The following is a 69,548-nucleotide window of genomic DNA, read 5'->3' on the forward strand; positions in this document are numbered from 1 at the left end:
TGACTCCGTTCACTTAGCCCTGTTATGTCCTCACATTCCTCTTTATCTTTAAAGTTAAGCTGTTCCCAGGAATGTTTTAACTACGGGGCATACCCAGGTTTGTTTTTCTTTTTTCTCAGCCCCAGGCAGCCTCTAGGCTCACAAACAACCAACAATTTCTGAGTACTTTATATGACTTACAGGTCTTGAAATTTTATCTTTCTTTCATTGACAAATGTTCATAGCAGTCCCCTGTGTATGAGCAAGGGGCTACTTCACAAGAAATTTTAACATAGCTGGTGGGTTGAAGTACTATCTACCTTTAATCCCAGCATTAGGGTTGGCCTCCCCGCCTCAAATGATCCAATCAAGAAAATTCCTCCTGAGCCAAGGGGTGGTAGCAAAAGACCTTAATCCCAGCACTCAGGAGGCAGAGGCAAGCAGATCTCTCTGTAAGGCCAAAGCCAAGCTGGTCTACAGATCGAGTTCCAGGACTACACGGAGAAATCGGTTCTGTCTTGAAAAAAAAAAAAAAAATCCCTCACGGTGTACCCAGCTGATTAGGTTTTAGTTGATTTCAAATAATCAAATTGACTACCAATATTAGCCTTTACAAGTTCACCCCCTGTCAACTTGACACACAACCACAACACTTTTTGGTTGGTTGTTTGGTTTTATTTTGTTTTCTTTTCTTTTTATTCCCCCTCACCCCACCCCCAGACAAGGTCTCTCTCTGTGTAGTCCTAGCTGTTCAGGAACTTACTTTGTAGGCCAGGCTGACCTTGAACTCAGAGAGCTGCCTGCTTCTGCCTCCCGAGTGTTGGGACTAAAGGCGTGCCCTACCACCACCCCCCCAATACAATTTTCTTTTTTAATTAAATGTATATGTGTGTGCACGCACATGTGCTGGCAGAAGTCACACAAGTTAGAGTCCTCCAGAGCTGGAGTTACAGCCGACTGTGAGCCTCTCAACATGGGTGCTAGGAGCCTAAGTCAAATCTTCTGTAAGAGCGATACGTACTCTTTAACAGAGCCATCTCTCCAGTCTCATGGAGCTCAGCTCTTTACAGGTATGCCATTGATCAAACATGGGTCTTCATGGGCTGTGGAGAGAAAAAAAAATCTGTCTCAAATTTTTTTAAATTTTAATTTATTAGGCCCCTAATGGAGGAGCTAGAGAAAGTACCCAAGGAGCTAAAGGGGTTTGCAGCCCTATAGGTGGAACAACAATATGAACTAAACACTACCCTCAGAGCTCATGTCTCTAGCTGCATATGTAGCAGAGGATGGCCTAGTCGGCCATCAATGGGAAGAGAGGCCCTTGGTATTTCGAAGATCATATGCCCCAGTACAGGGGAATGCCAGGGCCAGGAAGCAGGAGTGGGGGGGGCATTGCGGGGCTAGGGTATAGGGGGCTTTGGGGATAGCATTTGAAATGTAAATGAAGAAAATATCTAATTTTTTTTTTTTTTTTTTTTTTTTGGTTTTTCGAGACAGGGTTTCTCTGTGTAGCCCTGGCTGTCCTGGCACTCACTTTGTAGACCAGGCTGGCCTCGAACTCAGAAATCCGCCTGCCTCTGCCTCCCGAGTGCTGGGATTAAAGGCGTGCGCCACCACGCCCGGCTTTCTAATAAAATTTTTAAAAGTTTGATTTATTGCTACTGGCTAGTTTTTAAAAAGATATAATTATTATGCATACAGTGTTCTGCCTGCATGTATGCCTGCAGCCAGAAGAGGACACCAAATCCCATTACAGATGGTTGTGAGCCACCATGTGGTTGCTAGGAATTGAACTCAGGACCTCTGGAAGAGCAGACAGAGCTCTTAACCTCTAAGCCATTTCTCCACCCTGTACTGGCTAATTTTATATCAAACTTGACACAACATAGGCTGTATCAGAAGACTAGGATATTGATTGATTGATGTGGGAGGGCCCCGCTCACTGTGGGCAGGGCCACCCCTAGTTGTCCTGATGGCTATAAGAAGACAGGCTGAGCAAGTCACGAAGGACAAGCCAGTAAGCACCATTCCTCCATGGCCTCTGTGTTGCAGGATATTTGACCACATTGTGAACCCCAAGACTGTGAGCAGGAAAAACGTGTTTTTTGTGGTGTAGCTCAGCCCTGGCACACACCTTAAATCCAAGAGCTTTCTCTAAACAAGAGCTAAATAAAGTCAATGATAGGTCAAGAGGCAGAGCAAGCAACCAGCTAACAGGGAGTGAGCACAGGAAAACCCAGGAGGGCTGGAGAAATGGCTCAGTGGTTAGGAACACTGGCTGCTTGCTCTTCCAGAGGTTCAATTCCCGGCAACCACATGGTGGCTCACAACCATCAATAATGAGATCTGGTGCCCTTTTCTGGTAAGCAGGCGTACATGCAGGCAGAACATTGTATACATAATAAATACATAAATCGTAACAGAAAAAGAAAACTCAGGAAAGAGAAAAGAGGGTCTTTGAATTGAAGGGTATTTACTATAGTGTGGGGAGAAAGAAGGAGGAAGGGGGTGCTTTTTCCTTCTGGGATGTAGATGGATTGGGAAGGTCAGCTGGGTGCTTTCTCTGCCTCTCTGAGCTAGCGGACTTTCAGCACAAATCCAAATAAGTGGGGTTGTTATTTTTATAAAATAACACCTCTGCTTCATGACGGTTCCTACCTCCGGGTTCCTGTTTTTAGTTCCTGCCCTGACTTCCTTGGGTGATGGACTACAAGCTCTAGGGGGAAGTAAACCCTTTCCTTCCTGAGGTGCTTTTGGTCACCGTGTTTCCTCACAGCAATAGAAACCCGATGATGTGTGTCAGAGGGGGCACTTGTAGGACTCGGTCCTCTCCTTTCACCATGGAAGGCTGGGCTCAGCTTGTCAGGTCGGGCAGCATGTGGCTTTACTTTTTTTTTCTTTTCCAGATCAGAGTCTTGCTTTATAGCCCAGACTAGCCTCCAACTCACCATCTACCTACCTCAGCCTAAGTGTTAGACTCACAGGCATGTGCCTCCTCAGCCTGCTCCAAGAGACAGAGCTTATGTAGCCCAGGCTAGCCTCAGACTCTCTAAGTAGCCTTGGACTTCTGGTCCTCCTGCCGTCACCTACTGAGTGACAAGAATCCAGCATGACATCTGGCCACCTTTGGCTTTGAAAGGTCTGCTCACCTGTCTGAGTCTACGAAAGCCACCACTTAGAAATCTAACCATTACTGGGTGGGAGTGAGGGGGTGGCACATACCTTTAGTTCAGAGTGAGTTCCAGAACAGCCAGGGCTACACAAAGAAATCCTGTTTTGAAAAAACAAAAATGAAAGAGGGAGAGAGAAGGAAAGAGAGAGAGGGAGGGAAGCAAGGGAGGAGGGAAGTAGGGGCAAAAGGAGGAGGAGGAGGAAGAAGAGGAGGAGGAAGAAGAGGAGGAGGAGGAGGAAGAGGAAGGAGGAGGAGGAGGAGGAGGAGGAGAAGAGAAAGAGAATTATTGTAGACACTGCATGCTGCTCAAGTGGCAGAGTCTGGGAGGCCCTAAACCACAGCATAAGACACCAGGGTCCTGGTGCCCTCCCTCTTTGTTTTTGAGTGCTTGGATCCCAGTTGCTAGTGCTGTTTGGAAGGTTTCAGAGGTGTGGCCTTGCTGAAGGAAGTATGGGTTTGGGGGTAGGGTGTGAGAATTTAAAGCCTCTCTGTTTGCTCTCTGTTCTGAGCATGTGGTTCACGATGAGAGCTTTTATCTTGCTATTTTAGCCAGTGTCTTAGTTAGGGTTTTCACCGTTGTGAAAAGACACCATGACCAAGGCAACTCTTATAAAGGGAAACATTTCACTGGGGCTGGCTTACAGTTTCAGAGGTTCAGTCCATTATCATCATGGTGGGAAACATGGCAGCCTGCAGGCAGACATGGTGCTGGAAAAAGGTTTCTGCATCTTGATCCAAAGGCAGCCAGGAGGAAACCCTCCCTTCTGCACTGGGCAGAGCTTAAGCACTAGGAAACCTCAAAGCCCGCCTACACAGAGACACGCTTCCTCCAACAAGGCCACACCTCCTAATAGGGCCAATTCCCATGGACCAGTCATAATCAAACCACCACAGCCACTGTGCCTGCCACTTCCCCACCATGACGGGCATGTATCCCTCTGGAATTGTAAGCCCAAAATAAACTCTTTCCTCTATAAGTGGCCTCGGTCATGGCAGTTATCTAAACACTAGAAAAGTCATGGATACGATGGTCTTGACTGATCCTCCTGCCTCAGCCTCCTGGGTACTCTGATTAGGTGCTCAGCGGCACAGCAGGCCATCACACGTGGCTTTTCCAGCAAAGTTCTGGATGCTGAGAGCGAAGACTCAGCCCCTCCCATGTGAATCAGTAGCTCATCAGTGGGTTGACAATGGGTGGACCAAAACCTAAAAGGCAGCTTGAGAGCTGCGGATGTGGTTCCGTTGGTAGAGTGCCACCAAGCTTGGTTTATGTGTTACCGAGGATGTGACCCAGGGCTTCATACGTGCTAGGCAAGCACTTCATACGTGCCCCAAGGCTGGATGGCCAGCGAGAAGCTGAATCACTAAGCTCCAGGTTCACAGAGGTTTTGTCCCCAAAGCAAGAAGTAGGCAGTGATAGCGGGAGATGCTGACACTGACCTCCGACCTCCACATGCACGTGGACAGGACACTGCACCCACATTCATGCAAGTGCACACATGCATCTATTGCATATGGGTGCGCGGAGAAACAATAAGCCAGATGTGGAGATTCATATCTAGAATCTCAGTGCCCGAAAGGCAGAAAGAAGCAGGAGAATCAGAACTCAAGGCCACCCTCGATTTTATAATGATGTTGAGGCTAGCCTGGGCTACTTGAGACTTTGCAGGGCTATCAAGTAAACTCAGTATCACACATTCTAGCTTAGGGCTTTACCATTGAGTTCTAGCTACATAGCTTAGGTTGGCCTTGAACTCATTAGATAGCCCAGGCTAGCCTAGAGCTCTAGCTTAGCCTGTCTCAGCCTCTGCAGTGCTGGGAAGACAGGTGTGTGTCACCACACCCAGATGGAGTGCTACCTTGAGTGTGAGTTGTCTCTGCTTGGGTGACAGTCTAAGGGAATCATCTGTGATCTCGGAAGCAGCAAGCAGAACACAGCCCCTGACCCACGGGTACCACATGCATCTCAGAGTACACCCTTCACTTATTTTTCTCACTGCCATGACAAAATTACCTGAAAAAAAAAAAAGCTACATAAGGAAGGACAGGCTTAATCTGGCTCATTTGAAGGTACGGTCTACTGAGGCAGAGAGGCATGGTGGGAGAACTTGAGGCACCTGGTCACACTACATCTACGGTCAGGAAGCAGAGAGAGATGAACTCAGCTGCTTCCACTCAGCTCTGAGCCCTGCTGTGAACGGTTAGAACAGATCTTCCTAGCTCAATTAACCCAATCTAGAAACGCTCTCAGGTAATTCTAGAATCTATCAAGTTCTCAGTGTTAACCACCACAGACCCCTACATAATATGGAGATTGCTCTGGGCTCTCTACCGGCTCTACATTGTGCTTTAAGTTCTATGTGTACCTTTAAATTGTGTATTTGTGTGTCTGAATGAATGTATTGCCGCATGCATACAGAGCTTGCGGAGGCCGGAAGTGGGCACTGGACGCCCTGGAGCTGGAGTTACAGGTAGTTGTGAACCGACTAACACTGGTTCTGGGAGGGGAACGCTGGCCCTCTGAAAGAGCATCGAGCACTCTTAACCACTGAGTGCTCTAACCATCTCTTCAGCCCCAGTTCTCTCCATGTTTTGCAGGAGAGAAATTCTGCTATGCTAGCTTTTCCCGGAAGACTTTTGTGTTATGCCTCCAGGTTTGAGGCAAAAAAAAAAGGCGGGGGGGAGGCAGGTTTGAGTGACTGAGAATTCAGAAAGCAAAGGAAGAATGGGGGGCATTGGAAATCAAGATTGTTTAGCAAGCAAAGGCCCTGGATGTTTACAGGACTTCCGTTAAAGAACTTCCATGGACTTGCTGAGCCCAGTAACCCACTGACGTGGGTATACTACAGACACAGGCTTGCCTGTTTGGGCTCCCCAGTCCTGAGTTTACCTACATGCAATGCTATGCCCCATTTTTACACGGGTACCGGGCTTTGAACTCAGGTTCTCTTGCAGCAAGCACCTTACCTTTGGGTCATCTCTCCAGCTGCTCCTTTCTTTGTTTTGTTTTGTTTTGTTTTGTTTTGTTTTTCTTTTTTTTTTTTTTTTTTTTTTTTTTGTTTTTTTGTTTTTTCGAGACAGGGTTTCTCTGTGTAGCCCTGGCTGTCCTGACACTCACTTCGTAGACCAGGCTGGCCTCGAACTCAGAAATCCTCCTGCCTCTGCCTCCCGAGTGCTGGGATTAAAGGCGTGCGCCACCACGCCCTTGTTTTGTTTTTCGAGACAAGGTTTCTCTGTATAACCCTGGCTGTCCTGGAACTCACTCTGTAGACCAGGCTGGCCTCGAACTCAGAAATCCGCCTGCCTCTGCCTCCCGAGTGCTGGGATTAAAGGCGTGCGCCACCACGCCCGGCCAGCTGCTCCTTTCTTATGTCTTCTTTTTAAAAAAAAATATTTATTTATTTTATGTATGGTTGTGAGCCACCATGCCAAAGCTGGGAATTAAACTCAGGACCTCCGGAAGAGCGATCAATGTTCTTAACCACTGAGCCATCTCTCCAGCCCCCTTTTCTTATGTCTTGTTTCACCAATTTAAGACTCTGTCGTCTCCTCACTGTGAAAGGTGACACATCAGGCAATGAAGACATCCGTCCTCCTGCCTCATTTTTTTTTTTTTTTTTACAGGTTTGCACTCCTTGCTCCCTCCGCTTGCAGTTTGCTATTCACTGTTCCTTCCTGACAGACTGAGACCGGTACTCGCCCTCTGCTCCTCCTCCCAGGGGTCACAGCCTCATCATCTGTCAGCTGATCTCTAGCAACACCAGGAACAGCAACATTTGCTCATCGATGTCGTCATCAACTTCCATGGTTTATCTCTTGGTTCTCCGAATTCATCATTTTAGAATCAAGATCAATATCATACTGTCTTGGGTTGCTACACATCTGGCTGGAGCCCTGGGTTTTCCAGTGTCCTTGCTTCCTCTTCTACTTCTCCTTCCTTCTTTCTCTTCTTTCCCCTCCTCCTCTTCCTCCTCTTATTTTTGAGACAGGGTCTGTCACTCTGTAGCCCAGGCTAGGCTAGAACTCACTATGTAGCTCAGGCTGGGCTCAGATTCTCAGGGGTCCTCCTGTGTTGGGGGTTGGTCCTGTGCACCGTGTATTAAGATGCTGCGTTCTGTGCCCCAAGATCAGGTTGCAGTGTGACTTGGGCATTATATTGTGAAGAATGCACCCCAAAGGTCTCTGATTGGTCAGTAAAAGGCTGGAGCCTGTGACTGGGCAGAGGGGATAGGAAGGCAGGACTGGTGACGGAGTGAGGGGTCTGAGAGAGACCACGAGGGAAAGAGGAAGAGGAGGTCACCATTAGGCAGGATGGACCATGAGCATGCCGTCAAGGGAAGCTCACACTGAGGACAAATGGCTACCACAGAAACATTCCAGGCAGGACAAAGTGGCAAGTAACAGAGCATTTCTCTGGTGTTAACAGCCTACTCAGGTTAGACTAGCTCAGAATCTGCCCAGCAGAGCGACAGCAGCTTGTTCGTAAAATCTGGCATCTCTGTGTCACTTACTCGGGAGCTAGGGTTACAGCGGGGCAGAAACCCCCTCAAAATACTTAGGAGCTAAAGGAGGTATAGTAACTGCTCCCAAAATAATTCTACAATACTCCTACTTTGGTTTCTTGAGCTGAGATTATAGGTACATATCACTATATCCTACTTGTGAAATAATTTTTTGTTTGGTTAGGTTTTTATTTTCAATAATTTATTTATTTTACTTTATGTGTGCTAGTGTTTTGCCTGCATGTATGTTATCGCGAGGGCTTCCGATCTTAGAGTTACAGTTGTGCAGTGCCATGTGGGTGCTGGGAATTGAACCCTGGTCCTCTGGAAAAGCAGTCAGTTATCTTAACTGCTGAGCCACCTCTCCATCTCTCCAGACTCTCGGTTAGGCTTTGAAAAAGTAAAATCTATTGACCAGTTGAGACAGGGTCTCATGTGACCTATTCAGCTAGGCTGGCTGATTAGCCAGCCTCAGGAATATACCTGATTCCACGTCACCAGCTGAGATTACAGGCATGCACCAACACATTGGACATTTTTGTTTCCCAAAAGTTAATTTTCCTTGCTTGTTTTTTGGGTCCACCCAGGAGGGCATGACATATGTGGACAAACATTTCACCCCTGACCTCCATTCCCAGCCTTTCAATGTCTTATCTTGAATCCTTGAGTGCACTGTTGATTATTACTGATCCTTGAATTTGGCTTGATATGGAATGGTTTGGGTTTTTTTTTTTCTTTCCATTTTTCATGTGGTATGTGTATGCATGTTTGCATGTATATGGGCACACATGTAGCTGTGTGTGTGCACGTATGCACATGCATACATTCATGTGGAGGTCCAGTGTTGATGCCTAGAATCATTCTTAATAACTTTTCTACTTTATTCATTAAGGCAGTGTCTCTTAATTAAACCCAGAGCTTGTCGATAGAGCTAGTCTCACTAGGATCACCTATCTCATCCTTCCAAGCTATGAGTTATAGGCGGGCCACCACACTCTCCAGGCATATGTGAGTTTCAAAGGATCTGAACTTGGTTTGGGCTTGCCTGGTAAGTACTTCAGTCACTTACTTATCTCTCGCCCCTTAGGTTTTGGATTTTTGAGCCATGGCGTCTACCCTAAACAGCCCGGAACTCCTTGTGTCACTGAGGATGGCCTTGAACTCCCGACCCTCACAATTCTGTCATCCCCTTGGACTGATGCTCGGATTGTAATCATGCACCACCACACCAAGTTCACAAGGTACTGGGGATGGAATCCAGGGCTTCATCCCCGGCATCAGTCATTACAAGAGGCAGGAAAGGTAGGCAGTGGCTATGATCTGCGTGCATCTGCCCAGGGCTCCACCGCTGAAGCTTACTACCCACCGTAAAGTAATCAGAGAGTGGAAAGTCACACCAAATGGGCAGAGGTGGGACTTTGGAGAAAGTGACTCAGGTTAGATTAGGTCACCTGGGTGGAGCACGCCTGGTTGAATCCTGGTGAGTCTGTAAGGAAGCGGGAACTAACACGTATGCCTTTCACCAAATGACACCCTCAGTCACATTGATATTTCACCAGCAGGAAGGCCTCCGCCAGGTGTGGGTTCATGAACCTTCAGACCCATAGGCTAAATAAGTCCTCTTTCTTTATAAAGTTATCCAGCTTTGAGGGGTTTGTTACCGTACCACGACACTGACTAAGGGTAAACCTGTTTCCTTCTTTGAGACAGTACCTCAAACTCACTTCATCTCCGAGACTGAGGCTGAACCTGTCCTGAGGGCTTCCACCTCCTGAGGGCTGGGATTATAACAACCTCCAAGCTCACTGTCCAGATTCTGATGTGTTTTTGTTTGTTTGTTTGTTTGTTTGTTGTTTTTTTGTTTTCCAAGACAGTGTTTCTCTGTGTAGCCCTGGCTGTCCTGGAACTCACTTTGTAGACCAGGCTGGCCTCGAACTCAGAAATCCGCCTGCCTCTGCCTCCCAAGTGCTGGGATTAAAGGTGTGCGCCACCACTGCCTGGCTGATTCTGATGTTTTGATTCATTTTGCTCTTAAGTTTTATTAGTTTTAGTTGGCCTGAGATAGCTCTTAGGATGTAGTTGCCTTGTTTTCTAATGGGATATCTGGCTGCTTTAGTCTTCCTAAGTTCTTGGATCAGGTATGCCCAGATCAAGAGTAAGTACTCTTGAGTTTGACATTTGAGCCCTCAACTCTACAGATGAGAATCAGAAGCCTAAATGGAAGGGCAGAAAGAGACGACCAGTAAGGTAACTCATGGGCACAGGAATACCAGGATTTCACTGGGTTTGAGCTGCTGGAGAAGAGAGTCAGGATGGAAACACCAGGCTTCAAGTCAGGTTGCTTCCCCTACAGTGCCTGGAATGTCACGTACCGCCACACAGAGCCAGCTGTTATCACCCCTGGTGCACCATGAGAACGACATTTCTTCTATGTGCTGTGACAAATCTGGGGGCAAACGCCAGGTCAGAGTTGTCCCAGTTCACTTTCCACACTGGAAGGCAACATAGTTTGCCAGGCTCCTCTTCCTTCCTGTCTTTGTTAGCCTGCCAGTCACCCCAGTGGGTCGAGTCCAAGTGCATGGGCACTCAGCCAGAAGGTGACTAACTCGGGTACCCAGACCACGTAGGGAAGGTGAACAACGCCCTTTTAAAGGACCCTGCTAAACCAGTTTGCATCTGTAACTCTTGACCACAAATGCTTCTTTGTCTTGTAATCTAAGCACAGAATGAATGGGAGGAGGAAAAGAGAGGTGAACCCCATGCGAGACCCTTAGGGCAGAGGGAACAAACCCTAGCAAGGTCTCTAGCATTTGTTTTCAGGTCGGTTCTCACATAGCCCAGGCTGGCTTCAAATTATGTAGCCAGGGGTGACTTGGAACTTCCGGTCCCCCTGCCTCAACTGTTGGACTGGGATTGTAATAGCAGCACCACAACTCCTGGTTTATAGAGTGCGGTCGCTAGAACCCAGGCCTTCATGGAGCAAGGTGCTCTGCTGACTGAGCCACAACCCCAGTCCAAACCTGAACTTCTGACCCTCCTGTCTCCACACTGTGTGCACTGGGATTAAAGGTGTTCAGAGCCATGGCAGGCTTTTACAGACGGGTTTTGTTATTTTTTTGAGACAAGGTCTCATTAGCTAGCCCTAGCTGGCCTAGAATTCTCAGAGATCAGACTGTGCCTACTTCCTAAGGTGCTGAAATTAAAGGTGTGTCTGGTGAGCAATGTTTTGTTGTTTCGTTTGGGGAGAGAGGTGTTTCAAGATAGGGGTTTCTCTGTTTCTCTCTGGCTCTCCTGAAACTTGCTTTGCACACCAGACTGGCCCCAAACTCAAGAGATCTGCCTGCCTCTGCCTCCCAAGTATTGTCAAGGTATTTTTTTTTTTCAAAACTAAACTTGTCCCCTCTAAACGTCAGCCTATAAATAAAAGTGAGGAGAGGCGATTGTGTTTGCTTGCTTATTTTTCTAGACAGGGTCTTTCTGTGTGTCTCTGGCTGTCCAGTATGTGGACTAGGCTGGCCTCAAACTCACAGAAATCCACCTGCCTCTGCCTTCCAAGTGCTGGGATTAAAGGTGTTTGCCATCACTGGCCAACTTTGTTTTATTCTATCTCAAGACAGGGTTTCACTGTGTAACCCAGTCTGGCCTAGATTTCATAATTGTCCTTTCTCTGCTTCCAAGTCCTGAGGTACCACCCACCATACCCAGCCTGAAAACCCATGGTACTGAATGGCCCATGTAGTGAGTGCTACAATGACTGGACTTGATGAGCTCCACAGTTTGGACCCTGAAAATAAAATCTCCCTAAAACAAACAACTTGACCTGGAGATGGTGCATGGCCCAGAGAATGGGAGAACAGAAAGAAAGAAGTCTACAGTTGCCAAATTTAAAGTTTCATCTTGCCAGGTGGTGGTGACACATGCCTTTAATCCCAGCACTTGGGAGGCAGAGGCAGGCAGATCTCTGAGTTCAAAGCCAGCCTGGTCTACAGAGTGAGTTCCAGAACAACCAGGGCTACACAGAGAAACTCAGTCTTGAAAAACAAACAAAAAAATCATCACCTCCCCATGTTTGCTAAGCACACTCCACCCTTGAACTATACACCAGGCCAAAATTTCCAGCTTGTATAGTTGGGACGTCTGCTTGAATGGCCCAGGATCCTGTGGTCACCCAATGACTGTCCTTCCAACATCTCCAATCGGCATGAAGACTTTTTCCTCCTCCTCCTCCTCCTCCTCCTCTTTGATTTATTTATATGAGTACACTGTCGCTATCTTCAGACACACCAGGAGGAGGCATCAGATCCCATTATAGATGATCGTGAGCCACCACGCGGTTGCTGGGAATTGAACTCAGGACCTCTGGAAGAGCAGTCAGTGATCTTAACCGCTGAGCCATCTCTCCAGCTACTACTTTTTTTTTCTTAAACAGTACTTTTTTGGATGGACTCAGCCCTTTACTGGGGAGGTCTATGCAGGTGTTCTACTGTTGGACCCTGACTCCAGTCACTGATTGGGGGGTTCTGGTCAAGTGATCTACTGCTCAGCCACACCGCAGCACCCTGAGGACCTTTCCAATATGAGCAGAGAAGGCAGAGCCAACAGATCTTTCGTGGGACCCTTGCACTTGAGCACATCAAATTAAAAATGAACACTGGCCTCCCTTCAAAGGAGGAAGCAGATTCCCCTGCTGTGGAGATAGGCTCTTGGATGAACGGGAGAGGGAACAAGTGCCTCAAATGAAGTGGCTGCAGGAAAGAAAGGCTTTCTGGGAGCAAGGAGGATGGTAGCAGAGAGTCGGCCCAGGGCAGAGAACACAGCAACACAGCAACAGCAAACAGGGAAATCAGAAAGGTAACTTCTAAATGCTCACACCAGAAATTCCAGAGGAGAAAGTGTGTGTGTGTGTGTGTGTGTGTGTGTGTGTGTAACCTGACATAGCTAGAGTCATAAGCAAGGAGGGACCCTCAAATGAGGAAATGCCTCCATAATATGGGGCTATAGGGCATTTTCTTAGTGACAGATGGGAGCGGGGCCAGCTCCTTGTGGGTGGTTCACTTCTGGATAGGTGGTCCTGTGTACTAAAAGGCAGGCAGGCTGAGCAAGCCAGTAAGCAGCACCCCTCCATGGCCCCTGCATCAGCCCCTGCTTCCAGGCCCTGCCCTGCTTGAGTTCCTGCCCTGACTTCCTTCAATAATGAACAGTGGTGTGGAACCCTCAGCTCAATAAACCCTTTCCTCCCCACCATTGCTTTGGTCATGGAGTTTAATCACAGCAAAGGTAACCCGAACTAAGACCCTGTGTACACTTATGAGGCTGTATGTGTGTGCCTGTTATGTGGAGGTCAGAGGACAATTCTAGGCAATCTGTATGTGGGTCCTGAGATGGAACTCAGGTCCTCAGGCCGATGGGACTTCACCTACAGAACTATCTTGCTGCCCTCCCTCAGACTTCTGCCGTCACTTGTTTAAAATTCTTCTCTGTGTAGCTCTGGACATCCTGAAACTCACTCTGTAGACCAGGCTGGCCTCGAACTCAGAGATCTACCTGCCTCTGCCTTCTGAGGGCTAGGTTTAAAGGTGTCACCCCTGCCCAGCTCCTGTTTCAAAATTATTCTAGACTTCAGAATTGGTGCTTGGATGGTGTGATGGTTTTTATATGCTCAGCCCAGGAAGTAGCACCTTTTAGAGTAGGTGTGGCCCTGTTGGAGTAGGTGTCTCACTGTGGGTGTGAGCAGAAAACCCTCATCCTAGCTTCCCAGAAGTCAATATTCTGCTAGCAGCCTTCAGATAAAGATGTAGAACTCTCAGCTCTTCTTGCACCATGACTGCCTGGATGCTGCCATGCTCTTGCCTTGATAATGGACTGAACCTGCAAGCCAGTCCCAATTAAATGTCCTTGGGCTGGAGAGATGGCTGTGAGGTTAAGAGCACTGACTACTCTTCCCGAGGCCCTGAGTTCAAATCTCAGCAACCACGTGGTAGCTCACAACCATCTGTAATGGGATCCGATGCGCTCTTCTGGTGTGTCTGAAGACAGCTACAGTGTATTCATGTACATAAAATAATAAAATAAAATAAAATCTTTTTTAAAAAGTCCTTACAAAAGTTGCCTTGGTCATGGTGTCTTCACAGCAGTAAAATTCTAAGACAGGTGTATAGATGTAAGCTTTCTACCCAAGACCCACCACTCATTTAAAAACACTGTGGAGAAGGCGGGTGGGTGGGTGGGGGAGATGGCTTAAGTGGCTAAGAGTGCCTGCTTCGCAAACATGGAGATGTAAGTTCAAATCCCCAACACCCACGTAAAAAGGCCAGCCTGTTGTTGGTGCCTGAAACCCCAGCACTGTGGTACAAAGACAGGCAGTCCCAAAAGTCCACTGGCCAGCCATCTTAGCTGAGATGTTAAGTTCTGACTCACTGAGAACTCTCGTCTCAAGGTAGCAAGGGTAACACCTGATGTCCCGCCTGGAGCGCCCCGTGGACACACAGGAGTGGACACAACTGGGCTCATGTGCATGTACCGAACAGACACAAACACATCCTATAGATGCTGTACAAGACACACACACACACAAGCAAATAGAAAGAAAGATAGATATATAGACAGATAAACAGACAGACAGACAGGTAGATAGACAGATGCCATAAAAATTAAAGGGGATGTGGCTCAGTGGGCAGACCACTTGCTATAACAGTAAGAAGTCTTGAGTTCAGAACCCCAAACTCCACACAGCTAGACACAGCAATGTGTATTTATAATCCTTGAGCTCCTCCTTCAAAATGGGAGGCAGAGCCTAGAGAGATGGCTCAGTGGTTAGAGCACTGACTGCTCTTGCAGAGGACCAGGGTTCAGTTTCCATCACCCACTTGGTAGCTCACAACCATTAGTAGCTCTAGTTCCAGGGGATCTAATGCCCTCTTCTGGCCTCTCTGGGTACTGCATGCACCTGGTACATTTATACACATGCAGAGAGTCATATACATAATAAGTAAGTTTAAAAATTTTAAAGCTAAAATCATAAGCATTTATTACAAATGTATGAACTAGACCTGGATATAGTGGTGTGCCCCAGCATCTTAGCACTGAAGAAGACAGAAGTAGGCGATCAGCTCAAGGCCAGCTTTGCCTACATGGGAACTTCAGGGCCAGTTGGGAACACATGAGACCCTGTTTCAGAAAATGACACCACCAACCACTAAAACTCAACGTAATGACAGAAAATAATACATGCTTTTCAATAACCATATATTAATAATCTCAGTTCCCCAATCAAAAGAAACAGACTAACAAAAAAAGATTAATAACGGCAACAAAAACAAAAGACACTGTCCCTAGTCAGATCCCTCGGCTGATAAAAAATGTTTGCCATGTATATTTGACTGGTGCTGCCCAGGGCCGTGCTTGGGTCCGTCTGTGGTCCTGCTGCAGCTGGGGGAGGTATTGATGTCGGTGGCCTGTGTTACCACTGACAGTTATGCCATGGTGTCGGGTCTGTGCTGCCCCTTGAAGCCATGTTGACATCACTGGCCTGTGCTGCTGTGGAGGGCTGTGATGTTGTCCATGGCTCTTGCTGTGGCAGAGGGGCCCAGCTCAGATGTCCAAGATCTGTACTCCCACCAGAGACCATGTGGATGTCGTGGTCAGTACTATCGCCAGAAGCCACGCCACGTGGAAGTCCATGATCGATCAGTACTCTGGCTGACTGTAGAGGGCAAGGAAGTTACTATTGCTGCGGTATGCAGACTCTTAGTGGAGAAATAGAGACAGAGAAGGCTTCTGTGACAACCCCATCCCCCATCCCCTCCCTCCCCACGCTCCCTCAGCCAAAGTAACAGCTTAGACAGAAAGCCATTGAAGAAACCTCTTAACAATTGTCATAAGGATGCTGAAGTGTGGCTCTCCACAACTGATGGCTTCTGGCCAGGGTGCATGTCAGGAAGGACACAATTTTCTTTAAAGGGCTGGCTACTGCGAGTTTGACCATGTTCCCATGAGTAAGTAGGCAACACAATTTGACCTTTCTTCTCTCCTCTTCTTTTTTTTTGGGGGGGGGGAAGGTCACAAGGGTGGGGGTAAACATGGAAGGACTGGGAAGTGAGCGTGATCTGGGATCATGACGTGAAATCCCAAAATAATCAATAAAAGTATTATGTTAAGGAAAATCTAACTGTAAAAGCCCAGGTGCGGATGGACTTGCTGCAGAATTCTACAAGACCTTCAGGGAATGAATACCAAAGCTTATCAAATGATTCAATAAAAGAGAAAACGAAGACATTCCCAGTTTTTTATAATGCCAGCATTAACCGTGATACTAAAACCAGACATCTACACTGACAACAAAAAACAAAATTATAGGCAGCCTCCCAGATGAACAGAGATGCAAGAATTCTCAAGAAGACTCAGGGTTCAAAGGTGCTCAGTGGTTTAGAGTGTACAGTGCTCCTGCAGAGGACCCTGCTTCAGTTCCTGGCACCCACACTTGGCAGCTCACAACCAAGTGTAACTCCAGCTCCAGGTGATTCAACGCCCTCCTCTGGCATCTTTGGGTAACTGCACTAACATGGCATATATTCAGATACATAAACAGAAGAAAGAACAATGAATGAATGAATAGAATGCTAGAGATAATGTGGACAAAGGGAAACCTTGTCCTCTGCTGTGAAGATGGCTCAAAAACCTAAACGTAGATCTACCCTACAACCCAGCTATGCCTCACGGTGAGGGGTGGGGGTGCTCGGAATTAAAAACAGCACAGAGACCCCTTTACTCCAGGATTAATCTCAGCTCCCCCTTCACATTAGCTGAGTTACAGAACCAGGCTGGGTCTCCAGAGACAGAGGAACGGTAAAGAAGACTGGGCTTTCCACACACAATGGGGTCTTTCAGCCAAAAAAGCAGAATAAAGTTGTGCCCATCCTCTGGAAAATGGACATAACCGGAAATGATCACGTTAAGCCAAAGAAGCCAGTCTCAGAAAGACAAAAGATTGCCTTTGTCTAATCAATGCTTCCCAGATGTAGTGACATATGTGAAATCGTAAATGTATACATGCTAGGAGCACAGAGGTGTGTCTGCCTCCACAGAGCAAAGGGGTCTAAGCTGGTTAGAATGGTGGAGAGCGAGAGGACACAGGGAAGAATGAAGACATGCTTACCATACAATCCGGTGTGTGAGATGTCTTAGTTCTCCACATATTCACACCCTCAGCCCAGGCCCGGGCAAACTGTCACCATCTCCGTCCTTCAAAAAAGAACAGATACGGTTATAAGCCCCAGGTCACTGGTGTGCAGTCACGGCACCATTGTCTCTTCCACCCCAGCTGGACTAGAATTTGTTCCAGTGAATTCTAGAACTTATCTCTGGTAACCTTGAGGCCTCACAGAGGCATAAATCATCCACAAGCTTCTTAGGCTGGGCTTTGGGGGCAGGAGTTGAGGAGGAGCTATATGGAGCAACTACAGGCAGCTGTGACCCACCAAATGAGGATTCTGTGAGCTGAGCTCAGGTTCTCTGAAAGAGCAGAACTTGCTTAGAACTATTGAGCCACCTCTCCAGCCCTCACTTGGTTTGAGACTGGATCTCTCTGGCCTGGGGCTCACTCATTGGACTAGGCTGGCTGGCCATCAAGGCCCAGACACGCTCCTATCTGTTTCCCCAGCTCTGGGAGGACAAGTGAGTGCCATCGTGGCTAGCTTTTCTGTGGGTGCTGGCGACTGAACCCAAGTCCTCATGCTTGCAAAGTAGGCACTGTATGACTGAACTATTTCTATAGATGGAAAAATCTGGGCGTGGCACATGCACCTGGAGCGCCAGCACTTGTAAGGGCTAAAGATGGGCTAAACGGGGTCAGGGACACCACAAGGAAACTTACAGAACCAACTAACCTGGGCCCAGAGGGGCCCCCAGAGACTGAAGTGCCAACCAGGGAATGCATGGGACTGACTTAGGCCTCCTGCATATGTGTTATAGTTGTGTAGCTTGGTCGTCATGTGTGACTCCTAACAGTGGGAGTAAAGGCTGTTTCTAACTCTGTGGCCTGCCTTTAGATCCCCTTCCCTCTACTGGGCTGCCTCATCTAACCTTAACAGGAGAAGAGACTAGGCCTACTGCAACTTGCCATGCCAAGGCTGGTTGATCTCCATGGGAGGCCTGCCCTCCTCTGAGGAGAAAGGGAGGAGTTGGATGGGGAACAGGATGGGGGAGGGGAGCACTGTTCAATGGAGGAGGGGGGGGGAAGCTGCTACCGTATTGATGGGCTCTGAACATAGTTGTGTATGCAGTACAATACAAACAACTGGCGTCTAGTTCCTCTTTTGAGCCAAGGTTTGTATTGTGCAGTCCAGACTAGCCTCTGACTTCCAGCCTTCCTCAGTTCAGATGAATACCACCATGTCTGACCCCTTGAATTTTTTTTTTTTTTTTGAGACACAGTTTCTCTGTGTAGCCCTGGCTGTCCTAGAACTCCCTTTGTAGACCAGGCTGGCCTCGAACTCACAGAGATCTACCTGCCTCTGCCTCCTGAGTGCTGGGAATAAAGGCGTGCACCATCATGCCTGATTTTTTTTTTTTTTTTTTTGAGAGAGTCCCATGTAGCCTAGGCTGGTCTAAAATTTCTACTGTGCCTGCTTCTGCCTCCCACATGCTAGGATTACAGTGGTGGACCTCACTAATATGTCTACTTTCAGTCTAATAATTTAAAATATTGTGTGTGTGTGTGTGTGTGTGTGTGTGTGTGAGAGAGAGAGAGGGAGGGGGAGGGGGAGAGGGAGAGGGAGAGGGAGAGAGAGAGGGAGAGAGAATACACACATGTACACATTCCACAGCATGTGTGGAGGGGTTAGAGGACAATTTGTGGCAGTTGGCTCTCTTGCACTAATTAGGTCCTGGGAATTGAACTCAGCCCCTCAGGTTAGGCAGTAAGCACCTTTACACCCCGAGCCGTTTTACCAGTTCCATCTTGTGGATTTTTAAGCAGACTTGGCTGCCATTGAGAATATGTGTGCTGTGTGACCCCCATCACCGCTCTCGTTCTCCATCTTCCCAAACTGAAATGTGCAGAATGTGTACCTACCATGCGCACAGGGTCACGTGCACCCGTGTGTACAGGGGCCAGAGGTTGACTTTTGGTGTCTTCCTCAATCGCACTCCACCTTCGTCTTTTGTGGGTGGGTGTCTCTCACTAAATCTGGAGCCCTCCAGTTTGGATAGACTGGATGGCCATCAAGCCCCTGTCTCTGTCTTCCAAACAGTGGGATTCCAGGTGCCTGTGCCTTGCCCAGAGTTTGACATGGATGTCAGATTACAAGCCTTGGCCCTCATGCTTGTCTGGCAAACATGTCACCATCTAAGGATGTCTTCAAAGTCTCCACTGCCTTGAATTCCCTATGCACTTGAGGATGGCCTTGAACTCCCGACCTTCCCAGCTTTTACTTCCTGAGTGCTGGGGTTATAGGCCTGTGTCATCTCCCCCAGCGAAGTGGTCACCTGGTAAACTTTATGTTATTTCTATCCTACCACTGGATAGACTTTTACAGGAACCTTTATCTGATCTCTACTTCCCCAGGCCACAGACAACTCAGACATTTGATGGAGGAACTCATTCCCAAACTTATGTGTTCTAGAAAGAGACAAAATGTAGTGTTGAAATGGTTTCCCCCAAAAGCTGGGCCAGACGGCATTGTTTGCATTCTTAGATAGAAAAATCTCTTTTAGAGTATTGTCCTTTGTCCCTTCCACTCCCATTCCCCTGGGCGGGGTAGGGGGGTGGGTGGAGAGGAGGCAAGGAAAAGACAGTTTAAAACCAGAAACCAAGAGATAAGCTCCCATGGGTGTAGACTGGCTTTGTGTGCCCTAGGAAGGCTAAGGCCAACCTCAGATGTCATTCCATAGGAGCTATTCGTGTTGTTTAAACAGTGTGTGTGTGTACCGTGTGTGTGTGTGTGTGTGTGTGTGTGTGTGTGTGTGTGTGTGTGTGAGAGGTTAGGGATAATCGGCAGGAGTCCTGATTCTCCTATCACGTGGGTCCCAAGGATGCCAGTCCTCAAGCCTGACATGGAGTACCTTACACAGACGTTGGGGATAGTATCGTTTGAAAGGAGGGAACTTTAATTAAGAAAATGTCTCCAGGGGCTGGTGAGGGGGCGCAGCAGCTAAGAGCACTGATTGATTTTCCACAGGTCCCGAGTCAATTCCCAAAAACCACATGGTGACTCATGACCATCTATATATAAAGGGATCTGATGCCCTCTTCTGGCCTGCAGGTGTACATGCAGACAGAGCACTCAAGCAAGCTAGCAAGCAAGCAATAGAAAATAAGAGGAAAAGAAAGAAAGAAAGAAAGAAAGAAAGAAAGAAAGAGAGAAAGAGAGAAAGAGAGAGAGAGAAAGAAAGGAAGGAAGGAAGGAAGGAAGGAAGGAAGGAAGGAAGGAAGGAAGGAAGGAAGAGAGAGAAAGAGAGAAAGAAAGAGAAATTGCCTAAGAGAGGCCTGAAGGGAATCCTGTCAGCTCCTGCCTCCAGGCTCCTACCATGGTTGAAATCCTGTGCTGACTTCCTTCAGTAGCAAACAGTGATGTGGAAGCGCCTTTCCACCCCAACTTGCTTTTGGTCATTGTGTTTCATTGAAGCAATAGAAACCTTAACTAAGACGCCACCGATCCATCTTGCCGACGTCTCTGCATTGTGTTTTATTTTGCTTTGCATCTCTCCCTGAATTGGGATCTGTTTAGCTAGACTGGCTAAGCACTGTGTCACACATCCGTGCTCACCCAGGACTGGGATTCTAAACATGAATCAACATGCCTGGGTTTCTCACATGGGCTCAAATTCAGGTCCTCACACTTGCATAGCAAGCCCTGGATCATCTGAGCCATGCCCCAGCTCCCAGACGAGCTTCCTGACACTCAAAGGCCACCTGTAGAACCGGGACTAGGGAGGCAGCTGGCTAAAAAATCACAGGAGGGTGTGAAGTCAGCCTGCCTGATAGCCAGGTTCACAGGATAATGATGGAAGCACAGCCACCAAGAGCCAGCCCATGACCACCAAGAGCCAGCCCCACAACACAAGGGTCTCCTTACTCACCTCACATAAGTATTTCTCAATGATGTCCAGGGCACTATTGCTGATGGAAATGTTGTGGTGGTGCAGTAAAGACTCAATTTTTTCAAAGCCACCAACTTTTTCTATCTGAAAATACAGCCTTTTCTTCTCTTGTAGATTGTCTATATGCTGAGGATGGATGAGAAGCCAGCAAAGAGACAGTGAGACCCAGAGTGTGCTTCGGCAGTGTGTGTGTGTGTGTATGTGTGTGTATGTGTGTGTATGTGTGTGTGTGTGTACTCACGTGTGCGCACATGCATGTGGAACTTCAGCTGGCCAGCCTTAAAGGGGCTGTTTTAGTTAGAGGCAGACCTGATCCAGGAGGAAAGGTCACAGACCCATTGAAAAGGCCAAGATCTCTCTCCTCTCCTGTCATTAATTCATTTCCTCAATCATGCTTGTGTGCATTTATTCACAAAATCCACCCCTGCCTTTAGTCATTCACAAAATCATCCACAAATTCTTTCATTCACAACAACCACCCATGAATTCACTCACTCATTCACAAAATCACCCAGGAATCCATTTGCCAAGGAATGCATCTGCTAATTCATTCATTCACAAAATCACCCAGGAATTCACTCACTCACAAATACATTCATGAAGTCACCGGTAGGTTTACTTGTTCACACAGTCATTCATTTTTTTACTAAAACTGTATCCAACATCATAGGATACTAATGTAATAAATCCAAAAAGGCATTTGTCCAAAGCACCAAAGAATTCAAAGTAAGAGAGCATTTAATAGACATCAAAGCCTAGATGAGCATTACAGGAGTCTAGGAACTGCTGAGACAGGGTCTTACGCAGCCCAGGCCATCCTTGAACTTGGCTATGTAGCTGAGCACAGTAACCTCAATCCCTGGTCCTTCTACCTCCACCTCCACCTCCCCAGGTGTGGGTTTGGCAAGTCCACTCAGCACAGTCATTAAAGGAATCCACGGTATCAGCGCATAGCATTTCTCTCTTCACCTTTGTCCTGACCATCCTTGGGGAATGACATTATCTTGTCCGGGCACAGTGCCACTCAGGAACGATTTATGGTACTTTCCAATCCAGGCCTGTCTTTCTTCTATGAATTTAACCCGTGGTGGTTTACTGGATCTTAAACAATGGATATAGGGAGGCTGGAGAAATGGATCTGTGGCTAAGGGCATTTTCCCAAAGGACACAGGTTCAGTTCCCAGCTCCCACAAGGTAGCCCACAGCTATCTCTAATTCCAGTTCCAGAGGATTCCATGACCTCTTCTGGTCCCTGTGGCCCTGCATTCACGTGGTGTACAGACATACATGCAGGCAAAATACCCATTCAGATGAAATAAAAGTAAACCAATCTTTTAAAATAAATCTGATGCAGAAGTGGGCGTGGCGGGGCGTGACTCTAATCTCAGCATGTCAGAGGTCTCAGGAAGCTCATGTGTTACCATGTGTCCCATGTAAGTCATACAGGGAGACCGTGTGTTCAGTGTAAGTTATGTAGGGAGAGCCCGTGTCAAATCTCAAAAGGAAAAGCAGCAAAACCAAAAATGTGTCTGGAGAGATGTTTAAGAGCAAAAACACCTCCTACAGAGGTGATCCTATGTGAGGTGGATTCCCACACACATCAGGGGGCGCAGAACCACCTGCCACTCCAGTCCAGGGGACTCTAATGGCTCTGACCTCTGCTGGCACCTATACTCATATGCACATATCCACATACAGACACATAGCCACACAAATGAAACAAACCAACCCTCGGCTCTTTTGCTCTGTTGTGAAGCTTCTGTGGGCTTCTCTGCTCGTCTGCCCCAGACCTCAGCCCTCTCCCTCTCCCTCTCCCTCCATCTTCCATCTTCTTGCCCTTGCTATGCTACTTGCGTCTCTCCTGGTTATTCCTTTGCCTACGATGTTTCTCCACAAGTGTCTGCGACTCGAGAGTCATCCACATGCTCACTTCTCACTCTTAGAGAATGTCCCCTCCCTTCCCTGAGCACCACAGGTGTGACAGCAGCCACTACCCACTCTGAGTAGTGCTTCCTCCATCTGACTTCCTTCACAAGGAATGCCTACAGTGTCCCCTGTGTCACTCACATGTGGGCTCCCTAGAAGAAGGATTCTCTGAGCAGGTATGCTCTGAGCTCTTGTCACCAAGGCACTCATGTGACAAAATGTAGATACACCAATATACGATTTCTTCATAGATTGCGTAGCCAGGCTGGCCTCAAACATACTACTTAGCCCAGGCTGCCTTCAAACCCATGACCACCCATCTCCTCTCTTGGGTCCTAGGATGATAGGTATGGCTTGGAGTCCTCTTTTTTTTTTTTTTTTTTTTTCAAGACAGGGTTTCTCTATATAGCCCTGGCTGTCCTGGAACTCACTTTGTAGACCAGGCTGGCCTTGAACTCAGAAATCTGCCTGCCTCTGCCTCTCAAGTGCTGGGATTAAAGGCATGCACCACCACCGCCCCGCTGGAGTCCTCTTTTTGAGTGCATTGTGTTACCCACAGGATGTAGGGAGTCTAGGAAGAATGGCTCAAGAATCCTCATGATTCATTCATTCACTCACTCATTCATTCAGAGTCTCACGTCACCCAGGCTAGCACTAACTCGCTTTATGGCTGTGGAGGACCTTTAATTCCTGATCCTTCTCCTTTTACCTCCCGAGTTCTGGGATTATTGGCATGTCTTTGCATGCCTGTATTATGTGGTGCTGGGGATGGAAACCAGGGCTTCACACATGCTGGGGACAGTTACTGCCACATGAGCTACACCTCAGCACCACCTACTTGAGTTACTTTTTTTTTTTTAACATTCATCTTCTCTCTCACACCATGTGTGTGTATCAACACATGTACCATTGCACGCATGTGGATGTCAGACAACTTGTGGGAGTCAGTTCCACATGGATCAGCTTGGTGGCAATACCTCACTCACTGAGCCCCTAGGTGCCCCACCTCCAGTCTCCACCCTGCTAGGAGGGAGCACGCTCACTGTCTTCAGTTGGAACAGCTCACCTGGAGGAGATAAGAAATGATGTCTAGGACGATGATGACAACCTCCAAGTCTGGGGCGGAGAGCAGACTCAGCATTGGCTCCAAGATTCCCGAGTGGGCGAGCAGAGTCAGCTGGCCCTGAGAGGCTCCTGTTGCAATGTTAACCACAGTGCACACAACCTCTTTCTGGACTTTTAATTCTGCCTGCAAAGACACAGAGAGATTCATGTTCCTTCCAGTGCCCAACCCGATTCGCTTATTGTTGGTTTTGTATAGTTTTGAGACAGGCTCTCAGTGTAGACAAGGCTGGCCCCCAACTTGCTATAGAGATTGGGGGGGACCTTGAACTTCTGGCCTTCCTACCTCTACCCCCCAAACACCACCTTTATGGTTGAGACCACAGTACCTGGTATATGAAGTGCTGGTCACCAGCCCCAGGGCTTTGTGTGGCAAGCTAGCACTCTGACAACGGAGCCACGGGCCCAGTCCTTTCTATTTGTTTTATTTTGGCTTTTAAAAATAGGGTTTGGTGGGCTGGAAAGATGGCTCAGTGGTTAAGAGCACTGACTGCTCTTCCACAGGTCCTGAGTTCAATTCCCAGCAACCACATGGTGATTCACAACCATCTGTAATGGGATCCGATACCTTCTTCGGAAGGCAGCTACAGTGTACTCCTATATATTAAATAAAATAAATAATTCTTAAAAATAGGGTTTTACTCTATAGCCCACACTACCCTGGGACTCAGTATTAGCCTAGACAGACCCTCAGTTTGCCATCCTGTTGTAATAGCCTCCCGAGTGCTGAGATTACAGGTGTGTGCTACCACACTTGGTCTTGATCAGCTGGTAAGGCCTGAAGTGTACATGTGAAATTTATGTCCAGTGACCTAACGCACTGCCTTCAATTCTTGATCAGAATACAACCCCAGAGAGGTCACAAAGTAGGCTGCCTGACTCCCATCTGAGATTTGCCTTTTTTTCTTTTCTTTCTTAGACAGGGTCTTCTATAGCTTAGACTGGCTTTACGCACACTTTGTAGCCAAGGCTGACCTTGAACTCCTGCTTATCCCGCTTCCCTCGTTTCCTGTGGATGCTGGGGCTTGAACTCAAGTCCTCATGCTTGTACAACAGATGCTTTACGCACTCACTTCCCAGCCCCGCCACTTACATTCCTTAGTAGGTCTACCAAAATAGGCAGCAAGTTACACAAAAGCTGCTCCACGTGGTGTCTGGGCCCAGCGGCCACGTTGCTCATGGTCCAGGCAGCCAGCACCTGGATGGAGGACTTCGGGTGCTTCAGAACCTGGCCCAACACCGTCAGCATGCCAGCATCGATAGCCATCTGGGTCTGTTCATCTGTTCCGGCCACAATGTTGCCTATAGTTTGGAGACAAGGTATCTGGAAGGACAAAGAAAGGTGGCTAAGGATTGCAAATCTGTCACCCTACAGTTAAGTCACACATTGAGTGCCATGCAGAGAGACGTGTGCAAGTTTGTAGTGTTGTATTTGGTCAGCACACCCATAGCTGCTTTTAGGGTTTCAGGTGCTTGCTCACTGCTCCTGGTCATGGAGGGTAGACAAGGGACACCTTTATTAGGAAATGACTAGGGACCAGGCATGTGGCTTTTGGAAGAGTGCTTGCCTGGCATGTATGAAGTTCTGTGTGTAAACCTGGTATGGCACGCACAACGCACCTGCAATCCCTGTAGACTGGAGGAGGTGCCAGGTGGCCCCAGAGATCCCTCTTGGCTATGTATTGAATTTAAGGCTAGCCTGGGCTACATGAGACTCTGTCTAAAACAAGAAAACTTTCAGCTGTCTTGTTTTTGTTTGGGGATTTTTGTTTGAGGGCTTCTCATATAGCCTAAGCTGGTCTTGAACTCGTTATGTAGCCAAGGACATTGAGCTTCTGATCTTCCTGACTTTTGTGTTTTTGAGATGAGGTCTCAACCCGCTCCTGTCTACGTAGCCGAGGATGACCTTGAACTTCCTGGTCCTCCTGCCTCCACCCCAAGTGCAGGGAGGACAGGTGTGTGCCACCTGATTCTTTTCTATAGGACTGGGAATGGAACACAGGGCTTCCTAAATCCTAGGGGAGCATTCTTACCAATGAGCAACATCCTTAGCCTGGCCTTGAACTCACAATCCTTTGTCAACTTCTGCTAGGATCGCATGTGGACACTACACGTCCACCTCACTAAATTCTCAACGGGGGAAACGAGAGCTGATTATGGCATGTGTATTCATATCCATGCTGGCTCCTGGCTTCTGCCAGATATTTAATCGGAGCCAAGGAGTACCCAAGGGCTGCTTCTCTTGATGTGTTCACCAGCCCGTCTGTGGGTCCCAAGGGTGGGCCTATGATAGAGATTAAGGCAACCAGCATCCTAGGAGAGCTGACTGTCCATTGATTTGGATTTCTTTGTACTGAAGTAGCAGCCCCCAGTGAAGGCTACTGAGAGCACTAGGCTTTCCTAGATTATCAGGCTAAGGACTTCCGACTCATGTGACAGGTTTGTGTGTCACCATAGCCTGGTCCACATAATACCAACTGGGCCTCAACACTTTTTTTTGTTTGTTTGTTTGTTTTGTTTTTTTTGAGACAGGGTTTCTCTGTATAGCCCTGGCTGTCCTGGAACTCACTTTGTAGACCAGGCTGGCCTCAAACTCAGAAATCCGCCTGCCTCTGCCTCCCAAGTGCTGGGATTAAAGGCATGCGCCGCCACACCCGGCTGCCTCAACACTTTTATTAAAAGTTAACTCCAGGGACTGGAGAGATGACTCGGTGGTTAAGAGCACTGGCTTCTCTTCCAGAGATCCCGAGTTCAATTCCTAGCAGCCACATGGTGGCTCACAATCGTCTGCAATGGGATCCAATGTTCTCTTCTGGAATGCAGGTATATATGCAGATAGAGTACTCACATACATACAATAAACAAACAATTTCTTTTTTTAAAAAAAAGTTGATTCCTTGGGGAGGTGAGATGGTTCAGTGGGTAAAGGTGCCTGTAATCTCAGGCTGGATGACCTGAATTCAATTCCTCGGGCCCACATGGTGGAAGGAGAGGCTCAGCTCCTCCAAGTAGTCATCTGTCCTCCACATGTGAATCATGGCACATGCTCACCTCCCACACAATTAATGTTTAACATGTTTAAAGTTGTCTTTGTAAAGACAGGGTCTTCTTATGGAGCCCAGGCTAGCCCCATTTGCTATCCTTCTCTCTCAGCCTCCTACGTGCAGTTAAATGCGTGTGACACTGGACCTGGCTACCTGTCTCCTCATAGTCTTCCTTCTCCCTGCCCTCAAGTACAGTCACCAAACTCAATTTGACATCTGAAAAAAAAAATGCTATGGTGAGCTCAGAAAAGATGGTCTCTAAAGCTGAACATGATACTGTGAAAGGATCGTGACTGAGAGAGGTCGAGCTATAACAGAGCCAGACACAGGGGTGTGAGCCTACAGTGCCAGCACTGGGGGGCAGAAGCAGAGGGACCAAGAGTCTGAGGCTATCAGCTGCAGATTGAGTTCCAGGCCAGTTTGGGCTACATAAGACATTTCTTACATATTATATATGTTTTACTATATTGTATACAGTATATAGTTTATATATTCCAGGAACAGTGGTGGATGCCTTTAGTTCCCACACTCAAGAAGCAGAAAAAGGTAGGTCTCTGTGTTTGAAGTCAAATCTACATATGAAGTCCAGGCCAACCAGGACTACACAGTGATGCCCTGTCTGTGTGCTTTGACTGTGGTTTTGTCTGTGTGTCTCCTTTTGTGTCTTCCTCTCTCTGTGCTTCTGTGTCTATCTGTATATATGTTTGTCTCTCTGTCTGTGTGTGCCAACCTCTGTCTGTGTATGTTTGTCTCTGTGTGCCAGTCTCTCTGCCTCTCACTCATCTGTTTCTTTTTGTTTGTCTGTCTGTCATTGCGTGTGTGTGTGTTTGTCTGTCAACATGGATCCGTCTCTGTCTATTTCACTGTCTCTCTGTCTGTATGTCCCATTTGTCGCTTTCTCTGTATCTATCTCTGTCTTTGTCTGTTTCTCTGTGTCTGTCTGTCTGTCTGTTCTCTCTCTCTGTATATATATGTATATATATATATATGTGTGTGTGTGTGTGTGTGTGTGTGTGTGTGTGTATGTGTGTAATTATGTATTATGGGTTCAGTAGGAACCATTTTGTTTCCTGAGATGTGATGTCACACAGCTCAGAAGAGCCTTGGACTCATTTGCAACCAAGCATGACCTTGAATTATAATCTCCCTGCTTCCATCTCTCTGGTGCTGAGATTATAGGCATGCTCCACTGTGCACAGTTTACATGGTATGGGGACAGAACCAGGGCTCCGTGGATGCGAGGAAAGCACACTCCTGAGCCACAGTCACGGCACCCACAGGCCCTAACCTGAAGCAGCCTCTTGCAAAGGCCTGTGGGACAGGATGACATTTACCGAGATGCTGAGTTCTGAGCTGGTCATAAGCTCTACAAGCCTGGGCAGGATGCCGGTGGTCACCACATGATGGATATACTCTTTGCCACCATTGGTCAGGTAGGACAGGGCCCAGCAGGTATCTGCGAGGATCTCGTTATCACGATGCAGCAGGAGCTGACAGAGGGTAGGTAGCATCTGCTGCACGGCGCTCTCACTGGGATATGGATCTTTGTTTCGGCATAAGTTGGACAAAGTCCATGAGATGTTCCGAAGAAATGTGATCTGTGACGGGGTACAAAGGAGACAGAATGTAAATGGTGGCCGTCCCTTCCCATCCCCTTCCATACTATTTATTGATTAGTGCAGAGCAAAGCAACTGTTGAGTATCAAAAGAGCTTCTTCGAGGCAGTGATGCTTGTGAGGGACCAATACAATGAACTTTATATTTAAATATGCAAATATCCTATGAAGTGTGCCTTGTATGCTTCAGGATGCCTTTCCCTACTCTGCTCATTGGATGACTTCATCATTTTTTATTTATTTTTTATTTTTTATTTTTGGTTTTTCGAGACAGGGTTTCTCCATATAGCCCTGGCTGTCCTGGCACTCACTTTGTAGACCAGGCTGGCCTCGAACTCAGAAATCCGCCTGCCTCTGCCTCCCGAGTGCTGGGATTAAAGGCGTGCGCCACCACGCCCGGCTTTCTCTTTTTTTTTTTTTTTTTTTTTTTTTTTGACTTCATCATTTTAAGATGCTCTCTTTATTTATGTATATAGTTGGATGTCTGTGCTTGGGTATGGGTGTCTGTGCACACATGCTCATGAAGGGCAGGAGATGGAATGGATTCATTGTCCCTGGAGCTGGAGTTACAGACATTTGCCATCCAACCTGACACAGGTACTGGGAACAGATGTCAAGTCCTACACAAGAGCAGGCGCTCTTGACTGCCAAGCTGCCTCTCCAGTCCCCGAGCCTAATGGTATTAAAATGTTACAACACGTGTGTGCGAGAGTACATGTGTGCCTGTGTCGCGACACACATGCAGTGGTCACAGGGACACCTCGAGGTGTCAGTTCTCACTCCCCAGTCTCACCTTGCTTGAGACAGGGTCTCTGAGTTTCTGGCTTTGTGTGTACACCGCACTTGTTAGCCAGCAAGCTTAGTATTCTGTTTCTACCTCCTACTTCTCCATCTGAATGCTGCGGTTGCAGGTGGCTGCTACGGAACCTGGCATTAGGTGGGTTCTCGGGATTTGAACTCAAGGTTCTTACACTTGTACTGGAGTACAGTTAGCCCATCGAGCCGCCTCCCCATTCCTTGGTTTCATTTTCTTTCTTTCTTTCTTTTTTTTTTTTTTTAAGACTTATTTATTATTATACATAAATTCACTGTAGCTGACTTCAGACGCACCAGAAGAGGGCGTCAGATCTCATTATGGGTGGCTGTGAGCCACCATGTTTGCTGGGATTTGAACTCAGGACCTTTGGAAGAGCAGTCAGTGCCTTTACCCGCTGAGCCATCTCTCCAGCCCCCCTTGGTTTAATTTTCATTGACGAGAAAAACAAACAAGCAGCTGAGTGCAGAAGCACTGATCTATAATCTCAGTCATGGTGGAAGCCCAGAGAGTGTAAGTATGAGACCGCCAGCCTGCACAGTAAGTTCAAAGTCATCCCAGGATACATGAAGACTAACAAACAAACTCAAGAAGTACTTTGTCTGCTTGCCATCTCTAACTCTACTGGCTTGACATAATCATTCGGTCATGTATATTTCTCTCTCTCTCTCTCTCTATATATATATATATATATATATATATATATATATATATATATATATATATATATGTATGCATATATATACACACACACATATTTGCTATACATATATTTTCTATATATACTTGCTATATATATCTGATATATCATATATATGAGATAGATAGATGATTGATTGATAGATAGATCATAGATGGATAGATAGAGAACAACTGAGCCCAGGGTCTTATGTATGGTAATCAATTATCTACCACTGAGCAACATCCTTATTCTATTGAAAAAAAATATTTTTATTTGTGTATGTAATGTGTGTATATATGCCACGTACCTGTGGAGGCCAGGAGAGGGCAGCAGATTCCCTGGACTTAGAGTTACAGACTCTTGTGAGCCACCTAGAGGGACTGCTGGGAACTGAATTCAGGTCCTCTGGAAGAGTAGCAGGTGTTGTCGACCCCTGAGCCACCTCTCCAGTTCCCTCTCTAGTCTTTTTTATTTTTTATTTTGAGACCTGGTGCTGCTAAATTGACCAAACAGGCCTTGAACTTGAGATATCCTGCCTCAGCCTCCCAAGTAGCAGAGATTTCAGGCCTGCTCCATTAAGTCCAGCCACACCTGTCTTCTTCCCCTTCCTTCCTTCCTTCCTTCCTTCCTTCCTTCCTTCCTTCCTTCCTTCCTTCCTTCCTTCCTTCCTCCCTCCCTCCCTCCCTCCCTCCCTCCCTCCCTCTCTCTCTCTCTCTCTCTCTCTCTCTCTCTCTCTCTCGGAAAGGCTTTTTACCATCAGCCCAGGAAACTTTACATTTTAAAAAAATTATATTTATGCATGTGAGTATGTTTGTGCCATGGAGTCCTGCTGGAGTCTGCTCTCTCCTCTTACCATGTGAATTCTAAGGGTTTGAACTCAGGTCCTCAGGTTTGGCAGCAAGCACCTTTACCTTCTGATCCATTTTGGCACCCCAGGCCTCAAACTCTTGGCAATCCTCCTGCCTAAGCCTAAGCCTAAGCCCCATGCTCAGCTTAAAAGATCTCTGATCTTTTAAGGTCATTCTTCAGGCCAGGCGATGGTGGCACACATCTCAGAACTTGGGAGGCACACACAGGCTGATCTTTGAGTTGAGGCCAGCCTGGTCTACAGAGTGAGTTCCAGGATGGACCAGATTACACAGGAAACCACCCCTTCTCAAAAAAGTCATTTTTCTGCTCTGCCTTCGGGTCTTTCCACCTTCTCTCCTAAATAGTCTGTTCTAGGGATCCCTGTGATCTGTGTGGAAACAGGACCTGAGACTATCGAGCCCACCCCTCTAATCGTCCCTTGACAACTCTTTAGCCATGACCTGCCTCCTATTTTTCAGAGTAGATGAGGCACGGCTCCCTATGCAGCTGCAGGCAGACCTTCAGGTTCGCTCTGCAGCCCAGGCTGACAGTGAAACTGCCATCCTTCTGCTGAAGTTTTGTGAATGCTGGGATCACATGTGAATAGTACCATGGCCAGCTTCCTACCTGATGTGGAACACTGGAGGCTCAAGGGCCTTATCCCAGGCCCTCTTCCTAGTCTAAGTCAGGGGTTGGCAATGCTTTCCATGACGGTTTTTAGCCTCTTGTCTCACACAGTTCTCTTGTGAGTATTCAAGTGTTCTCTTGGGCTAGACACATGGCTCAGTTGAGAGAGTGCTTGCCTGGCTTGAACAAAGCCCTAGGTCCCATCCTCAGTACCACACAAACATGGTTGTGGCGGTGAACACGTACAGTCCTACCTACCACTGGTAAGATGAGATAGAGGCAGGGAGATCAGATGTTCAAGGTGATCCTTGCATACTTGGTGAGTCTGAGGCCTGGCATGGATTTATGACAATCTACCAAAGAGGAGGAGGAGGTGGTGGTGGTGGTGGTCTGGGGAAGAGCAGGAGGAGAAAAAGAGAAAAAGAAGAAGAGGAAGAAGAGAAAAAAGAGAGGAAGAGGAAGAAGAAAAGGAAGAAGAGGAAGAGGAAGAAGAAAAGGAAGAAGAGGGAGAGGAAGAAGGAGTAAGAGGAGGAGGAAGAGGAGGAAGAGGAATCATCATCATTGAACCAGCAAGATGGTTTAACAGGTAAAGACACTTGTTGCCAACTATGACAACCTAAGGTTGGTTTTCTTTCTTTCTTTCTTTCTTTTTTTCTTTCTTTCTTTTTTTTTTTTTTTTTTTTTTCGAGACAGGGTTTCTCTGTGTAGTCCTGGCTATCCTGGAACTCACTCTGTAGACCAGGCTGGCCTAGAACTCAGAAATCCACCTATCTCTGCCTCCCAAGTGCTGGGATCAAAGGCGTGTGCCACCACTGCCCGGCTCAACAACCTAAGTTCAATGTATACACACACACACACACACACACACACACACACACAGAGAGAGAGAGAGAGAGAGAGAGAGAGAGAGAGAGAGAGAGAGAGAGAACGAGAGCGAGCAAGTGAAATGCAATAAGTAAATGAATCAATAAATATACTCACTGGTATGCCTTTTGAAATAATGTTGATCAGGTGCGGGATGGCATTATTGGAGATGACATGGTCTCTGAATTCTGCACAGTCTCCTACAAATGGAAGAGAGCATGAGAACAAAGATCCAGGCACACAGCTTTGAGCCAGCATTCAGGAAGCAGAGGCAACTTCATCTCTGTGAGTTCAAGGCCATCCAGATCCACATAGCGAGTCACAAGCCAGCCAGGACTACATCTCAATCCCCTTTCCTCAAAAAGTGGGCAAGGAGAAACTCAAATTGAGTGTAATTGAGTGTCTAACTTTGAAAGTTTATAGATAACAGGACTGGAGAGTGGTTAGGATACATACTGCTCTTGTAGCATATCTGAGCTGGATTCTCAGATACATTACCCATGTCAGCTCACAATTGCCTATAATTACACTGCCAGGGAGATCTGGCTTTCTCTTCTGGCTTCAGTGGGCACCTGTAGTCACATACCAATACCAGACACATAGATACATGTAAGAAAACATGTTAAAAGTTTATGTGTGATCCAGCTAGACAGCTTAGTGGATAAAGGCACTTGCAGAATCCCGATGACTTGAGTCCAATTCCTGGGACCCACAAGATGGCAGGGAGAACCAGTTCCTAAAGATTATTCTCCAGAGACATTTGAGCTGTGGCATGTGAACAGTCCCCACCCCCACCTCAAATAAATACATATACTTTTAAAAATTTTATACAAAGGATGATAGACTAAAACTCAGTTTGGAGTGTCTGGCACATAGTAAGAATGGCTATATACTAGTTTCTGGTATTCCTAGGTGGCTGGTGGGTACTCATGTCACAAGCAGGCACTGCACAGCCACAGTTGTTCTGAGCAGAGGTCATGGACACAGGAGGACAGCCAGCTTTGCCTAGGTTGTCAGTTGATTCTAAACACTAGCTGCGGTTCATACCACGACTCTCCAAAGACAGAGTTTGATAGAGAACACTTTATTTCCCCTAAAGAATGATATGTGTATGTGTTTGTACACATATATACATATATATGTGTATGTATACATATGTATATATATATATATATACATGTGTACACACACACACACACATATATATATATATATATATGTATATGTATATGTATATGTATACATACACACACACATTGTCCTGCTTTCTGAGTGTTGGTATAAAAGGCAAGTGTTGCCACGCCTGCCCATTTTTTATTTTTTTATTTGTAGACATTGTTTCGTTGTGCAGCCCTGTCTGTCCTGGGATTCATTATGTAGATCATGTTGACCTCAAACTTACAGAGACCCACCTGCCTTTGCCTCCCATGTGCTGGGAGTAAAGATCTGCACCTGCGTGTCTGGCATCTTTCTGTCTGTCTATAAGAGAGTTTGTTACATATGAGACACCGGCCTCAAACTCACTGTGTAACCTACTACATTGTTCTCATGACTCTCCTGCCCCAACCTTGCCTAGTCTTTAATATACCAATATTTCATAAAACATTTATGTGTGCATATGTGTAAGTTCATGCATGTGCACACACATGTCACAGTGTGCACTTGGAGGTGAGGGGACTATCTGTAAGAGTCAGTTCTCTCTTTTCACTATGTGGGCTGAGCTACAGCCTAGGTCATCAGGCTTGGTGATAAGTGCCTTTTGCTCACTGAGTCATCGTACTGGTCCTTAATAAACCAACCTTATCCCTATCAAATCACATGTGGGGCTGGTACCTGAGGAGGCCAGAAGAGGGCATCAGATCCTCTGGGATGCCAGTTACAGGTGACTGTGAGCCTCTACCATGTGGATGCTAGGAACCCAACTCAAGTCTTTTGCTAGAGCAACCTTTGCTCTTTACTACAAAACCATCTCTCCAACCCCTGACTGTTTTGAGACAGTCTCACTATGTAGCTCTAACTGGCCTGGAACTTTCCATGTAGTTCAGGTTGGCCTCAAATTCAGTACGTAACCAAGGGTGACCTTGAACTCTACCTGATCCTCCTGTCTCTAACTTCCAATTACTGGGATCAGAGGTGCGCAGTCTCATGCCCAATTTTACATTGTCCTAAGGACAAAAATCCCAGGCCTCCTGCATGCCAAGCAAGCACACCCAGCCCCAGTAGATGAATATGACACTCAAGAAGTCTTGGTTTACACCATTAGCTATCAAGACAATGCCTAAATCACACCTACCTCGGTCTTAAGTTTCCTATTGACTCCAAAAAATACAAAATCCAACCTCTGTCAAAGAGGCAGTTCTCCGGAAACATTGCAAAATGGTTGTTTTGCTGTACCGTGATGGCACAAGCCTTTAATCCTAGCACCTGGGAGGCAGAGGCAGGCGGAACTCTTGACGTTGAAACTAGCCTGATCTACAGAGCAAGATCCAGGACAGTCAGGATGACAGAGACGAAACACTGTCTCAAAACCAAAACCCAAACAACCAAACCAAACCAAACCAAACCAAACCAAACCAAACCATCGCATCTGCGTGGTTGTTCTGCATTCTCTTGGGTAGCTCAGGCCTGAAGTCCCTGGAGACCCCAGTACTGACACAGGGGGACTGTAGCTTCTCTGAACTTGAAAACTACTAACACTGGGTCAGTTTTAATTGTCCAAATCCCAAGGGGCTCAATTGAGCCCCACCCCCACCCCCCCAGTACACTCTGCTAATTTCAGCCTAGAATCTGGGGCTTCCAACTCTTTCCTGCCTTGGATTTTCCCATGCCACATGCGGCATAAAGCATTTACCTCCCAGACCACACTGGGCTTTTCAGGGAAGACATCTCATTTCAACCTCAGAACACTGTTTCTGTCTCTATCTCTCCATCTATCTACAACTACACTATTATATATCACCCCTGCACCGCCCCCCCCCCTCTGATTTTTCCCAGGAGATAGATATAGGCCTTCTAGGGTCCTGGATTACTTAAGAAGAAACACATGGGCTGGAGAGATGGCTCAGTGGTTAAGAGCACTGACTGCTCTTCCAGAGGTTCCTGAGTTCAAATCCCAGCAACCACCTGGTGGCTCACACCTTCTGTAATGGGATCCGATGCCCTCTTCTGGTGCGTCTGAAAAGCGAGTGACAGTGTATTCACCACATACATTAAATAGAATAGACGCATACTGCGAGGGCCTAAGCCTTATTTTTGTTTCATTTTGAGTCGTGTCCTCATGTAGCACAGGTTGGCTTTATACACAAGGCCAAGAATGACCTTGATCTTCTGGTCCGCTTGCCCCTAACGCCTCAGTGCTGGGTCTACAGGCAGCTACCCCATTCCTGGCTTATAAGATGTTGAGATGGAATCTGAAGCTTCCCGCATGCTACTTAACCCAGACTACTGTGGTCTCCCTTTTCATTTTTTTTGGGACAAGGGCATGCTATGCATTCTTGGCTGGCTTAGAACTCAAGATGACCTTCTCATTTCTGTCCCCTACATGCTGGGAATACAAGTACGCATCACCATACTGTCCGGGGATCAAAACTAGTCCTCACACTTTACCCCCAAACATTGTGGTTGTTTGAGACAAGGCTCTCAGGGACCCCAGGCTGGCCTCAGATCTAACCTTGAATTCCTGCTCCTCCAGCCTTCACCTCCCCAATGTTAGGATCGCAGCTGTGCACCACTACACGTAGACCTGGGCTTATCTGTGATCCGGAAGCAGCTGTAGACCCTGGAGAGAGCTGAGCCTCCTGTGCTGCTTCCTGCTTTAGCCTCATCAGGTCCCACCTCCACTCTCAGTCTCTGACCTTTGCTTCGGGCTGTGAAGCAGCTCACTCCACAGCACTAGGTATTTACACTGGGGGTGATGCGGGTGCCAGGAAATCAAGTGTAACAGAGACACGCCCACCCCGCCCCCTCACCCCATGCCTTAGCACACTGAGGACAGTGTCTTACCAGCGATATTCCCAAGGGCCCACACTGCCTGCTCAGACACTGTCAGGTATGGGGAACAGAGGAGTTCAATCAGGGGCTGAATGGCACCCTCTTTCACAACAGCTCGGGTCTGCTCTGAAGTTCCTGAGGCAATGTTGGTGAGCACCCATGCGGCCTCGAACTGCAGCTTGGGGTGAGGTGTCACCTTCAGGAAGTCCACCAGCTTGGGAATGAGCCCCGCCTCAATAATCAAATTGAGAGGAGGGGTATTTTCCTGAGATATCATTTCCCTGTGCAGTGAGACAAAAAGAGTAGGGGAGAGTCACAGTGTGTGGGAACACATGCTCTTGGCATTCTTATCTGCTTTTTTCCAATGTTACTAGTTGAACCCAAGGCCTCATATATGCCAGGCAGGTGCTCTAACCACTGTGCCATGCCCCCAGCCCCTCACTGGGGGATTCCAGTCAGGTGCTCAGCCACTACTAAGCCCCAGCCCCAGCCCCTCACTTGGTGATTCTAGGCAAGTGTTCTTGCACTGAGCCACACCTCAACCCTACCCTGGGGAGTTCTAGGCAGGTGCTCTATCCCTATGCTAAAGCCCCAATCCTTAACTACCAGATAAGAGAGTTAGCTAGAGCTATTGTTACTTCTGTAAGTCTTTGCAGTGGTCCTAAAGCAACTTTTTGCCCTTCAGGTATTATCTATGGCCTGAAATCCCTGCAGAGGCCAATGTAAATTGAGCAATTCATCTCTGACAACACGCGGCATTTCTTAAGTTGCCCTCAAGGACAATTGAGTGTGGTGGTTGCTTCCTGCTTTTGGATGAACTAGACTTTTTTCTGCATGGTATGGGCATTTTTGCCAGCACCAGAAAATCCAACAGGCTCCTGGAACTCACTTTTGGCTATAAAACTACAAATACCAGAGTTTGCACTGTAGTACCTGGCAGCCCGGGTAGCCCGAAAATGCAGGATTGGATCTGAACTATTCACCCCTTGGATGATGTCGTCCAGAGTGAAGCTGGCCTGCCAGGAAAACCACATTCAGGTTAGTCATTCAGCCTCTTTCAGAAGAAAGGATAGGAGTGAGGAGGTGGTCAGAGGGCAAACTGAGCTTAACTGTCCTCTGAGAGGCTTCACCCAGCAGCTGATGGAAACAGAACCAGAGACCCACAGCAAAACATTAGGCAGTGCTTGAGGAATCATGTGGAAGAGGGGAGCACGGACTGAGGATGACAGAGGGGTCAAGGACACACAAAAAACCTTCAGAATCACCTAACCTGGGCCTATAGGGGCCTCATTGAAACTGAATCACCAACCAAACAGCATGCATGTGACAGATGCAGGCCACCTACATGTATGTAACAGATGTGTAGCTTGGTTTTCCTGTGGGACTCCTAACAACTGGAGCAAGGAACTGTCTCTGACGCTGTTGCCTGCCTTTGGGACTCTTTCATACAACTGGGCTGCCTTATCTAGCCTCAATAGGAAAAGATGTGCCTAATCCTACTGCATCTAGATATGCCACGGAGGATTGATATCCATGGAAGGCCTCCCTTGTTGGGGGAGAAAGGAGAGGATTATGGAGAGAGGAGAGAGAGGGGATGGGAGGAGAGCAGGGAGTGAATTTATGATTGGGAAATAAAGTAAATAAATTAATAAGAAATGTAAAAAAGAAAAAAGAAACACAAACAAACAAAGAAACAAAACAAAACAAAAAAAACAAGCTGGGTGTGGTGGCACACGCCTTTCATCCCAGCACTTGAGAGGCAGAGGCCTGGTCTACAAAGTGAGTTCCAGGAAAGCCAGGGCTATACAGAGAAACCCTATCTCGAAAAACCAAAACAACAACAACAACAAAACAAACAAACCAGATGCCAGCTAGTTAAATAATGCAGGTAGAATCGATAAGCTCCAACAACGTAGCATCAAAATTGACAGGAGAGAAAACCTTGGGCTAAGGCTCAGTCAGTAAAACACTTGCAAAGCCAACACAAGAACTTGAGTCCAAAGCTCTCTACCTACTCACATTACTGAGGGATTCTAGGCAGGTGATCTACCACTGAGCCACACCCCCACCCCTCATTGGAGGAGTGCAGGCCAGTAATGCTAAGCTCCACACTCATCGTAACTCCTCTTTCTGAAAACTGAATTAAATCACAAGCTCTGACCCTCCTAAGACTTCTCATGCTGGAGATACTAGCTAAGGCTGTACCTAGCACAGGACTTCCCTGCACTCTGAGTTCTAACACACCTCTTGGGAAACCATGTCACTGGAGAACAGATCGATATTTCTTCTCTTTAACACCTGCTCATCTTTCCTGGTCTTCCGGAGTTGTAGGCTGGAAGCAATCCTCTGTTGTCGTGGCAACTGATAAGAAAAACACACGTTTGGAGCTGTTACAGCCAGGTTGCTGGAGACCCAGGACATTACTCCATTATTAGTATTAGTTTTTAACTTTTAGGGGTGTTTTCCTTGCTTGCATTTCTGTGTACCGTGTGTGTGTTTTATACAGAGACTAGAAGATGTTATCAGATGTCCTCAAGCTGGAGTTAGAGACAAATGTGAGCCACCATGTGTATGCTGGGAATTGAACCTGGGTTCTCTTGAAGAGCAGGCAGTGCTCTTAACTAAAGAGCCCTCTGTCCAGGCCCCTTGTTTTCTAAATTTAATTGTAGTCAGCATCTTGTGTGCTTGTGCAATGTGTGAGTGGAGGTCAGAGAACAACTTTCAAGAGTTAGTTCTCTTCTGCCACACTGTGGCTTCCTGGGACAGAGCTCAGGTCATCTGATCTGTGAGGCAAGCTGAGCCAGCTCCCTGACCTTGACTCATTTTGATTATGGTTTTGTTTCAAATGGGCTTTCCCTTCTACTCTGTAGCCCAGGCCAGTCTCAAAGATTCAACTCATCCTCCCTCTGCTTCTGCAGTGTTGAGATCACAATTGTGTGCCACCATACCCAGCTTACATCCCATCCATCCATGAGCACTTCAGCTATGGCCCCCAGTTTATACTCACTGACATTTCTTTGCCTCGGTACTTATAGTTCTTCAGCCTCTCTTTGGGAGCCTTTGAGGTAGCCATGTTGACTGGAGGAAAGACACCACCTGTAGGCAGGAAAACCACCAGAGAGATCTTCTGTGCTGGCTGTGCCTGTTAGCATGTTAGCATGTTAGCATGTGCTGGCTGTGTCTCTTAGCATGTTAGCATGTGCTGTTAGCATGTTAGAGTCACCAGGCACCACAGGGTGAGAGCAGACTCAGAGTTGGCATCACTTCCCCACACCATCCGTGTAGGACATGGACTCTCTCAACAGGCTGTGGTCACTGGGGGAACTGCAGGAACCAGCCCTGGACTGACTTACAGAAAACCCTTCCAGGATAGCACCGGCTGGGATGCAGCTCAGTTGGTAGAGCTTGCCTGGCACACACAGGGCCCTGTTCCATTCCTACTGCCATACAAACTGAACGTGGTGGTGCATGCCAGCAATCTGAGCACTCGGGTGGGGTAGAGGCAGTAGGATCAAGAATTCCAGGTCTTGGAGCGGGAAAGATGGTTCAGTGCTTAAGAGCACTGGTGTTTTTCTATAGCGGAATCCCTTCAAGTCTCAGCATCCACATGGTGGTTCACAACCATCCATAACTATAGTTCCATCGAATCCAGAGTTCCCTTTTGGCTTCCTTATGCACCAAGCATGCACCTGGTGCACATATACACACAGGCAAAACATTCATACTCATGCAAATAAATAAAATTTTAAAAATTAAAAGAAAATTTCAAGAGTATGTTTGGCTACACAGGGAACTTAAGGCCAGCGAAGACTTCAGCTCCGTTTGAACTGAGTCACTCATGTCCAAGGTAAGCTGGGCAGAAAAATAGATGTCCTTAATAGGCAGTGTGCAAGACACCTATGTGGAAGCTGCTCTCCCCCTCCCCCCCTTCACCGCATACTGCATCAAAACCACCTTCAGCCCTGCCACAGCTAAGCATTAGGCAATCTCCTCTACCTGGTCTAGTGCCTCAAAAATCTCTTTCCAGTTTGACCCCTTTCAGCAAAGATCTCTCTTTCTGTTTTGGATTGTTTTAGGGTGGTCTCTGCAGCCAAGGTGGGCTTGAGCCCCGGATGCTTCTCCACCTTCTTCTAAGTGCTGGATTACAGATATGACCTACACACGCCCCAGCACCATGCACGCCACAGCTCCACACACAGCTCACCCAAGAACGTTTCTGTGACCCTGGGTCTATAGGTATATAAAATAGACATATGAGGTCGAGATATCAGAGCCAGCGTGGTAGCTCAGCAGGTAAGGTACTTGCTAAGCCGAGAAAGCTTTAAGACCTGAGTTCCATCCTCAGAACACAAAGGCCCAGGCAGAAGAACTCACCCTGAAAAGTTGTCCTTTGACCTTATGTGCAAATGGATGCCCAGTGTCTCTCACACAGCCCCCAGTCTTCTCTTCCCCTCCTTAATCTAAAAAAAAAAAAAAAAAAAAAAAAAAGGTTATATAAATCAAACATTTGCTGACAAGGGGCTGGCCTGCCCTCCCCCCAGAGGCTCTTCCCTATATAGTCTGTACATTTTGCTTTCTTCTTCTCTTCTTTCTCTGCATGCACACTCTGATGCCCCTTTTCTCCTTCTTCCCTTCCCCCGAATGGCAACGTTCCTGGCCTCAATATTTGCGGTCAGTGAAGTAGCTGGAGAACAGCTTCTTAATAAACCTGCCTTTAACACAATCTAGTCTGGTTTAAATTGTCTCACTTCACCAGCAGAGAAATAACCTGTGACGTAGAAGCTACAGCACCTGCTTAAGAAATTCACTTTAACAATTCTCTAAGCCAGCCATAGGGGTTTGCACCTGTAAGCCCAGCATGTGAAAGGCAGAGACAGACAACTCCCTTCAATGTAAGAAGATCAGTTTGGTCACTGTAGAGCAGTGGTTTTCAAACTTCCTAACACTGGGACCCTTTAATACAGGTCCCAACAGTTGCGGTGACCTCCAATCATAAAATTTTTGTTGCTTCTCTTTAACTCTAGTTTTGCTAGTTACGGATCATAATGTAAGTATCTGTGTTTTCTGAGGGTCTTAGAGGACACCTCTGAGAGGTCATTGGACGTCCTTTCTACCCAGCAAAGAGGCTGAAAATCACAGGTTGAGAACCGCTGATCTATTGAGAGCTCCAGGCCAGCCAGTGCTATGCAGTAAGAACCTGTTTAAAAAAACACAATTATGTACCTAGATCCTTACTACTCATAACGACAGAAGCAAGTTAGCCTGCTAGAGAGACAGAAGTGTTTATTTTGCATAAAAAAATTAAATATTAGCAGCCATCAGTGCCATTCCTCAGCAGGTAAGGGTGCTTACCATGTAAACCTGCTAACCTAGGTCCTACCCACAGAACCCAGTCAAGCTAAAAGAAGAACCAATATCATAAAGTTGTTTTCTGGCCTCTGTCTTCCTTGACTCCTAGGTTTTCTCAGAGTAGTCTAGTTCCCCCTTTTCAAGCCTTGACAGAGGGTCCTAAGAGCCCAGACAGTTACAGGAAGAAGAATAGGAGCCCAGTTAGTCAGGGTCCAGGCAGAAGTGGCCAGATAGCTCCCCCACAGCAATATCCACAGGGACAGGCAGCCCTTCACCTGTACTCACCCACAGAGAGCTGCTACATTTAACCCCAGAGTCAGCCCTAAATGCCCTCAGGAGAGAGCAGGTGTTTTGAGGCTTCTCATCCTTCCTCCACAGACCTGATTCCAGCCAATGAGGTGGCCTCTGGGTCTGCATGCACATTGAGAACACATGGGGAGCTTTCAGCTTCAAGTGATCCAAGCCAGGGATTGCTTGACTTATCTTAGGGTGGGAAGGCTGGGTCTCTCCTGTGATTCTCATGTCCAGCTGAGTTCTGTGGGGGTGACAAGGACATTCAGCATAGAAGGCCTTGGATAAACTATTGAGGATGGATAGCAGAACATGCAGAGAGACAGAGAGAAGGAGGCTTGTGGGTGAGCGAGAGAAAGAGGATGAAGGAACAGGGCCTTGGGAGGTGGCTCAGTCAGTAAAGTGCTTGCAGCACAAGCATGGGGAACTGAGTTCGATTCCCAGGTGTCTTACAAACAAGCTCAGTTTGCTGTCACAACCTTGTGAGTCCAGCACTGGGGACACAAACACAGGGGGACCCTGGGACTCACTATATAGGCAATTTAGCATATGTGTTGTCAAAGGACAGGGTGAACAACTCCTGAGAGGCAGTTGTGCCTGGCTTTCACATGCATTTGCACATAGAATACAAACATGTATGTTCACACAGCATGCACAGCTGCACATGCACGTATGCATGCACCACCACATACCCAGGGACCCTGGAAATTGAACAGAGACTTGGGTAGGCCATGGCTGCACAGGCTGCTGCGAATTCCTTAAAAGAGATGAGAGGTGGAGAGACGAGGAAGACAGAGCTCCAGCTCTGAGCTAGGTCAAGAATCGTGAGGTGCTGGGCCCGGTTGACAGAGCCAGTTCCAGGACCGTCAGGGCTACACAGAGAAACTCTGTTTCAAAACACTATTAAAAAACAACAAAACAAAACAAAACAACAAACAAACAAACACCAGGGACTGGAGAGATGGCTCAGTGGTTAAGAGCACGGATTGCTCTTCCAAAGGTCCTGAGTTCAATTCCCAGCAACCACATGGTGGCTCCCAACCATCTGAAATGGGATCTGATGCCCTCTTCTGATGTCTCTGAAGACAGGTCCCCTGGAGGATATCATCCTTAGTGAGTTTTCCCTTTTTTAAATGTTTATTTTATGAATACAACAAACATTTAAAAAAGGGAAAACTCACTAAGGATGATATCCTCCAGATCCATCCATTTGCCCAAGAATTTCATAAATCCATTGTTTTTAATAGCTGAGTAGTATTCCATTGTGTAAATGTACCACATTTTCTGTATCCATTCCTCTGTTGAGGGACATCTGGGTTCTTTCCAGCTTCTGGCTATTATAAATGAGGCTGCTATGAACATGGTGGAGCATGTGTTCTTATTACCAGTTGGAACTTCTTTGGGGTATATGCCCAGGAGGAGGTATTTCTGGATCTTCCAGTAGTACTATGTCTAATTTTCTGAGGAACCTCCAGATTGACTTCCAGAGTGGTTGTACAAGCTTGCAATGCCACCAGCAGTGGAGAAGTGTTCCTCTTTCTCCACATCCTTGCCAGCATCTGCTGTCACCTGAATTTTTGATCTTAGCCATTCTGACTGGTGAGAGGTGGAATCTCGGGGTTGTTTTGATTTGCATAAAAGAAGTCATTAGATATGCACTCACTGATAAGTGATTATTAGCCCAGAAACATAGAACCCCCAAGATACAATTTGCAAAACACAAGAAAATCAAGAAGAGGGAAGACCAATGGGTGGATACTTCATTCCTCCTTAGAATAGGGAACAAAATACCCATGAAAGGAGTTACAGAGACAAAGTTTGGAGCTAAGATGAAAGGATAGACTCTCCAGAGACTACCCAACCTGGGGATCCATCCCATAATCAGCCACCAAACCCAGACACTATTGCATATGCCAGAAAGATTTTGCTGAAGGAACCCTGTTATAGCTGTCTCTTATGAGGCTATGCCAGTGCCTGGCAAATACAGAAGTGGATGCTCACAGTCATCTATAAGATGGAACACAGGTCCCCCAATGGAGAAGCTAGAGAAAGCACCCAAGGAGCTGAAGGGGTGCTGCAACCCTATAGGTGGAACAACAATATGAACTAACCGGTAACCCCAGAGCTCGTGTCTCTAGCAGCATATATAGCAGAAGATGGCCTAGTCGGCCATCACTGGGAAGAGAGGCCCGTTGGTATTGTAAACTTTATATGCCCCAGTACAGGGGAATGCCAGGGATAAGATGTGGGAGTGGGTGGGTAGGGGAACAGGGTGGAGGGAGGGTATAGGGAACTTTCGGGATAGCATTTGAAATGTATATCATGAAAATATCTAATAAAGATAAATTAAAAAAAATAAAAAGGAAAACTCACCATAGCATCATTATTGGAAAGAAAAGCTATGGGTGTTTATTCCCATGTGCATCAAAGTGGAGAGTTTAATAGGTTTATTACTTTGTTTTTATTTATATGTATGTGTGCCTGCAAGAGTTCATATGCATCACCTGTATGTGGAGGCCAAAAGGTGAGATCAGATCCCCTGGAACTGGATGACAGGCAGTTGTGAGCTGCCTAAAGTATGTGTTAAGGATCAAACTCTGAGCAGGGAGGGAGAGGTGCAGTCCTTTAATCCCAGCGCTCAGGAAGCAGAAACAACTGGTACACTGAGTTTGATGCCAGTCTGGTCTATAGACTGAGTTCTGGGCTGTCCAGGGCTGCCCAGAGAATCCCTGTCTCAAATAACAAAACAAAGACAAAAACAAACAAACAAAAACAAAATCAAGCAACAACAACAATAACAACAGAATCAAACTCCAGCTCTCTACAAAAGCAGTGAGCACTCTGAACTGCTGAGCCAGTTGAGCTGCAAAAAGCTTCAGGTTCAATGAGATGCCCTTAAAAAAAAAAAAAGATAATGCTGATTGGTTGGTCTCCCCAGCTCCAACCGAGGAACATATCTAAGCTGTATTGAAAAAAATAAAAGAGGCTAAGAGGGCTGTCGGTGTGGCTCCATCCGTTCACTGCTTTCCTGGCCTGTATGAGGTCCTGGCTTCAGTCCCCAGAACTACATAGACGAGAGGTGATGGCACACCACTGTAATCCTTTCTCTTGGGGCTAGAGACCGGGGGCTTAAGGTCACCCTTGGCTGCATTTCCAGGCTGAGACTAGTCTGGCATACAGGAGAGCATGTCTCAAAAACCAAAGAATGGATCCAGTGGAGTTGCCCACCGATAGGAGATTGGATCTACACAACGCCCAAGAAGTCCCTCGGTGACTATTCCTGTGGAGAATCTCCTTGCTATAGCAAGAGGGAAGTAAGGAGAAGACATGTACTAGCAGCCTGCTGCCGTGTGTAGTGGTGTGTAACTTTCATCTTAGCACTTGGAAGCCTGTGGCATGAGGGCTGTGATCCCAAGCCAGCCTTGGCTACATAGCGAGAACCAGTACCATTGTGTACCTCAGTGGTTAGTTAGTGCTCACAAAGGAGGAACTGACCTTGGCATTGACCCCCCCACCACCACCACCACCACTAACACATAAACCAGGCATATTGTTATTGTTGGAGTCTGTCAAAAGACTCTCACTCACAAAGACCATAGAGACCGCCATCGCTGCAAATGGCAAGAGGTTTTCATTATTATTCCAACTTGTTGGGGACCCTCCTCAGCACGCAGGCAAGAGGAGAGACCCAGAACAAAGAAAGGACACACTTTTTATACCTTGTAAGGGGCATATTTAGGCAACAAGGCTAGCTGGCTTATTCTCATGGGTATTGATGACCCTGCCTCTACCCCTCCCCCACCCCGAGAGAAAGGATTACAATGGTGTGCCATCACCTCTCCTTTATGTAGTGCTGGGGACTGAAGCCAGGACTCAACACATAATTTGGGCAGCTCACAACTACCTGTAATCCAGTTCCAGGGCATCTGATCTGAACTTATAGCCTCTGTCGGCACATGCACACATAAGGTGGATATAAAGTCTTGCAGGCACTCATAAATTTAGAGAGTAACAAACCTTTAAAACTTTCCACTTTGATGCACAAGGGAATAAGCACCCATAGATTTTCCTTCAAGTAATGATGATATGGTGAGTTTTCCATTTTTTTTTTGTTTTGTTTTTTAATAGTTTTTTGAAACAGGGATCCTCCGTGCAATCCTGGCATTCCTGGGACTGGTTCTGTCAACCAGGCCCAGCCCACACACAACTCTTGACCTGGCTTAGAGCCGGAGCTCTGTCTTGTCCATCCCTCCGCCTCTCATCTCTTTTGATATTTTGCAGACTGTGCACCCATGGTCTACCTGAGTCTCTGTTCAGTTTTCAGGATACCAGTGTATGTGTGCAGGTGCATCCATGAGTGCATGTGCACACAGATGTGTGCGCTGTGTGAACAGACATGATTGGGTGCACGTGTGCACATGCATATGGAGGCCAGAGGACAGCTGCTTCTCAGGACTTGTTCACCCTGTCTTTTGACACCAAATTGGCTAAGTTGCCTGAACAGTGAGTGCCAGGTTTCCACCTGTGTCTGTGTCCCCAGTGCTGGGCTCACCAGGTTGTGACAGCAAACTGAGCTTGTTTGTAAGACACCTGGGAATCGAACTCAGTTCCCCATGCTTGTGCTGCAAGCACTTTACTGACTGAGCCACCTCCCAAGGCCCTGTTCCTTCATCCTCTTTCTCTCGCTCACCCACAAGCCTCCTTCTCTCTGTCTCTCTGCATGTTCTGCTATCCATCCTCAATAGTTTATCCAAGGCCTTCTATGCTGAATGTCCTTGTCACCCCCACAGAACTCAGCTGGACATGAGAATCACAGGAGAGACCCGGCCTTCCCACCCTAAGATAAGTCAAGCAATCCCTGGCTTGGATCACTTGAAGCTGAAAGCTCCCCATGTGTTCTCAATGTGCATGCAGACCCAGAGGCCACCTCATTGGCTGGAATCAGGTCTGTGGAGGAAGGATGAGAAGCCTCAAAACACCTGCTCTCTCCTGAGGGCATTTAGGGCTGACTCTAGGGTTAAATGTAGGTCTCTGTGGGTGAGTACAGGTGAAGGGCTGCCTGTCCCTGTGGATGTTGCTGTGGGGGAGCTATCTGGCCACTTCTGCCTGGACCCTGACTAACTAAAGCACCCAGATAAGCTAACTTATTCTTCTTCCTGTAGTAGGCCATGAAACTGTCTGAGCTCTTTGGACCCTCTGCCAAGGACCCAAATGTGGGGCTACCCTGAAGATGCATAGGTTGTTGTGTCTTCTGGTTGAAGTTAGCTCTGGCTTATAACACTGACTCTAAGAATATCCTTATGGCTGCCAACTGGGAAGCAATGATTTCTGGATACATGTTCACTCTCCTAAGCCCAGATATAAACTATCCTATGCAGAGAAGTTTACTTACTTTATTACTAAGCAGGCCTTTTTGTGTTAGGCAAGTTTACCCAACTCTGGGCTCATATGTTCAGGACATGCTGAAATTGGCTGGGGCTAATGTCCAACATGTTAGCTCATCTGGATGCCATTTTTCCCTTTTGAGGCCATGTCTCCCTAGGTAGCCCAGGCTAGACTTACAATCCCAATCTTCCTGTTTCAGTTTCCAGAGTTCTGAGATTTGAGGCCTGGGCCACCAGGCCTGACTTCCAGTGCATTTAATTTCACCTATTATAAGTAAAATTTTTCTTACTTTGAATTTTCTGGTGACGTTTTTTGAGCAGAGTCTTCCAAACAGCAGCCTAGAGCTCTGGTATCCTTTGTTTTGGCTTTTCTCCTGGCTCCCAGCAAGATTACCTTTGGTTTTGTCAGCCTGACCAGTTCCTTCCCAAATAGCATTCCATAGTCACAGGAGGTTGAATCACCTAAGTAGAGGGCCTGGCTGCCTGTCCACTTGGGCTTTCTTTGATGAGCTTGGTGTCCAGAACTCCTGAGGCATTGTGCCTGAATGGGAGAAACTATATAGCAGGGCCAAATGATGGGATGGAGATCCGTGGTACATCTCCCAACCCTCCTATTGTCCTATATTGCCTTTGCTCCAGGTGGCTTCAGAAAGTAGGCTAGGATACCTTAATGAAAAGGTCTCTGGCACCCTTCACAGGGAATAAACCTTGCTCAGTCCAATCCAGTTCGTCGTTTTAGTGTATATGCTACTGTGTTTGTGGTGCAGAGGACACTTCCAACATTAGGATTCCAGGTACAGATAAAGAGGAAAACCATGGCACAAATCAACATGTCTCCCCATGATTCATTCTCTCTCTCTCTCTCTCTCTCTCTCTCTCTCTCTCTCTCTCTCTCTCTCTCCCTCTCTGAGAGAGTTGTGTGTGTGAGTGTGAGTGTGTGTGTGTGTGTGTGTGGTGTGGTGGTGGTGGTGGTGGTGTGTGTGTGTGTGTGTGCGTGTATGGTGTGGTGGCGGTGTGTGTGTGTGTGGTGTGGTGTGGTGTGGTGGTGGTGGTGGTGGTGGTGTGTGTGTGTGTGAGAGAGAGAGAGAGAGAGAGATGGATGTGCATAGCAGATAATCTGCAGAATTTGGTTTTCACCCTCTACCTTGTGTGTATCAGTTATAGAGTGCCTGCCCTGGACATGATCAGGACTGCACACACTCTTAACAGCTAAGACATCTCTGCAAACAACTATTACCTTTACTTGTGTGTGTGTGCACATGTGTGTGGAGGTCAGAGGACAGTTGTAGGCTTCAGTTGTCTCCCTCCATCACATGGGTTCTGGTAAATTAAACATGGCCTTTCCCCACTGGGCCACTAGATGGCTCTGTTTCTGCTCTTAAAGGGACCTTGGGAACAGAGCTGGGAAACCTGATTTAAAGGTAAACCTGGGGGATGTTTGAAGACAAAGCTTTTCTTTTTCCCTTTAAATGTATGTGTGTGGGTGTCTCACCTGCATGTATGCCCATGCCTGGTGCCTGAGGAAACCCCCACCCTCCCACCCCGCAATAAAGGAGTTAGAATCCCTGGAACTGGGGTTACAGTTGGTGCTGGGAATGAGCCCATATCCTCTGTAAGAGCAGCAAGTGCTCTGAACTGCTGACCTGGCGCTCCAGCCTGTCTCAAAGCCTGCTTGCACTGCAGCTGTTGCCTGTCTAGCTGATATTTCAGACTCTTGTTACTTTTATGCTTTTTACAGGGGCTCAGGAGCATCACAAATCCAGGAGAAACTGCTCTTCTTGTTTTGATCCTTAATTAGATTATCAGTATTAGATTATGAGCTCTTTTGAAAAATTAATTTGAGCGCGCGTATGTGTGTGTGGGTTGGAGGGGAAGTGCACACGCCATTGTGGAGTTGTAGAGGTTGAGGAACTTTATGGAGTTGGTTCCCTGCCTTTTTGTTGTTTGTTAGTTTGTTTTTTGAGACAGGGTTTCGCACGCACTAGTCAAAGAAGTGTGTTAGAACTCAGCGTGCAGGGAAGTCCTTTGCTGGGTACAGTCTTAGCTAGTATCTCCAGCATGAGAAGTCTTAGGAGGGTCAGAGCTTGCGATTTAATTCAGTTTTCAGAAAGAGCAGTTGCTATGATGAGGGTGGCTAAGCAGTACTGGTGGGCGTTCCCCAAGTGAGGGGCTGGGGGTGTGGCACAGTAGTAGATCACCTTGCTAGAATCGCCCAGTAATGCGAGTAGGTAGAGAGATTTGGACTCAAGTTCTTGTGTTGGCTTTGCAAGTGCTTTACTGACTGAGCCTTAACCCAAGGTTTTGTCTCTTGTCAATATTTGTGCTATATTGCTAGAACTTATCTATTTTACCTGCATTATTTAACTTTCTGACCTCTGGTTTGCTGGTTTGTTTTTCTTTTTTTTTCCCTCTTCTTTTGCTTTATTTTCTTTTTACTTCACATTTTTATTAATTAATTTATATTTATATCCCAATTGCGGACTTACTCCCTGCTCTCCTCCCATTCCTTCTCTCTCATCTCTCCTCTCTCCATAACCCTCTCTTTTTCTCCTCAGTGAAGGGGAAGCTTCCCATGGCTTTCAGCCCTCTTTGGCATATCTAGATGCAGTAGGATTAGGCACATCTTTTCCTATTGAGGCTAGATAAGGCAGCCCAGTTGTATGAAAGAGACCCAAAGGCAGGCAACAGCTTCAGAGACAGTTCCCTGCTCCAGTTGTTAGGAGTCCCACAGGAAAACCAAGCTATACATCTGTTACATACATGTAGGTGGCCTGCATCTGTCATATGCATGCTGTTTGGTTGGTGATTCAGTTTCAATGAGGCCCCTATGTTCCAAGGTTGGGTGATTCTGAAGGTTTTTTGTGTGTCCTTGACCCCTCTGTCATCCTCAGTCCGTGCTCCCCTCTTCCACATGATTCCTCAAGCACTGCCTAATGTTTTGCTGTGGGTCTCTGGTTCTGTTTCCATCAGCTGCTGGGTGAAGCCTCTCAGATGACAGTTAAGCTACCACCCAGTGTGCAAGAATGGCAGAGTATCAGTATTGCAGGGTGCAGGGTGCCCTCTCCCAAGCATGGGTCTCAAGTTGGTCCAGTTGTTGATTGGTGATTCTTCAACTTCTCCTTCATTTTTATCCCTGCAGAACTTGTAGGGAGGACAAATTGTAGGTTGAAGGTTTTGTGGGTGGGTTGGTGTTCCCATACCTCCATTGGAAGACTTGCATGGTTACAGGAAGGAGCCATTTCAGTTTCTGTTATTCCAATTGGTAGGAGTGTTAGCAAGGTCACCCTCATAGATTCTTGACTTTCCCTTGTCCTAGGTTTCTGGTTTGTCCCACTGATAATCCAACCCCCACTATCCCAGGTCTCTCTCCCTCCTGATCCTCTTCCCCATTTCCCTCTCCCACCCAGTTCCCTCCCTCCCTCCATCACCAGTGTCCATTTTATTCCTCCTTCTCAGTGAGATGCCAGCATCCTTCCTTGGCCCCTCTGTTACTTAGCTTCTTTGGATCTGTGGATTGGGGCATCCTTATCCTCTACTTTATGGTATATAAAAGAGTATATACCATGTATGTCTTTCTGGGTCTTACACCAGTCAGGATGATATTCTGTAGTTCTGTCCCTTTACTTGAAAATTTCATGAAACTTTTGTTTTTAATAGCTGAATAGTATTCCATTGTGTAAATGAATCATGTTTTCTTTATCCATTCTTCATTTGAGGGAAAACAAGGTTGTTTCCAGTTTTAGGCTATTATAAATAAAACTGCTATAAACATAGTTGAGCTGGGCATGGTGGCACACGCCTTTAATCCCAGCACTTGGGAGGCAGAGGCAGGTGGATTTATGAGTTCGAGGCCAGCCTGGTCTACAAAGTGAGTTCCAGGACAGCCAGGGCTACACAGAGAAACCCTGTCTCGAAAAACAAATCAAAACAAACAAACAAACAGACATAGGTGAGCACGTGTCTTTGTGGTACATCTACTGAGTATAAGGACAGGAGTGGTCTAGCTGGTCTTGAGGTAGAACTATTTCCAGTTTCTTAAAAAAACACACACACACACAACCAAATTGATTTCCAAAATGTGTGTACAAATTGGCACTCCAAAAGCAATAAAGTTCCCTTTGTTCTCTATCCTCAGTAGTATGAGATGTCACTTGACTTTTTGATCTTAGCTATTCTAATGGGTATATGATAAAATATTAGGGTTGATTTCCATTTCCCTGATGACTAAGGATGTTGAACATTTCTCTAACTGCTTCTCTGCCATTACAGGTCCCTCTGTTGAGAACTCAATTTAATTCTGTGCCCCATTTTAAACATTGTGTTATTTGGTTTGTTGTCTATAATGTCTTGATTTCTTTATATATTTTAGATATCAGCCATCGGTTTTTCGGTATGGGCCTGGAATCCCTGATCTCTCCATGACTTTTAACATGAGGGGGCGTTGGATTTTTGTCAAAGCCGTGTCAGCATCTAGTGGGATGATCATGTTTGTTTGTTTTTTTCCTTTCAGTTTATTTATATGGTGGATTTCATTGGTGAATTTTCATGTTGGACCTACCCTGCATCCTTGGAAGGAAGCCTATTTAATCGTGGCAGATGATGTTTTAGATGTGTTCTTGGATTTGGTGGTAGTATTTCATTGAGTCTTTTTGCCTCATTGTTTCTAAGGAAAATTGGTCTGGAATTCTCTTTGTTGTTGTTTTTGTTGTGTCTTTTTGTGGTTTAGGCATCAGAGTGACTGTGCCCTCATAGAATGAATTTGGCAATATTCCTTCTGTTTCAATTTTGTGGAAGACTTTGAGGTGTATTAATATGAGCTCAGCTTTAAATGTCTCATAGAATTCTGGACTAAAACTATCTGGTCTGTACTGGGTTTTTGGGGGTGGGGTTGGGGGGTTGGTGGAGACTTTTAATGAGTTGTTCTATTTCCTGAGGGGTTGTAGGTCTATTTAAATGGTTTACCTGATCTTCATTTTACTATAAGTAAATGATATCTATGGAGAAAACTGTCCACTCCATTTAGATTTTCCAATGTTGTGGAGTACTAGGTTTTGAAGTAAGACCTAAGGATTCTTCCCATTTCTTCACTGTCTGTTGTTATGTCTTTTTATTTATTTATTTATTTATTTATTTATTTATTATATGTAAGTACACTGTAGCTGTCTTCAGACACTCCAGAAGAGGGCACCAGATCTCGTTAAGGATGGTTGTGAGCCACCATGTGGTTGCTGGGATTTGAACTCTGGACCTTTGGAAGAGCAGTCGGGTGCTCTTACCCACTGAGCCATCTCACCAGCCCCCCTGTTGTTATGTCTTTCTTTTAGTTTCTGATTTGGTTAATTTGGATACTGTCTCTCTGCCTTTTAGTTTGTTTAAAGGTTGGTCTAGGCTGGGCGTGGTGGCGCACGCCTTTAATCCCAGCACTCGGGAGGCAGAGGCAGGCGGATTTCTGAGTTCGAGGCCAGCCTGGGCTACAGAGTGAGTTCCAGGACAGCCACGACTACACAGAGAAACCCTGTCTCGAAAAGCAAAAAAAAAAAAAAAAAAAAAAAAAGGTTGGTCTATCTGGTTGATTTTCTCAAAGAACCAACTCTTGGTTTTGTTGTTTCTTTGCATTGTTCTCTTTTGTTTCTAATTGACTGATTTTTTTCTCTGAGGGATTTTTTTTTCTGCCATCTCCTCCTCTTGGGTGGGTTTGCTGCTGCTGTTTCTGCAGCTGCTGCTGCTTCTGACTCTGCTGCTTCTTTTTGGGAGCTTTCAGGTGCTATTAAGTTGCTAGTTTGAGATCTGTCCAATTTCTTTATGAATACACTTAGTGCTACGAACTTTGCTCTTAGCACTGCTTCATTGTGTCCCATAAGTTTGGGAATGTTGTCCCTTGATTTAAATTGAATTCTAGAAGTCTTTAAATAATTAGTTAATTAATTAACTGTTTAACTACTTAATGTCTTCCCTAACTTAGTGGTCATTGAGCCTAGAGTTGTTCAGTTTTCATGGTCTTGTAGATTTTCTGCTGTTCCTGTTGTTGACCTCCAGCTTTAGTCCATGGTGATCTGGTAAGATGGGTGGGGATATTTCAGTTCTCTTATATCTGTTGAGGCTTGCTTTGTGAGCATATGGTCAGTTTTGGACAGGTTTCCTGAGGTTCTGAGAATGTACATTGTTCTGTAGGTGTTTGTTCGTTCCATCTGATTTATAATGGCTGTCAGTTTCTTTATTTCTCTACTTAGTTTCTGTCCTGATGACCTGCTGGTGTGCTGAAATCTCCTGCTATTAATATGTGGGTTTTGATGTGTGATTTAAGCATTAGTAATGTTTCTTTTACCAATGTGGGTACCCTGGGATTTGGGGCATGAATGTTCAGAAGTGAGAGGTCATGTTGGTGGATTTTTACTTTGAGTATGAAGTGTCTTTCCCCATCTCTTTTGAATAATTTTGATTTGAAATCTAATCTGTTAGAAAGGCTACAGAAGTCTGCTTCTTGGGTGCATTTGCTTAGAAACCTTTTTTGAGCACTTTTCTCTGAGGTCACATGTATCTTTGTTGTTGAGGTATGTTCTGGTGTGCAGAAGAATGATGCATCCTGTTTTCCACCCATTCTGTTAGCCTGTGTCTTTTTATTGGAGAATTGAGTCTATTGATGTTTAGAGACATTAATGTCCAATGATTGTTAATTCCTTTTCATTTGTTGGTGGTGGTGGTAGTGTGTGTGTGAGTGTGTGTGTGTGTGTGTGTGAGTGTATGTGTGAGAGTGTGTGTGTGTGTGAGTGTGTGTGAGTGTGTGTGTGAGAGTGTGTGAGAGTGTGTATGTGTGTGTGTGTGAGAGAGTGTGTGTGTGTGTGAGTGTGTGTGTGAGTGTGTGTGTGCGTGTGTGTGTGTGTGTGTGTGAGTGTGTGTGTGTGAGAGAGAGAGAGAGTGTGTGTGTGTGTGAGTGTGTGTGTGAGTGTGTGTGTGAGTGTGTGTGTGCGTGTGTGTGCACGAGCATGTGAATGCATGTGCTTGCAAACATTTGCTTCCCTCACTTGGATTTTCCCTGTGTTTTCTTAGCTGTAGTTACCTCTTTGTGTTGTAGGTTCTTTTCAGTGCTTTCTATAGGGTTGGATTTGCACCTAGAAATTGTTTACATTTGGTTTTGTCATGGATTTTCTTGTTTTCTTTATCTACAGTTATTGAAAGTTTTGCTAGGCATAGTAGCCTGGGCTGGCATTTGTGTTCTTTTTGGGTCTGTATGACATCTGCCCAGGATCTTCTAGCCTTCATAATCTCTGGTGAGAAGTCTGATGTCATTTGTGTTTTGTTTTGTTTTGTTTTCCAGACAGGGTTTCTCTGTATAGCCCTGGCTGTCCTGGAACTCACTTTGTTACCAGGCTGGCCTCCAACTCAGAAATCCACCTGCCTCTGCCTCCCGAGTGCTGGGATTAAAGGCATGCGCCACCATGTCTGGCACCTGATGTCATTCTGATGGGTTTGCCATTATATGTTATTTGACCTTTTTCCCTTACTGCTTTTAATATTCTTTCTTTGTTTAGAGCATTTGGTGTTTTGATTATTATGTGACAGGAGGAGTTTCTTTTCTGGTCCAGACTATTTGGAGTTCTATAGGTTTCTTTTGTGTTCATGGGCATTTTTTTTTTTTTTTTTTTTTTTTTTTTTTTTTTTTTTAGCTTAGGGAATTTTTCTTCTATGATTTTGTTGAAGATATTTTCTGGCCCTTTAAGTTGGGAATCTTTGCTCTCTTTTATACCTATTATCTTTAGGTTTTGTGTTTTCACTGTGTCCTGGATTTCCTGGATGTTTTCGGTTAGGATCCTTTTGCATTTTCTTTGACTGTTATGTCAGTGTTTTCTATGGTTTCTTCTGCAATGAGATTCTCTCTTCTATCTCTTATATTCTGTTGATATTTGCATCTGTGACTCATCTCTTTCCTAGATTTTGTACTCCAGTGTTGTCTCCCTTTCTGATTTCTTTATTGCTTCTATTTCCATTTTTAGATCTTGGATAGTTTTGTTCATTTCCTTTGCCTGTTTAATTGTATTTTCCTCTAATTCTTTAAGGTATTTTTGTGTTTCCTCTTCAATGGTTTCTAGCTGTTTACTGGTATTCTCTGGTATTTCCTCCCTCTATCACCATCATGAGAAGTGATTTTGGATATGAATCTTGCTTTTCTGGTGTGATGGTGTATCCAGGACTTGCCATAGTGGGAGGATTGGGTTCTGGTGATGCCAAGTAACCTTGGTTTCTGCTGCTTATGTTCTTATGCTTGCCTCCCACCAACTGATCATTTCTAGTGCTGCCTGCCCTTGTATATGTGGCTGGAGCCTATCCTTCTTCTGACCCTAGTTTTGTCAGAACTCCTGAGAGTTCAGTTGTTTCTGGGATCCTGTGAATCTGGGATCTTGTGACTCTGGGATGCTGGGTGTGTCAGAGCTCCTCAGAGTCCAGGTGTCTCTGTGATTCTATGATTCTGGGATCCTGTCATCCTGTGATCCTGAGATCCTGGGTATGTCAGAGCTCCGGGGAGTCAAGCTGCCTCCGAGACCCTAAGATCCTTTTGTGACCAAGCTCCTGGGATCCTGGGTTCCCGGGATCCTGGGACCCTGTGTCTGAAGTCAAGTTAGAGAGCCTGTGAGTGGAGCTTCCTCTGGGTGTTTTGGGACTGGCTGCAAAGTTTGTGCCCAAGGTCTGCTCAGGCCACAGGCTCAGACCAGAAGGAACCCACTCCAATGGTGGAATGGAGTTCTCAGGTGCCTGGGTCCCACTGTATCAAGTTACTTCCGGTGGTGGGACAGGTGTTGTGTCCTCCTCACCTCTGATCCTATGATCCTGGGTGTTAGAGTGCTTGGGAGTAGAGCTTCCTCTGAATGTTGTGGTACCACATTCTTCCTAAACACTCCATTAGAGGACAGTGTTTGGTGTCCATGCCCCTTCCTGTCCACACTCTCATCTTCTGTCCTCCCTGTGAAAAGCCACTGTACAGCTTTGTGGTGAGTTCATTTCAGTTCAAGTGTAAGACTGTTTTTGTTGTGGTGGTGTAGTATTTGATTAATAGCTCTTATATGTTCCTCTAGATTCTCGACATGCATTGGTAGTGGACTTGGTCACCTTTCCTTGTTTTATGATGACAGCTAGAACACCTGCCACTATCTCTTCTAGCTACTGCTCCTTTTCTGCTCTCTGAGCTAGACAGGCATCCATTGTTCACCCAGGAAGCCTGTCTCCAACATGCAGCCCTGGGTCTCCAGTCCTCAGAGACACTGGAGACCCCAGTTCAGAGACTAGATGAAAGTGTACAGCTAGATTCTGGCTGAGACAGCGACTAGCCTGATGTATATAAACTTTTCCTGAGCCAAATACATAAGTAGCCCGTGATGTGGTGTGTGTGTGTGTCCTTGATCATCAGAGCCCACATGAGCATCCCTGTGCCCTGGAAGGGCCACATACACCACTCAGTGTCCTCTAAAGAGTCCCTGGCATCGCACATGGCCAGGATGAGGACTGAGTGAGCTGTTTTTGGTGATGACTGCTGGGTTTGTCTCATGGAGGGTTCCCTAGACATAGTAAACAGTGAGACTACATGAAACCCATTACCCGCAGAGGAAATGTGTAAAATTTCCATGGGTTCAACCTTGTCATTTTTTTGATCACCCCTAGAATTGTGGGGGAGCCTGGCAATTCTTTGTGATAACCACCTGTTTAAACAAGGTGCAGTGTGTACGCACAGCGTTGGACGCAGGGATGGCGAGAATGGTGAGCACCATGACAGTTAGGCTGACGTTATCCTTGTCTGCATGCTTCCCCTGTCAGTTTGATAGAGAAGAAGCCCAGAAAGTGGAGACCTCTCTGTCCAGGAGCCCCGTTATGGGGCTCCGTGTCCCTAAATGTTAGGGGCTGTGCTGAGCCCAGGACAGCCACATCACAGTAACATAGTTTTTATTGTTCACCCCTGTTGGTATTTGCCCATTTTCTGCCACACCAGCTGCTTGCATTCCCTGCTTCCAGGATGGCTTGCAAGGATCCCATATCAGTGATTGACCTATTTGTCTCAGAGATGCACTCCACAGGTACACCTGAGTAGATTGTGCCACATGAGAAATGAACACTCTCATTTAAGATGAGTAATTAGTATCCAAATATAATATTCTTAGTATCCAAATATAATAAATATAGATATTATCTCTAACAATATGAGATCAGCTTAGGTGGGGAACCACAGCTGGGTGGAACTCAGCAGATCATTCTCCTAACTATATGTCAACCTTAGGCAGAGGGAAAATGAAATCTGGTGTACCTAATTGCACAGTGTAAGATAGAAATAACTGCTTGGCAGGTGAAACATCTCCAGCCTCATCTGCAGCCTCATCTGCAACCATGTCTGCAGCCTCATCTACAGCCACATCTTCAGGTGACTGTGTATCAGTTGATGTGGGCAGAGCTTGATCAAAAGTGGGAAGCTGCACTGGTCCAGGTTCTGGCACAAAGGGTCCCACAACTGCTGGTTCCAAGAGCTCCGTGTCCACTTGGGGTTGAAGGTCTCCCTGTGGCTCTGCCACAGAAGCTGGCCTCAGAGCCAGATTCTCTTGCATTCTGGGGGCATCCTGCTCTGCAGTTGCTGCACAGTCTAAGGGCAGAAGGAGACAGTCTTTTAGTCGAGGCAGCCTAGGATGGGTGAGCTTCCCCAAGATGCCGTTGATGGCCACGGAAGGCCTTCTCGTGCCAGAGGATTCCCAGTCCTCTCCTCACACTGGGACATCTTACCTGACTGCAGTCCAGCCCTGGCTTCAGGCCAAAGCTCTGCAGAATACACAGGAGGATCCCATTTCTGAAACCCCTTCCTACCTTGCCAGGCAGCCCAAGCCAGGCCTCCTCACCTTTCTCATGCTTTAGCTTTTTGGCCTCCTGCTCCTCCAGCCTAGAGAGCAGCTCCCTGGATTCTTTATCGAATTCTGCAGAAGGCATATGGTGCCCTGCGTAGTCCATCAACTGCCTCATGACTGCCAGGTTGGGGGAGTCAAAAAAATGCTCAGGGAATGTGTCAAGCCAGTGGGCCAGAAAGTTGAATATGGCACTGGGGGAAGAGAAAGTTGGAGGGAAGTTGAGTCAGAAGCCTGGCCTCACTTCACCAGAGGAGCCCTGGGCCCCATCAGACCAGACAATGGCTGCCAGCCTGTATGCTGATGAGCATAGTGTTCAGGAGTGTGGGGCTGTGTGCAGAGAACTCCAGACACTTTCTGTCCCTTGGAGAACAGACAGGGCTAACTGGGTAGGGTTGGGCTGTACTGTAGTGGGAATGGATTCTCCCAGGGTCCTTCATCTTCCATCCTTCCCTCTGCCCCTCAGAACCAAGGAACCCATTGGAGACCTTCATTTTCTTTTCACCTGCAGGAAACTTCTCATGCATTGTCCCTCTAGTGTGTATCCCCAAAGCAGGACTCCTGGCGAGTGTTTAGTCCTCAGCACTAGCCCCCGCACCCCACTGTACAGATGGGCCCTTACATCCCTCTTCCCCTCATACCTAACTCCACAGATGGGCCCTTACCTCCGTCTTCCTACCCCCAGTCCATAGATTGGCTCTTACATTCCTCTCCCACACCCCCACCCCTCTGCAAAGATGGGCTCTTACCTCCCTTTCACCTAAAGCCTACTCACCTCTTTGTGAGCTGGTCTTGCTCGCAGTCAGGCTGGAAGGATGGATACCTGTGGCATTCCATGAGGGTGTCACCCCTAAGGCCTTGTGTCCCCAACCTACTACTAGATCTACAGGGAGCTACATGAGTCTGAAGAATCTAGAGAGGGAGCACGGATCATGGGGTCTCTGCACTGTTCTGACTCCTGTGCTGAGGTCACTGATCTTCAGAGATCTTCACACATTGGGTGGGAGCCTAGCTGGTCCCTATCAGGGCTCTTGGTTGGTTCCAGGCTTTTTCAGTGGCCCTCTACCCCGGGAGCCTTTTCTGGCTCCATTAATCTTATATAGGTCAGATAAGGCCTAGAACCTCTTATACAAATGGGAAACGAGCTCTGCCCAAGGCACAGAAAAAGGTGGTGTTTGACATTCCCTGGGGACAGTGAAAGACAAGTACTAGAGTCCCCCAACCCCAAATTTGGACATGTCACTTTGCAGGTTCAGACTCAGGACCATCACTGCCAAGGTCCAATCATCTTGTTCTATGGGAGCACAGAGTCCCGGAGAAGAACAGAGCCCTCCTAACACCTAGGTTGGATGTAGCCACTCACGTTTTCATCAGCAGGTCCAGCACCTCCCAGGTGCTACAGTACCTATGGTAGACAGCCAGGAATAGGCTGATGGATAGTTGGTCGTGGTAATGAACTGCAGCTGGTATATAAGCGATCATTTGTTCAACAAATTCAAAGGTGTTGTAAGTAAACTTGGGTGGGTTGTACGGAAAGTCTGGCTCCTGTTTATTGTGAGGACAGATGTAGAAAGGCAGGAAGGTTTAAATGTAGAAAGTCTGAGAGACATCAGCAATCCATTACCACAGAGGCATAAGTAAGCATCAGGAATGCTCCTCAGAGTGTCACAGGAACATACACCCAGGCAGGGACCTCGGGGGAACAGGGGGTCCAAGGAGAAGGTTTCCTGCTATAGGCTGGCCTGTGTTACCTTGGGATTCCTGCGGGAAGCATGCCAGAAGTGTGTCAGAGGGCGTATCAAACATCTCCACAAGTGGCCAAGGTCACCACGCTTGGGTTTTTTTGGGCCCAAACCCCTGGAAATCTGAAAACAAGAAAACATCCTGTTCTTCCAGGCACCTCCAGAGTAGTGTCAGGGAAGGCTACTGTTGGCCTCTGGTTACCTGGTAACCAGCATCATGAGTTCCACCAGGACTGTTAGGCAAGTGAGGTCACTTCCTGAGGTCCCAAAGCCTCAGCCCCTCCTCATAGGCTTTCTTTAGGGGTTACCAGTACTGCCCATTGCTGTCCCTCTGTCTTGCATGTGTACAAATGGACACAGTGGCATCCATAAGCTCATGCCACTACACTGTCCTGGGAAGCCTGGTTTCAGGGAGACCCTCATATTTGAGAAGGCAGGCAGAAGTTTCCACATGCATCCCAGGAAAAAGCAATTTCCTCTTAGGGTATCCTCACAGTCCTGACTTGCTCCCTGCAGATCATTCTAGCATGGGTTTTCTAGTATGTCATGCCATGTATATGATCACAGATGCCCTCTACCTTGAAAACCTCCTAATAGTGTTACCAGAGGTGAAGGCACACATAACTATTTGTGTCTGTGCACTCACATGTGCCCAGGAATGCATATGAACACACAAACACACATACACAAATATTAAATCAAGAAGCCTTAAGAAGGAAGTGTATATTTTTGCTATATTGTTTCTGAATAGAGTGGTTTTTATAAACATTTGTAATTATTTTAATGTATTATTTGATATGTAGTATATTGTGTTTTATTACATTTATGTGTGTGTGTGTGTGTACATGCACACCCAGCACAGCATACTGGTTAAAGTCAGTAGCTGGCTGTCTCCTTTCATCCCCTGAGCTCTTCAGATAACAGGTTATATTTCCAGAGTGTTCCCCTCTCCACTCACCAGCCCAAACACTTGCATTTTACAGGGTCCTTTTTAGTTGATTTAATTTCCCTTTTTCTTTCCTGTTCTGGGACCTGAACCAGGAGGATTTTGAGGCAAGCTAGGTAGGCCCTCTACCTCCAAGCAGGAACTCTGGCCCCAGAAATCAATTTACATGATTTATTGATTAATGTACTATTATTATTGTTGTTGTTTGTTATCATCATCATCATCATAATCATTATCAATACATCTGGAGAGACGGATCAATGATTAAAAGAACTCCCAGAGGATCCAGATTCAGTTTCAAAACCCACGTGGCTCCTCACAACCACTGTAAGTCTGGTCCCATAGGCTCAGACGCCCTCTTCTGGCCTCTGTGGGCACTGCATGAATGTGGTACTTCGTACATGTAGGCAAAAACCTCATAGTGCATCACACTAAACTGTTTTTAATGTGATGTGTCAAATTTGCGGTGCAGAGAACGGTATGCTGGTAGGAAATATTTAGGCTTGTGTTAGGAAAAAAGAAGGCTAAAAAACCAAGGTAGTAGGAATCCCTGTGAAGACAAAATAAAGACAAAGAAAGAAATTGGGATTAGCCAAGAATAAAGAAAAAAAAAAAATACATAAGGGACCTGAGGGGAAAATACCAAAGAAGTCATGAAAGACAAATACTATTTTTTTGAGGAAATGAATAAAAGTCAGAACTCTGACAAAAAACGGTAAAAAAAAAGTAAAATGATGAATTCAAATGGAGAATTTTATTTAATAGCTTTTAGACGTTAAAACAAACACAAACATCTGGGCATGGTGGTAAATGCCTCTAACCCCAGAACTCAGGAGGCACAGGCAGGGGTATTGCTATGAGTTTGAGGCCAGTTTGGTCTACATAGAAAGTCCCATGCCACTAAGGTCTACACAATGAGACCCTGTCTAAAGTGCAAAAGAGCAATTTATGACAAAGCTTGCAAATTCTCACGAATAGGATGAATTCTTACAGCATAACACACTCCATTAAGGCTGAGACCGTGGTAAACCTTGTTGCTCTCCTCGACTCTGGAACTTGCTTTGAGCAATGCCAGACTCACCCTCCAGGCTGAGAGGGAATATCCTGAGGCAGAAGTGAAGAGCAGAGTGCTTGTCTCGAGGGTGTCTCAGACAGGGCAGTGACCTGGTGTGGATCTTCAGAAATAGAAATTTCAAAGCAGCCTTGATCCTCACCAAGACACTCAAGCTGCTTGGTGTGTGGCTGGGCCACTCCACCCTACCACAGTGCTGGTGGATGGGCAGAGGCTCTCACCAGCTTCTCCCCTGTGTGGGTGGATGCCTCAAACCGGTTCCACAGATCTCTCTCACTTCTGGATGCTTACAGTAGCAGCATGGTGTCTTCTCAATGTCATGGAAACGTTTCACCATGGCTGCTCTTAATGGAGCAGTGAGATCTATTAGCTGAGGTCTGTATTAGCTGGCCGTTGACTACAAAGGGTATTTGGTATCTCAGTGTAGCCCCAAGCCTTTCTCAGGGTGAGCTTTAAAACACACACACACACACACACACACACACACACACACACACACACACCATGTCTTGGGTTGACATTAGCAAGAACAGTTAGCCAGAAGAAGAATTATAGAAGTCAAAAGGCAAGGTTACTACAGAAACTTTCACAGAACTTTGGACTTCTATGGATTAGGTCTTTGTTTTAGTTTGGCAGGTGGTTCTGTCTATGTGCTGATCTTTATGGCCTGGATGGTACTTGTGATGGTTTATATATCCTTGGACCAGGGAGTGGCACTATCTGAAGGTATGGCCTTGTTGGAATAGGTGTGACCTGGTTGGAATGGGTGTGTCACTGTGGGTGTGGGTATAAGATCCTCACCCTACTTGCCTGGAAGTCAGTCTTCCACTAGCTGCCTTTGGATGAAGACATAGAACTCTTAGCTCCTCCTGCGCCATGCCTGCCTGGATACTACCATCCCACCTTGATGATAATGGACTGAACCTCTGAACCTGTAAGCCAGCCCCAATTAAATGTTTTTTATAAGACTTGCCTTGGTCATGGTGTCTGTTCACAGCAGTAAAACCCTAACTAAGACAGAAGTTGGTACCAGGAGTGGGGTATTGCTGTGATCGGCCTGACCATGCTTTTATTTGAAAGAATGTGGATTTTGGGACTTTGGATTTGGAAAGCAATGGAATGCTTTAAATGGGGCTTAATGGGTCATCCTAGTAGGAATATGGAAGACTTTGTTGCTAGAAGTAATTTGAACTGCGTTGACCTGGCCCAAGAGATTTCAAAGGAGAAGAATTTCAGTATGTGGCATAAAGACAGTTTTTGTGGTATTTTGGTGAAGAATGTGGCTACTTTTTGCCCTTGTCTGAAAAGTCTGCCTGAGGCTAAGGTGAAGAGACTTGGATTAATTGAATTAACTGCATTGACAAAGGAAGTTTCAAAAAAGCCTAGCAGAGACTCTGTTCTCTGGTTAAGTCTCACAAAGAGAAGTTTGAACAAGCATAGCAAGCTTAGAAAGGCCAAATATAAAATATATGGTTTGAGTATTAAAGGCATACCAGGATGTGAAATGGAGCAAAATCCTGTGTTCTAGGAGATAACAGATTAAGGGAGTGGGACCTTGGGGCAAGATCCTACCCAGCTAAATTAAATCCAGGCATGGTGGTACACACCTTTAATCCCATGAGACAGGCATGCTGATCTCTGCATTCAAGGTCAATCTACAAAGCAAGAACCAGGATAGCCAAGCTTAGGCAGTGAAGGATTTAGAAAACATAAAGCTAGTGATAATGTAATAGTACAAGGGGATCATGTTCTAGTTCCTGTAAGCAGCAGAACTCGGCAGCTTCAGCCATGTGGCTCTGGCTCTAGAGTTAAGAATGGAAGGAACTACTGGGAAAATTGATGCTGATTAGCTGGAGCTAAGGAATTAGCAGTGATTAAGAAGAGACCAGCATCACTGAGGTGGAATCTTCTGGAAATTGTTTTCTGGGAGCACAAAGAAGCTGTGTTCCAGAGATACCCAAGGTTGTACCTCATGCTGCGGCTGGACTTGGTAATGTGTAAGAGTCACTCAGGTGGTACTGCTTGTGAAGGAATGAAGGGATCATGGAGAGAAGCTGAGGCTTAGCACTGTGAGAGGTCAGGGAAGGCCATTGGAGAAGGTGAAGCCTCAGCTGTAGTTGATGGCCCAGGACTGAAGGGGTCATGTAAAGGATTTGAGGCTTGGCACCCTGAAGAAAGCCTATGAGAGGCTATTGGTGAAGCCTAGTTGGAGTGGAACACCCCAGTGTATTGGAGATGTCAGTACCATGAGATGATCACCAAGAACAGCAGCCGTAGTGGAGTGGATCAACCTGAGCTTAGAGTGCTACAGAGGGCAGAGCTGGAAAAGTGATGCCAGCTCTTAGGAGGAGTCCAAAAGATCAAGTGGAATCCCAGACACTGAAACAAGAAGCTGTAAAATTGAAATTGCCTTGGAGACTCAAATATGTTAAAGATGCCAGAGCCATGGGATACATGCTGAGGAAAGCTGCTCACAGGGAGTGGAACCAGCCCAGGAGAAAGCAGTTTGTTGTAGTCAACAAAGTTGAAAAAGGAGTGGAGATCTGAAGACCGCTTTGACATCAGCCAAGGAGATGCAGAGTTTGGAGTTTGCCCAGTTGGTTTCCTGCCTTGCTTTGGGGATTACAGTTAATTAAGTTGAATGAATCTCAGAAGAGACCTTGAACTTTGGACTTTTAACATTGTTGCAACTGCTAAAGACTATGAGGACTTTGAAAGTTAGACTAAATGCATTTTGTTTAAATATGGCCCCCATAGACTCATGTTTTTGAACAAGTCTATGGGGACCAGGGAGTGGAATGTGATGGTTTGTATATCCTTGGACCAGGGAGTGGCACCATCTGAAGGTGTGGCCTTGTTGGAATAGGTGTGACCTGGTTGGAATGGGTGTGTCACTGTGGGTGTGGGTATAAGATCCTCACCCTAATTGCCTGGAAGTCAGTCTTCCACTAGCAGTCTTTGGATGAAGACATAGAACTCTTAGCTCCTCCTGCGCCATGCCTGCCTGGATCCCGCCATGCTCCCACCTTGATGATAATGGACTGAACCTCTGAACCTGTAAGCCAGCCCCAATTAAATGTTTTTTTATAAGTCTTGCCTTGGTCATGGTGTCTGTTCACAGCAGTAAAACCCTAACTAAGACAGTACTGTATTCATGGATTCACTTGTGCTAAGGTCTAGGGCCCTGCCATGTACACCCATGGTTGCCATGATAGCCTTCATCTCTATGTTGGGGATTGGTGTTAATGCTTTGAATCTGCATGTCCAGACACTGAAGGTGCTTGTCCCCAATTGGTTTTTGATCTATCAATGAAGATGCCAGTGGCCAATGGCTAGACACTTAGAGTTGTGAAGGTAGAATACAGAGAGAACCATCTGGATTGAGGAAGAAGAAGGGGACACAGTAGTGGCAGGAGATAAAGCCAACCAGCCACGTGAGTTTTTAGGTAAGAGGCCACTGGCTGCTTCCCTGATTGACCTGGGGGTAGCAGTAGAAGTTTTAGGAATGCCCAGCCTTTGAATTAGCCAAGGCATTTTAAAATTAACTGGTGTGTTTGTGAGTGTGTGTGTTCCAATCATGGATCCAAGTTAACACCTGGGTGCATGCTTTCGATCTGCTGGGAGCACAAAATGGTGCAGCCAAAACTCACTGCAACATTTCTACAGTGGATCAGGAGTAAGCTCACCATAGTAAGTACTATTGTTAACAATGAAACTGAATTTACACCAGGTAGTGGTGGCGCACGCCTTTAATCCCTGCACTTGGGAGTCAGAAGCAGGTAGATTTCTGAGTCCGAGGCCAGGGTGGCATATATAGTGAGATCCAGGATAGCCAGGGCTACACAGAGAAACCCTGTCTCAAACATTGACTTTCTTCATCACTACACCATTTCTCTTGACTAGCAATGTGATGATGCAACAAATGAGACTTGCTCACTTAATAAGAAAAAATTATATAGTGTTTTCCCAAACAAACCTCCCAAAAAGGAAAAAAGGTGCAAGCAGAGAACTCCCCCATAAATCTTGTCCTCTGATCTGATGTGTTCATGGGTGCCCCCTCTCTCTTTTTCTCTCTCTCTCTGTTTCCCTCTGTCTCTGTCTCTGTCTCTGTCTGTAGGAAGCCAACTCTAAGATGGCACCGGTTTCTGGTGTGCCGTTGTCATATACAACACCACTGCGCAGGCATAAGCCCGAGTCTGGCGCCAACCCCTCCCGAGCGGGTACATGCTAATTAGGTGACAGCAGTTCAACCTATCCCAGGAGGACACGAAGCCTTTCCCTGTGCTGGGGTGTATATAAGCAGACCTCCCTGGTTGCCCGGGGTCCCTGTAGCAGCATCGAGGCATTCCTGCAATAAAGGCTGTTGAGAAGAATCCGACCGTGTTGTGTCTTCCTTGCCGGCCAAGGCGGGTGCAACATCTGTCTCTGTCTCTGAGCTCCTCCCACTCTCCATATCTAAAAAAGAATGATTTTTCAGGCAGTGATGGCACACGCCTTTGATCCCAGCACTTGTGAGGCAGAGGCAGGCGGATTTCTGAGTTCAAGGCTCGCTTGGTCTGCAGAGTGAATTCCAGGACAGCCATGGCTACACAGAGAAACCCTGTCTCAAAAAACAAACAAACAAAACACCAAAAACATAAAATAATAAAAGGGAATGTTTTAAATCAAATAGTGCTGGCAATAAATCATAAACGTTGTTTAACCCTTTCTGCGACCCTGCATCGGAGGCCGGACTCCAGCTGGTATAAATGGTCCTGCCTCAGCCTTCAGAGACCCAGAGGATATGTAACTGCTCCAACAATTCCCTAAGCCATTTATTTAAAGACAGTTCTCCATGCCAGGCATAGCAATTCACACCTGCAATCCCAGCAACTGAAAGGCAGAGACAGAAAGACCCCTTACATGTGAGATCAGCTTGGTCTATGGAGAGTAGTGGCTCTCAACCTTCCTAATGCTGAGACCTTTAAATAAAGGTCCTCAGATGGAGGTGACCCCCATCTAAAAATTATTTTCATTGCTACTTCATAAGTGTAATTGTGCTTGAGTTATGAAACATTAATATAAATATATGTTTTCTGGTAGTCTTAGACAACCTCAGTTGAAAGGGTAATTTGACACCCCCAAACTCAATCCAGAAGTTGAGAACCAATGATCTATAAAGAATTTCAGGCCAGCCATTGCTATGCAATGAAAACCTGTTTTTAACAAAAAAGAAGAAGCAGAAGCAGAAGCAGAAGCAGAAGCAGAAGAAGAAGAAGAAGAAGAAGAAGAAGAAGAAGAAGAAGAAGAAAAAGAAAAGAAGAAGAAGAAGAAGAAGAAGAAGAAGAAGAAGAAGAAGAAGAAGAAGAAGAAAAAGAACAAAACTGTGTATCTAGATCATTACTATTCATTAAAGTCAGTAGCCAGTTAGCCTGCAAGAGAGACAGATGTGTTGGTTTACTTTGCATAAAGAATTAAATATTGGCAGCCAGCAGTGCAACCTCAGCAGGTTAAGGCTGCTTACCATGTAAAGTTGCTGAGCTGATTGCCATTCCAAGAAGCTGGTTAAGGTAAAAGTAGAGAACTGCTCTTCCAGTCCCAGGCACTGCGAGAGCCGCAGGTTACCGTGCAGACATGGCCAAGTCCAAGAACCACACCACACACAACCAGTCCCGCAAATGGCACAGAAATGGCATCAAGAAACCCTGGTCGCAAAGATACGAATCTCTTAGGGGGTTGACCCCAAGTTCCTGAGGAGCATGCGCTTTGCCAAGAAGCACAACAAGAAAGGCCTGGAGAAGATGCAGGCCAACAATGCAAAGGAAGTGAGTGCACGCGCAGAGGCCATCAAGACCCTGGTGAAGCCTCAGACCATCAAGATGCCAAAAGGCCCCAAACTCAAGCGGCTGGCTTTCATTGCTCACCCTAAGCTTGGGAAGCAGATTCGAAGCTACATGGCCAAGGGTCAGAGGCTCTGCCAACCAAAGCCTAAGGTTCAAACCAAGGCAGGGGCCAAAGCTCCAGCTAAGGTCCAGGCTTCAGCTCCAGCCCAGGCTCCCAAAGGTGCCCAGGCCCCTGTGAAGGCCCCATAGAAAAGGCTGCTGCCAGTGTGAAGACAGACGGACTGCTGGGACACACCTCCTCACGTACTATTTGCAGATGACCAGTGTCCTATGCTGTTCTTACAAATAAACTCAGGCAAGATCAAAAAAAAAAAAAGAAAAAAAGTAGAGAACCAACTGCATAAAGTTGTCCTCAACCTCAGCAACTCCACTATGACATGTGCACTTCCCTTCCAACCCACACTAAACACACACACACACACACTCACACACACACATACACACACACTCACACACAAACACACAAACACACACACACACAAACACACTAAAAATACTTTTTCAAAACAGCATTGTATCAAATACTGATAAATGAATTAAAGATCAAAACAAGAAGAGCAGTTTCTCTTGTGAGGCTCCAGAACCACTATAAAAAGCATAAAAGTAACAGGAGTCCGAAATCCTCACACGTCAGGCGACAGCTGCAGTGCAGACAGGCTTTGAGACAGGCTGGAGGGCCAGGTCAGCAGTTCAGAGCAGTGGCTGCTCTTGCAGAAGACCTGAGCTTGTTTCCCAGCACCTACGTGGTGGCTCACAACCCACTGTAACTCCAATACCAGGGAATATAACTCCTTTTTAAAAATTTTTTACTTTTTGGTTTCCTCCGGCACCAGGCACAGGCATTCCTGCAGGCGAGACACCCACACACATACATTCAAAGGGAAAAAGAAAAGGTTTGCCTCCCACATCACCCCAGGCTTACCTTTAAAGCCTGGCTCAGAAAGTTCTCAGCTCTGTTCCCAAGGTCCCTTTAAGAGCAGAACCAGAGCCATCTAGTGGCCCAGTGGGGAAAGGCCATGTTTAATTTACCAGAACCCATGTGATGGAGGGAGACAACTGAAGCCTACAACTGTCCTCTGACCTCCACACACATGTGCACACACACACACAAGTAAAGGTAATAGTTGTTTGCAGAGATGTCTTAGCTGTTAAGAGTGTGTGCAGTCAGCCGGGTGTGGTGGCGCACGCCTTTAATCCCAGCACTGGGGAGGCAGGCGGATTTCTGAGTTTGAGGCCCTGGTCTACAAAGTGAGTTCCAGGACAGCCAGGGCTATACAGAGAAACCCTGTCTCAAAAAAAGACAAAAAAAAAAAAAAAAAGAGTGTGTAGAGTCCTGATCATGTCCAGTGCAGGAGATCTATACCTGATACCCACATTGGTGGCTCCCAACTACCTACAACGCCAGCACCAGGAGATCCAAACCCATCTTTCACCATTGCATCTACCAGTAGTCACATGAACACTCACTCCCCCCACACTACGTGATGTAAAATAATAATATAAAACATTTCACATGAGGTGCAGATCAGCAGGTGAGTGGCACAGTCTTAAAATCCCAGCACTGGTGCTGTGCAGTAGAACATCCTGGAGTTCAAGGTCATTCTCCTACTTGGAAGCTCTAGGACAGAGTAAGCTACACAGGAGCTCTCTTTTATAAAACCTGGGAGCTAAGGGCAGTTGCTACCAAGTCAAACCTCACCACCTGAGTTTGATCCCTAAGACACAC

General features: G+C 46.5%; 2 protein-coding genes and 1 pseudogene across 2 annotated transcripts; 1 reads left to right on the forward strand and 2 right to left on the reverse strand.

Moving 5' to 3' along the window:
* Nucleotides 1–16,820: 16,820 nt before the first annotated feature.
* Kpna7 (karyopherin subunit alpha 7) lies at nt 16,821–39,358 on the reverse strand. The gene is given in 11 exon segments (XM_029478025.2): nt 16,821–16,893; nt 20,731–20,877; nt 23,744–23,926; nt 24,893–25,123; nt 28,178–28,441; nt 32,413–32,495; nt 33,708–33,770; nt 36,298–36,566; nt 37,219–37,296; nt 38,513–38,646; nt 39,293–39,358. Coding segments are annotated over 11 exon segments (1,563 nt in total). The 3' UTR covers nt 16,821–16,848.
* Nucleotides 39,359–57,257: 17,899 nt separating this feature from the next.
* On the reverse strand, nt 57,258–60,106 carry LOC110294701 (uncharacterized). The gene is made up of 5 exons (XM_021163103.2): nt 59,932–60,106; nt 59,544–59,725; nt 58,956–59,003; nt 58,178–58,374; nt 57,258–57,927 (listed from the first exon to the last, which is right to left on the reverse strand). Exons 1-5 carry the CDS (start codon nt 60,061–60,063, stop codon nt 57,554–57,556), a joined length of 933 nt encoding a protein of 310 aa, XP_021018762.1. The 5' UTR covers nt 60,064–60,106; the 3' UTR covers nt 57,258–57,553.
* A 7,438-nt stretch (nt 60,107–67,544) lies between these two features.
* LOC147005402 (large ribosomal subunit protein eL29 pseudogene) lies at nt 67,545–68,011 on the forward strand (annotated as a pseudogene).
* Nucleotides 68,012–69,548: the final 1,537 nt, after the last annotated feature.

Source organism: Mus caroli, unplaced genomic scaffold (genome assembly GCF_978045245.1).
Source record: "Mus caroli unplaced genomic scaffold, Mus_caroli_1 scaffold_4, whole genome shotgun sequence".
In the NCBI taxonomy this organism is placed as follows: Eukaryota; Metazoa; Chordata; class Mammalia; order Rodentia; family Muridae; genus Mus; species Mus caroli.

Coding starts and splice junctions, on each gene's coding strand:
- LOC110294701 (XM_021163103.2), bottom strand. CDS start 60,063: ATGTTTTCTTGTTTTCAGATTTCCAGGGGTTTGGGCCCAAAAAAACCC. Junction 59,004..59,543: donor CTGGACCTGCTGATGAAAAC/GTGAGTGGCTAC, acceptor GGAATGCCACAG/GTATCCATCCTTCCAGCCTG. Junction 58,375..58,955: donor CAAGACCAGCTCACAAAGAG/GTGAGTAGGCTT, acceptor CTCTTCCCCCAG/TGCCATATTCAACTTTCTGG.